This window comes from Amblyomma americanum, chromosome 2, assembly GCF_052857255.1.
Source record: "Amblyomma americanum isolate KBUSLIRL-KWMA chromosome 2, ASM5285725v1, whole genome shotgun sequence".
Classification (NCBI taxonomy): Eukaryota; Metazoa; Arthropoda; class Arachnida; order Ixodida; family Ixodidae; genus Amblyomma; species Amblyomma americanum.
Window position 1 is genome coordinate 126,308,289 of NC_135498.1, and position 71,342 is coordinate 126,379,630.

Consider the following 71,342-nt stretch of genomic DNA (forward strand, 5'->3'; position numbering starts at 1 on the left):
CGCTTCCTTCTCACTGAACGGGTGCTCTTAATAAATTTGTGGACGCCAGACACCTTCGGCTGGTTTCTGGGATGCGCCTTTCAGAGTTTCAATATAAGCTTTACAGGGTTTCAAGTAATGCAAGAATAATACAGGATGGTACGAATTATTGGTGCTAGCCACACATGTGCTTTTAAGGCAGTGCTCCACTTGAATGCTAATATTCAATTATGTATTGCTCATTCGGCTATGTCTGCCATAGCGTTGTCACACCCCTGGTTCACTTCAAATTTCCTGTGCCTTGTAACAGGTAGGTACTGGTGAAATAAAGCAATGAAACCTAATTGCTGCCTTTAGAATATTGTTGAAAGGTCGCTGACTCCGTCGCCTGACCTTTCGCCGCTGCCGCGATTGACGTCACGCATGGCGCAGGTGGCCACTGCCGCGCGCTATGCGTCATCGTTTGACGTTCGTCGCAAGCGCGTGTTTATCGCGGAGGCCGACTATATAACCGCTTGCCTGAGAATAGGCGTGCGTATTCAACATGGAAGGAGAAGAGAGTGATACTAACGACACAGAAGTGCTACCACGGGAGTTGGCTGATAAGGAGCGAAGAAATTAAAGGCATGAAAGCGCAACGAGCGTCCGAGACACCTGAACAACGAGAATAACGTCTCGCTAAACGACGCAGCAAAGCCGAGCCTGAAACGCTAGAAGTACGTCTCGCTATACAGCGTGAAAGGGAAGCTGACAGCGACGTTCGGCCATGTCAGCTGAGAGTAGCCAAGATGTTTAAAGTTCAGGAATTGCTGAGCAGTTGCGAAGGAAGAAAGAAAAGGGCGTAAGCATAATCAGAGGCTAAATCAAAAAGCATAACCATAAGCTAAACCATAAGCATCACCCAAATATTTCGCTTCGAGATATCCACGCTTAACCTTAGCTAAGCCCCAGCCAATTTTTTCTTGCTTTTCTCTTGGTCCTCTTTCAAATGATGAAGAAGAAGCAAGTGAAGCACCGAGACATCCTGAACCAGATCTTTGTAAGGCTAAAATCAAAGGCAAGGTTGAAAAAAACCGCCTGTGATACCCACACATGTACCATTTCTTTTACAAGTGGCATGCTTGATATCCGGTGTTAAAGCAGATAGCCTGCAGCAGTAGGTCAATGATGTCATTCGTCTCAGGCTGAGGTAGCATTGGCTTGATATACGGATGAGAGCTGGTGAAGGAGAAGCGTTATGATTCCGGTGGGACATTTGTGCAGTGCCTGAGTGCTGAAGCATTTGAAGAAAGAATGCATTAGAGCCATGCTTTCTTAAACATCATCAAATAAGCAGCATTCTATTATAGCCTCCAGCGGTTTAGTGCAATGTGTACAGGATTGGAGGCTAATGAGCAATTCCCTATGCCTCTAGTAGTTCGCATAAAAATGGTATACAAAACCAGTTATACTTTTGTGAGAGCTATAATTCCAGAATCAAGTTATACTTTTATCGCTTCACACTGAAACTGGGTGAGAGACATTCAATGTATTGAATGTGTAGCGCCCCTCGCGCCACGCTCGGCTCGGAGGTCATGGCACGCGGCGCCGGACATGAAAGAGGAGGTTGGGCTAGGCCACCGCACCGCGAGGAGCGCAAATGTGATTCAGTTTATATTTATTCAAAACACTGATGATAAATTCTTAAACACATGTGTGCCACTTAGGGTACTCCTGGCATTTCCTCCTTCCCCGTCGACAGCGGTGAGAAGTTTCTTTAAATTAAAATTAATAACCTATCTAAGATTTACTATGGCAGATCAGAGGCTGTAATCTTTGGCAATTTTTTCCGCAGAAGCCAAAGTTCCATCGACCATCAACATGTCCGAAGGAGGAGCTCAATTCGCAGTGTTAAAAGCCCGGAAGGTTCCGTTGTGATAACTGAGTTAAATCTCCCTTCCGCTTGATTTCTGTGTTTAACAGTCATATCACAGCGCAGCGGAAAACAAACGTCGTTGTTTGAAAGAATAAACCTTTGATATTAATTAGTTGCAAGCTTGGTATTTTGTATGCATTTTAAGCTGTACTTTTAAGGAGCAGTAATGTTCGTGGTTATGTTCAGGTGCTTATGGTAATTTCTGTTTTCAGCACATTTTTTTATTCTTTAAAGCAAAATAACGTTCTTGCTCTTTCTGTAAAAATGGCCGCCACAATTTTTCATTGAGGAGTACCTCGTTTTCTCGTGTTCATTGTACCTCTTGCATTATAAAACAAGCACGGATTTATATAGCTCATCAAATGAACGAAGTGGACGCGTCTGTTTTTCCTCAGGTGTCTCCTTTCCTGGCTGGCAATGTTGTCAGTGCGGGAAGAAGAATGCGCAGTACGCCGGTCAAATTGCTCGTGCGCAAAGTGCATTGTTCTGCACCATCTAATATTGTGTACATGCGGGCGTGTGCATGTGTGCGTGTGTGCATGCGCGTGCGCACGTGTGTGTGCTTTGCCAGTATGTTAATTCAAGGCCTTTCGAGCACTGCAGTGCCAACAACCGACTGCGCTGGATAAGTACAGAGCTAGCTCTATGAGAGTGTTCGTTACTGAATGGGCACTTAATTAGCCCCTTTATTGCAATGATCTAATTGGTGATATTTGTCTTGGAATAGCTATAGCGCGTGTGACATTGGTGTCCATTCTATTAGTGCGTCTAGATTGGCTGGTTTTTTATAAAAGTTTAAATCAGACAGTCAAATTTCGCGCTTCGTACGCGCGCGCAAGCTTATTCAAGAAAAACTGAAGTTGTCTGGCAATGCAACTGAATTTAGTTTTAATTGATAAGCCCATTTGCGTACTTGATTTTTAAAGTTCATTATCTTCTTTTAATATTAGCACTCTGTGACCCGCTGGAACCTAGGGCGGCGACGACATGATGACGACCTTTGCTTGGCAAAATTGACTCGATATCTCTCTTCAGGCTTGAGCCATCGAAATACACAGCCTGCGTAAATGAACTGTCAAAAACTATTTTGTTTAATATTAGGCATCTTCCCGAAAAACAACAAAAAGAATCAATAGAGAAAAGGTGAGCATAAAAAAGATGAGTTTGATGGTCGGGGGTTGGTGAGAGGGCGCATTGGCAGGGGTTCGCAGAGGGTGCCGAATGAGGTAACGCCGGTCCTCAGTGACAGGATGGCAAGCGAAGATAAGGGGCATAGCTAGACAGTTGTGTCGGGCGATGTTGTTCAATAAGATGGAAAGTTGGGCTAGTTCCAGCATGTGGCAAAAAGATATGATGTAAATGTAGCTCTTTCCGCGCCCATAAGGTTAGGTAGATGATACCCCCATTTGCAAAAAAAGACAGAAAAATTTAATCATCACTCCCGCACCTGCAAGATCAAACAGAGAATTAATTTTGTGCAGTGTCACTCTGATGTGGTCTACAAAATTCCCTTCTCGTGTGGACTAGAATATATAAGCCAGACTGGACGGTGTAATAACGTCCGCCTTAGAGAGCATAAGAACGATTGTTCGTCAAGAATAGCTGAGCACGGCCGGGTATGCAGGAACTGCCGGTCTTTATTTTAGGGAAACATGTTTTGTTTCGTCATCCGCATCAACTCACGAGAGGTGATGGAAGCATTCTAGATCGCATCGTATGGTAATTGTGTAAGCAGGCCACCGATACCGCTAACAAAACAAGAAAGAATATCTCCGGAAATCTGAATTTTGTTTTTGCTTTTGTGCAGAACTGATTACCATTACGTTTTTTTTTGGTCTTTGGTTGCTTTGTCTCTGTATTTAGGGAAACGCGCTATTTCTCAATGAACCAGTTTGAATACCACGCGTTTCCTGTGTCTTCTTTTTCTTTGTGCCTCGTTCAGGTTGCGCCCACGTATTTCCATAATGACGATGCAGCGCTCGCGGAAATTGTCAGCAGATTAAACAGGGGCGGAAAAATGCAAGAATACCAACGCGCAGGTTATATGCATTCTTGAGAAAAAGGACGCTTTTGAGTATCGGCCAGTTGCCACCTATGTCTTGGACAATGCCCCGTAGCGGGTACGCGCCATTTATCCCTTGAGGACGACGACTCGAGGAGGAGTTGCACGGCCGCGTCACATTAGTCTTTTTCTTGGGCGCGTGATTGAAAAAAATATCATTGGCGCAGTTTTCCGCTACTGTCGCAGCGCATGGAAATCGATAGCTTAGATAGCACATTAGGTCATTTTTGTGGTTCATGCACGACGAAAGCAAAAGAAACAGAAAATGAGTCGACCTTAAAGAGCAGAACACTGATTACCACACACCCCAGTCATCCAGAGATCCCCTGGTGTATAGAATATCCAATGACTACGGAATTTTCGGAGCACCTGAAAAAGCTAGAGAGCATAAATGTTTCAGTTTAAATCTTGTAACCATTGCCAGGATGATTCGTGTAGTTCAGGAGCGACAAAAGAAAATAATCTTTCGAAGCGACTAAAACAAGGCACAGTTACAAAAACGCTACGGTTATTTCATCTCGTCTATTCTATTCGTTTTTTTTTTTTGCTGTAGTTCACCGCGAGGAACATGAATGCGAGGTGAGAGGAAAGAAGAAGAGGTCACCTCTTGTGCCGGAGTCCAGCAGCATGGCAATGAATTTTCTTCGCCTTTGGATTCGCAACGAGCGCAAGACTGCAAATAGCGACAGGTATGCACTGCACAAGCATTTCTTTCTGACTTCGATACACGGTGCTCAGATGGAAATCAATGCCGCGCCTAAATAATAACAAAGCCTTGAATGGAAGAGCTGGCATTGACGCAGAGCCAGACATGTTTCGCGCTTTGTGACTAGTGTGATAAAGGCCGAAGCACGGCTACCTACATGACTAAGCTGATGACATAGTAAGCAGTTTTGAACGGGGGGGGGGGGGGGGGGGGGGGCTAGTAACGGCATGGCATGAGAAAAATTCCTGGACATCAACATTTAGCGCTGTTTGTTGGCTGTCAGTAGCGAACACCGCAAACGTAAAGGGGAATCTTAAACTTGCAATTTTAAGAAAACTAGAGAGGAGAGTTTTGAGCGATTCTGCGCGAACATTGTGATTATCTTTGAAGAGTATGGCCTACAATATGCTGCGTGCGCTTACACCAAATATATCTGACGGCCACAGAAAATCTGTGTGATGTACCGGAGATTCCACGTTTCCACGTAATTATGAATGTTTAGATCTGCGCGGCCCGCGGCGTAAGTCGCGCATGCTAGAAGCGTTTGTGCAGATTTCCTGGGCTTTTTTATAGCCAGCATGAAAGAAAGCCGACTGCACACATCCCGATTCTGTGCATCCGACACAAGGTTGTCTCACCGTAATAAAGGCATGTCGACAGTTAGGAAAAAAATGTGCCAGACTGACACATGTGCACGAAAGTGTGCTTAGGAAACTAGCTTTTGGGGAGTGGAAGCGAAAACGTATAAGAGCTATGTTCGAATCAACCTTGACGGATGTTGAAGAACGTGGGCAGTGGAGCATTGCATATACCAATTCAACAAAATTATATCTTGCGTCTTTCAAGACGTACAGGGAGCCGTGTGCTTCAGTAGGGAGTGGGTGAATATTTAGGACATCATACAACCTTTGTCCGTAAGGTTCCGAGATTGAGTCCATTAAGAAAAAATGCGTGTAACATTGAAATAATGTGAGCAGCAGCCATTCGAAATAGTATCCCTCGCAGTCTATAAACAGCTTCCAACGCTTCTTGAGGTCTTGGAAAAAGTTGGAAAGCGCTTCTTTTGGCAGGGCTATCAGCTCCTTTGTCGTGGCGTCTTGAATGGCCTCCACTCTCCCCATCCAGCGATCTTTTAGGGCTCTCTTCACACGAGGAAAAAGGAAAAAATCGCATGGGGAGAGGTCAGTCGAGTATGGCGGATGAGGAAGTACAGTAGTGCTGTGCTTGGCGAGAAATTTTGTTACGCTGAGAGCAGTGTGCGGCCTTGAGTTATCGTGGTGAAGGCTCCATTGTCCAGACGCCCATAGGTCAGGGCGACGGCGTCGCAGTGCATCACGCATGTGTCGGAGCACGCGGATATAAAACTCCTGATTCACCGTCTGCCCTTGTGGCACGAACTCGTGGTGTATGGCACCTCTGGCATGGAAAAAAACTATCAGCATCGTCTTTGTTTAAGTCTTCTGTCGCCACACCTTTCTCGATGCCGGATAGCTTGTGGACCGCCATTCGGCGCTCTGCCTCTTTGTTTGAGCGTCGTATTGAAAACACCATGTTTCGTTTTCAGCAATGATGGTGTCGACGAATGCAGTATCCTTCTCTGCCTCGGTGAGCAAGGGAGTGAGTAAGTGGGGCACAAGTCTGGCATTCAGCTTTTGTTTCCTTGTGTTCTCACTAAAAGTTTGGTGGCATGCTGCCTTACTAATGTCGAGAGCACCTGATAGCATGCGGACTGTAATGGTGCAGCCTTGCTGTACGATTTCCCTGATCCGAGCCACGTTGTTTTCATTCCGTGAAGTTGAAGGGCGCCCCTGCCTTTTGTATTCTTCCCCCGACGTTCTCCCCGAAACGAACCTCGTGTGCCACTCGAAAACTCGCGCCCGCGATAATGTCTCGTAGGCGTAAGCGTCACGAAGGAGCTCATACGTCTGTGTGGCTGTCTTGCCAAGCTTCACACATAATTTTATGTTTACACGCTGTTCGAGGTGGACGTCCATCTCTCAACATTTACTCAGAGTAGAATGCGCAGGCGACTAGTGACAACGTATTTTTCTACATTTAATGCCATCTAGCGGGTGCACAATAATTAACTAAATATCTCAGGTTAGCCCGAAAAAATGGTGCTACACATACGCGCCAACATTTGTTTTGGGGAACTATTTCTAGAGAAGAAAATAATTTAGTCTCGAAACTTTACGGACAAAGGTTGTAGAAGCATTCATTCACAGTGTCATTTGCGCGATCCGCTCGTGCTCGCACAGATATTTGCAAGACTGCCTGGATACTCGCATACGGGAGCAAGACAGGCAAACTCGTTCAGTTTTTGTATTTTTGTATGCAGTGAATAAGCCTCTCCCGTCTTTTCATTGCTATTGCTCCTGTTTGTACTTCTGCTCAGCCCCCTCTCTGTGTAGCTATATTTCTGCCAGCGGCATTATCGAGTGCTCAAGTTATTAGCTTTTGCCGTGGCCGCCAACATCTTCACCTAATTTTCACATTTTTGTAATTTTAGGCCAATATTGCTAACAGGGCGCGCGAGATCGGATAATGGGAGCGGACTTCGTCTTGAAGTGGACATAATTCAGTCGATGATAATGGCGGCGTGAAGTGAACGGAAATGGTATGGTGCTATTGACTTTATATAAAGGCCCAATGTGCAGCTTCAGAAGCAACTCAGCTTTGGCGCCGGGCCTCAATGTAGGCCATCTGCAATTCTGCTGGCGCTTCAAACCTCACTTAAAAAATTACAGGGTTACACTTAAATCTGCTTAAGAGCGGTAATGCGAAAGACTTTCCCTTACGTCTCTTTCTCCGTCCATTTTTCATATTTATTGCCCAATTTTTAAAATGTATTGTTTCAATTTTTATTGTTTCCAAAATTTTTCATTTTCGGTTCTGCTTTATTGATTTATTTATATTTATGATGTTTTGTTTTTCTTTTTTGTCTTATTTTTTTAAATTTTATTAGATAAATGTTGCTTATCAGCTGTTGCTTAAGCAATTTTTGTATTTCATTTTAATTCCCATATAACTTATGATTAAGAGTTCGTGGGCACACTTTTGTGTACAGCCTCTGTCTACAAATTCTGTGCACAAGTTCCGTCCATGCCACTCATCAGCCAAGAAAGGCTTACGTCCTAATAACAGCTTCAAAGTATACCGCGGAATCCGAAGAGGGCTGCTGTAGGCCCCGAACACAGCGGGATGAGTGATCGAGCGGTTTAGAGAGTGATTATTTTGTTACGAAGTCTCCATGCCATAGCGAGCGTATGAGAAACGCTTCCGCGTTTCGCACTGGAGTTGTGCTTATGCGCTGTTTCCTCCAACCCGCAGCATTGTGTACGTGCTGAGGATGAACAGCCCGCTTAGTGGCTGCGAAAACAACAGCGACCCAGAGGCTCACTTTGCCGGCTTTAAGCACCGGTTCGAGAGAAAAAACTTCGTCGTATCCTCCATCGTGGTCGCACTGCTGATAGGAGCCGCCGTGTGCTTCGTCTTTGGAACGAGCCACGTATGTACTTCAGCGTTATGTTACCGCTCGTTCACCAAACGTCCATATGAGAAACAAGGGAATAAAATCTGAAGCATTGAGAGCAAAAGTGCCTGGTCAGCTCGGTCATGCTGAGGGAGGGGGCTGCGGTCATCCACGCGAAACTGGAGTATAAAACAATTTTCTCAGTACTACGCCACCCCATTCTCCTTTGGCCTTCTTCAGGGTCTCGAGCACAATACCACGGTAGGCTTAGCCACAACCACCCTGCTGATTCGGTGTGAAATGATAGCGAAGTGTAAAGTAAAAATATGACTGCATCACAGGTTCGATTTTCGCGAACCAACGAGCAGGCCCAGAGAGGGGGAGGAGCGTCCATATTTCCTGCGCTTCTAGCACGTGTGGAATACTGTGGCCCTCGCACTCACATGACGCTGGGCAGTGCTTTAAACTCCATCAAGCTCCTCGCTCACCGCAGAAGTTGGCGGCCTTGTACTCTATTTAGTTTTTCGAAATTCATATTAATTAAAACGCTACTTAGCTTCAGATGTACGCAATGCTCAAGATTTGACCTGAAATATTTTATCACATACTCAAAAGCTGGTAAAAAGTACAGGTGAGTCTCATTCAAACTCTTGTATGCGGAACTTATGAAAGCGGTGATTATGATTGTGACGGAACGTCACTGGGATTCTAAATTTTCCTAGCATACTACTGAGCTTCGCGGGGCTTATGCCTAATTGCATCTCTTCTTAGGAAGAAAAGCCTGATGGAGTGCAAGAAAAAATGCTATACTGCATCGTTAGCGTCCTTAATAAGGGTGTCACGATACAACGCCGACAGTAGACGTGCTGGATGTATGTTTCGGTCACATGGAAGAGAATACATAAGAAAATTTCCACTAAACGGGACAACCTATGCTTAAGCACCAAACCAGAGGGAATGGCGGGAGGCAACCGTTAAGTTCCCTGCAGTCACCGGTAAGGAATAGGAGAAGAAAATAAAAAAGACGTTAACACAACAACGCCAATTGCGAGACACTGTGTTTTGTGTAAATCAAATTTACTCCAGAATTTTGCATTAAAGTTAAGTGCAACAATTCGCTGAGAGGCTTTTGAAGGAAAAGATATGGTAGAACCGTTTATATTTACAAAACAAACGAGAAAATTCTTTGTGCGCTGCGGCAATCTATCGTCTCCAGGACACTTCAAAGACTCTCTGTAAGACATGGGTCCTAGCACAGTAGACCGCAGTTCCCGTTGGGTTAACTCTGTTAGCGGTACCTTAGTCCAGCCATAGGGCATACAGTGGCGGTTCATATGTGAGCCAGCTGATTGCAGACCGTGTTTCGGGAAGTTCAAATAACTTCACGCGCCGGCTCGGCTATCACCAAAATAGTGTCCGACCGCGGAGTGAAATGACGATGCTCGCCCAAACGCACAAGGCTGTAGAAACCTGCTGTGATGAACATCGAAAAGTTGTGTACATCGAGGCCTGCGATGAACAAAGAAATGTTAAACTCTGATTACCATATCATATCATCATACTATACCATACCATACCATATACATGATACCATATCATACTATACCATAGCGCGTCGTACCATATACCACAATATACCATACCGTACCGTACCATCCCGTGCCATATGTCATGCTGTTCCATAACATACTCGTTCTTTGCTCGAGACGCAGTCACCATACGCCAGAGGAGATAGTTCCAGTTGACGCTGGACGCTCCATTCAATCACGCATTGATTTGCAATATCGAAATGATGATTTCGCAAAGCGCATATTAGCTACATTATTCTCTTCAGTAGCACGAAGAGATTTAGGGCTGGCCTCGAATTAAGTCTTTACTTCTCCTTCGCGTATGCACGAGCACAAACGCGGCCTCTCATGCTCGACTGAGCAGTTTGCCGAGAGCGTGATACTTGCATCATCTGACTATTAAGATGCAATCACAATATTTGTCTCGTATATGAAAAGAGAGTAATAAATCAACAGCGGCTTTCACATGTAGCACTGCAGTTTATAACGATGTTTATTTTTTGAAAATACTATATAGGATATAAATTGGCATTAAAACTAGGAACACGAACACTAAAATTCTTTGTGTTCTATGCCTGAATTACTTCGCTTTGCGTGGCGCAGGAGTCAAAAGTGACAAGAAAAGACACATCTGTCGGAAGCGAAAGCCCCACACCTCTCTCGGAAGCCATCAGCTACCACGATGACCTTTGGAACCGACACCAAGGATCCGGCGGTATCATGGTTCACTCGTCTTCGACGCAGAACGTCTCAGCGACTAGGGTCGACTAGTGAAGACTCATCAGACAAGGCCTCCGCAATTTTGTTATCATTGGAAAACTTCAAGCGAAAGCCCAAGGGCCCGGCGCTTGCAGGGTGTTAAATACGAGAGCGAGGACACTGACATGGATCGTTGGCCTTGATAAAGATGCGACAAATTTATGACAATAAAACTAGCCTTTACAGAATGAACCCAGGCCTCAATATGCATGCGATATAATGAGATTAATGTCGAACGGTGGCATCAAGCTGGGCAACATATTTTCCATAACAGGTTGTGGAAGGGTGTTCCAGTTACTCAGTTAGCAAGACGAATTATGCCTAACTCTATACTGAAATAATGAGATGGCAGATAATTTTGTAAGAAGAAAGTATAATGCCAAGTGTTTTCTACTTGTCTCCCTCAGGCATTAACCGCAGCGTGTCTCCATGCGCTTTCAAGCGCCAGCGTGCCTACAGGCTGAATTGCAACTTGGTAGCGTACGCTATTTGTAATGCGGGTCCAACTCAGCACCGTAGCGCTGATTTGTCCGACACCACGAAAATGCCGCTTGTAAATGTTCGGTATTGAGAGCAAATGTGTTGTTCTCTACTGAACGGTTGTCAACGCAAAAAGGTGCGCAATGCACCTTGCTGTGCCTCTGGAGACCACCATATATTCAACATTGAGTTGCGTGCAAAAATAATACAGTTCAATAATTAACGGTACAGACAAAAAGGGCCACAGAAATAAAACTTTTCACAAAACAACACTTCAAGTCGCACAGTATCGGGGCCTCTAACATTTCGAAGGAGGCGGAATGTTAGAGGCCATTATACTGTGCAATGTCAGTGCGTGTTAAAGAGCCCAAGGTGGTTGAAATTATCCGGAAGTTAAATCAATTATTGGTCGCTCAGAAAAATCAAACTGAGAGCACCTCTAATCACCGAGAAGTGGAGCATCGCTTAACCGCTGCAGCACTGCGCAAGGACAGGCATGATGACTCTCATGTATCCATGAATGTAGAGAATGACCTTCTGCATATATGGGAATTACCTCATTGCGCTTTCGCTTTGTAGTTTTAAGGCAGAGCTTGAGCGTCCCCTACAATTATTCGCAACGTATTATGACTCAGCACTTTACGACTAATGTGAGGTGTATAGAGTTTGCACAAGGTATGAGTGGCCATAATAGTCACCACTCATGACATATAATTATTCTGCGAAGTAGCATGACTGAGCACTTATGCTATCACAAGCCGAAATTATAAGCGCAAGAATTTTCATGCCACTAGTTTGCATGGCAATGAACTAGTTTGCATGGCAATGAAAAAGAATGACAGGCAGTCGGAGGGCCGATCCGTAGGAAACGTGTTGCATTGGACTAATTCTACCTTGCATGACGCGACACATCACACTCATTTTTTACATTCCCTTTCATTGCAGACTTATTTTCTGTAGTTCTTTATGCTTCAACCGAAGGGTGGCGTCTGGTAAGGGCACGCTTGTCTATCTCCGCTGCGCATTGCTGCTGCGCATTACTTCGCCCGCGTCAAAAACTCCTCCGTCCGTGATAGCCACCCTCTGGGTTGTTCTCATGATAGCCATTTGCTGATCTCTTCCTCCTTTCTCTTACAAGTGGAGAAAAAACTTTTCACGCTTCAGTTCGTCGCCTGCCACCCGTAGCAGGGTGTTCTCGGAGGCTTCAGAGAACGCCGTACACTGGCAGCTTTTCCTGACATAGAGATTCTTATGTTAACGCTATAAAATTAAAAGGCAGATTTCATTTATGACTCTGGCTGCACAGTGGAGTAATAAGGAGGCCACGGTTCATGGTCTGTAGTTACCAACTGCTGCTCCTTTAAAGTGCGTACTACAAGTACCAAGGTCCGGAGAAAAGACGAGTAACGCTGCGAGACAACAGGTGTGCAGAAAAAGTGGATGGGGGTCGTGACTCTCTTCATATTTGTTATTGTAATTGCTTCTCACGTAATCTTGACATACTGTTTGGACCGGCTTGATGTTCTCTATCTGATGCAATAATTATCGGCTTTGCTGAGACCTGCTGAGGTCTGCTGATGGCCTTGCTGACGTCATTATTTATATGGATAAATAAACCAGATATATTCCATCCGGCTTCGTGCTATGTCTGGTTCCTCAGAGCCTGTTCAGTTGCAGTCAACTAATAAGTTGCAGTTGAAGCGTTGCGTAAGGTGCGGCGGTCGCGCGCGCATTTCTTGCGGTGCAGAAAATCGCCATACAAACGGATTCACTGTTCTTGCGCACAGATGCATCGGCGAAAATTCGGAGATGACAAGAGTAGTTTTCCCATGTGCATGAGCCTAAGTGGAAGAAATTAATGTGGATTAGATCAGCTAATCCAGGATATACCAAGCGAAAGCAGTCGGCCTTCATTTATTCATTGGCGTTGGCATAGACAACGTTCTGGAGGCCGACTATTTTGAAGAAAGGAAGGGCGTGTAACTGGCTCTCTGGGTCTGTGGACGCCTCAATCGCGTTTTCAGGTACGTGGCGGTCTTGAGAGAACGATATGCGCTGCATGGATTAGCACCGACAACTTTGTGGCCGACACGCAGCACTGCAGCAATAGGCCGCAGCGTTTATTGTGTGACCAACCTCTCGTGATCAACCATTAACTGTCACCTGCCAGGGTGGTAGGCTGGGCGCGCTGCCTATTCAGTGTGCGGAACTATCAAATCAGGTTTTTGTATTTGGACACCACAGGCTCGTGCATTAAAGCAAGATATAGGTGTCCACTGACCCAGGCAGCCAGTTGTGCGCGTTTCTTTTCGCGAAAATGAATGGCCTCTACAACGTTGTTAATGCCAATGAACCCAACGAATGCCGGCGAGTCACTTGTTTTGTTTGACTTTTGAGGAAATGAAATGGCGCAGTAATTGTCCCACATGACACCCGAACCACGCCGTAAAAGAAAGGATAAATGAGAGAGGGAAAAAAAAAGCAAATTGAAAATTGGTGGTAATGGTAGGGTTTTTCATTAAAATATTAGTGAAAAAGAAGGAAATGATTTTTGCTAGCCCCGGCATCTGCCATCTATACTGAAGCACCTGAGCTGGGGCAGCCGAAATAAAGGGTAGCAGGCAGAATGGAGAAATGAAATGAAAGAGGTAAGGGGACAGGAAGAGAGGATAGGGGGAAGTAATATATGCAAACTAATTACACAATCAGTCCAGGTTGTGCGCGTGATTAGTTCATCTTAGAGGAATTAAAACACACGAGCACAGCACTGTGCTGGCTACAACTGGATTGGGGCGTCCAGTTATTATTCGTTCAAGGTAGAACTCGCGGAGCTTGGTTTGGTTGATAGGGGTTCAACGTCCCAAAGCGACTCAGGCTATGAGGGACGCCGTAGTGAAGGGCTCCGGAAATTTCGACCACCAGGGGTTCTTTACCCTGCACTGACATCACACAGCACACGAGCATCTAGAATTTCGCCTCCAACGAAATTCGACCGCCGTGGCCGGGATCGAACCCGCGTCTTTCGGGCCAGCAGCCGAGCGCCATAACTACTCAGCCCCCGTGGCGTCCGGAGAAGTCGCGGAGCGTTCAGTCACTGCGTGCAACTACCTGACGGAGAACAGACAGTACGTCAAGCCCGTGTGTTCGAGGTACGCGCAGAGGCTTACCAAAGTTCACTCACGAGTGCGCGCACTTCCCTGCGGCCACAATAGCGTCTTGATGGAGTCTGGTAGCATGCACTGCGCCCTATAGGCCGCGAGCATATCGCGACAAGCATTGTCGAACGCGGCACAGTGAAGGAGCAGATGTTCCAGTGTTTCCACTACACCGCAACCGTCACACACACTACTCGTCGCGATTCCGTGACGCACCCGGCACTTCCCGGGCCACACGCAGCCAATGCGCGCGCGGAGGATAATTACACGTTGCGACCGCGTAAGTGCGCGACAGCCGGTGATACTGTCGATGCGCTCACCTCTTGCGATGCGTGGGTCGGGTGCTGCTTTCGGAGATGGTCGTGGATGGCTACACGCACGTCCCCCAGCGCAAGGGGCAGATCACTGGCAGGTAGTTGGTGTGAAGCGGTCGCGAGGTCGTCAGCTTCTTCGTTGCCGGCGATGCCGCAGTGACCGGGCACCCACTGTGCACGCACGGCACATCCTCTCTGCGCTCGATGCGCGAGCGAATTTCCCGCACTAGTGGGGTACCGCAGCCGTTAGGCTGCAGGCGGCTGAGGGCGGCGCGGGTGAATCGCACAGCAGAGCACTCCTCGGTGGCGCAGGGCCGAGGGTGAGCAGCAGGTCCAGCCCGAGCCGGATCCCCATCAACTCCGCCGTGTTGGAGGAGCCCAGGAAAGTTGCGTGTTGCTGGCTGTGCAGACGCAGGGCGGCGACGGTAGCCGCCGCTGCAAGGGAGCAGCTGTCGATGGCCACTGAGCCGTCGGTGTACACGTGGAGATGGTCCTCTCCTCGTGTATGACGGCTCTGGCCAGCTGCTGCACAGAACAGAGGGATGTGCTCCGCTTTCCCGCAGTGCTGACGATTTTTCGCTGTACCTCCGAGGCAGCAGGCCAGGGTGCGCAGGAGCCGTAGAGGGGTGGGCCTTGTGTCAACTGCTCATACTCGAGCAGCGCCGCGCCCATTCGTGAGCACGGGTGTGAGCGCATACGCTGCAGCAGCGAGCCGCCGTCCAGTGTGCGGTGAAGCCGGTCGATGTGATTCAGTGCCCTGCGCGCTGCTTGGAGCTCAAGTGGCCACGCTCCAACCTCGACCAGCGTTGCGGCGCACTGCGAGTTTTTGGGCAGGCCTAGGCACACGCGCAGGGACTTGCGGTGCTGAAGCTCGAGTTTCTTCCAGCACGGCTTGCGCACCGTGAAAACTTGGTTTTGAGGAAAGGTGCGGCGATGAGGCCGAACACCTGCGGCTTGGTCAACTAGTGGCGCTTGCGCAGTAGTGACTAGCGAAGCTTGCCCGAAATGCGTCGCTGACTAGCCTTAACAGCCAATTTTTCTTGCCAAGTTTAGCTTTCGCTGCAAAAGTGATAAAATTGGCTGATGAGGCTTACGCAAATTTGGAAACCGAAAGCCTTATTGCGAACATGTCTGGGGGATGCTGCTGAGAGCGCATAAGAATCGTGGCATACGACCATGTCTCCATGGAAGCGAAACCGCCGTCGAACGCAATCAACGTCTGCACAGCAGTCGTTTCACAAAAGCTTGTCCATCCGCGGGCCGATGAATTCTTTTGATATAGTGTAGCACCCAATTGTCTTCTAGAAAGCTTTGCGAAAGCTACATTGCCTAGGAAAGTAAATTGTAAATTGGTAGCTTAGGGTCCAGAAGCGACGCACAGGCTATGTGGGATGCCATAGTGCAGAACTCTGGATTTATTTAGACCACCTAGGATTCGTTGAAGTTTACTGACATCGCACGAAAAACCATCGTTTTTCTATTTTTCTTGCATTGAAATTCGGCCGCCTAGACGGGGTTTGAGCCCTTGACTTTGCACTCAGTAGCCGAACAAAAAAGTCACAGCCACCACGGTGAGGCTCTTAAGAGACTAAACGGGGTGGACTGAGCCGAGCCGGGCAAGCCAAGCAATGATTGGAAATGTACAGTAAGATCTCGTTTCACTTTAGCAGACAAAGGAAGGAAAAACGTTTAGAAAAAAAAACCTATGCTCCTTGGTTTCATTGACTGCTAGCTTCCGTCACTTGGGCATGGAATGCAAATAGCGGGGGAAGAGCCTACACTAAGTTCTATAAATTATGGGCGCGTATAATGATCTTCTTTTTCTTCTTCCCCTTCTGCCCCTTAAGATTACAAATGGAACTTCGACTTCAAAGCATGCTTAGGCAATATTCATCACGCGTGTTCACCTTCTCAGGAAGAAACAGAAGACCAAGGCAGAGCGCACCACAGACAGAATGGCGGCACAACCTACGCGCCATTATCCTCTGGAGGGCAACAACAAGAACAACGACAAACCGCTACGGAGCATATTGCGTGGGTTACCGAAGGCACCTTCGGCAAATGGTATTACCCCGCTACCAGACGTGGGCATTGACGCTGGCAATCGCCGGCGCGATGACTCGCCTCCCGGCAAAGACTGGCTGGATCTCAGTCAACCCGGCCACCAGGCAGCGGCGGCTTCTTTCTTCATGTGCGTCCTCATCAGCCTCCCCGTGCTAGTGTTGGGCGCCTCCTTCTACTTCAGCGGCGCAGCCGGTGGAGGGGGAGATGCGCCCCCGACGGAACCAGTGACTGTCCCAGCCCCCAACGCCACCGAGGCAACTGAGAGAGCGCTACCGCAGCGTGGCGTAAGTGAAGTCACATGGAACAACGAAGACAGCAGCGCCGTCAGCGATACCAACGAGTTGACATGGGACGACGACCTACCTATGTCCGTTATCGAAAAGTAGCATGCCTCAATGTTGTGTGTGACGAAATATGCCAGCAACTCGAGGATGTTACGCTGTCACCAGTGTTATGAGACTTAGCTAACTTGTTTCTACTTTGAGCCCTGGAACAGCTTCAATCTAATCATTCAGAAGCAATATATCATTAAAACACTGCGATCATTTTCTGTTTCTCTGACATCTTTAACGTATTGGGTTTCTGGCATCACTGAAGGATGTGTAGCTCGATATGCTGCTTAGAAGTAAACTTCACCAGGAACATTTTCTTGTTCCTAGCATCTGACTATTCGCCAATATGGCGTAGTTGAAATGTGCGTTTTTTTCCTTAGCGAGGAATATCTAGTTGGAAACCCGGCTGCGGCGGTTGTGGGCCGACTGCAAAAGCGCCCGTGTACTGTGGATTTGTCGCAAAGGTGAGAAACTACAGCTGGTCAAAATGAACTCTGATTCCATCTAAACGGCGCGTCCCACAATGCGCCATTCTTGAAAGCCTGATAAGAATAAAACTGGCACCTTGCATTTTCCGGAAATCGAAGAAGTCGCACGTTCCATCCCCTTGCGCCTGATTCCCCTTGCACGCTTCATCTCATTGCGCCAGATGTGACAAATTCGCACTTTGCTTCTATTAGACTGCAGTTGCGCCATAATCGAGAGACAAGCTAATAAGAGAGTGCTAGGAAGCTTACTGCATGGAATCGGGAAAAGAAGGGTCATGTGTAAGCGGCACATATGTTACGCTTTCGTGACAAGAAAAGGAACTCTTGAAAAACTAAAAAGAAATGTAGCATACCAGTCGGGTCAGTAATGCATGAAACGGATTGTGCTTGTCCATATTGCAAAGATGAAGCCGTGACTGTGCTTCGGAATTTTGCTTTCACTTGAAATGCCGGTATATGTATGTACCCCGGAATAAAATTTCTGTTCCCAGTTTGTGCATGCGCGCTATGCGTTGCTTCCCTCTTGTGTTTAACTGTTCTCTTTTAAGGCGAGTAAAGCAGACTGTCACATTGAGCGCGTACCCTCCAAGCAGCACAGCAACTGTGAAAAAGAGCAAACAGGCTCCCAAGAGCAGCGACGAAGACGAAGCTAGAAAGGTGGCGACAATGTCCGAGTTAGGGCACAACAAAGAAAGCAAATTGCCTCCTCAATTGCCTCATCAGCTGTACTCAAATGACAGCGGCTACTGTAGCGCTGAGCAGTGGGCGGTCATGCTGGACTTCCTGTGCGTCCACACAGGCTTGGGGCGAGACACCAACGAGTTGCGGCCCGAGACGCGGCAGCGGCTCTGGTCTGAGATGACCAGCCTACTGAACGCACTGGGTCCTGCCTCCAGGTCCCGTGAGGAGTGGCGCCGATACTGGCAGAATCGCGTGACCGCCGCAAGGAAACGGGCCTCGGAAATGGCCGCGACCGAATTAAGGTGAGGTACTTAGGATAGACACTCCGTCGCTCAATTTTATTACCCATGGCATGCTCTATTAAATGGTCTGCGTTTTCTTGGACTTGTGGGCAATATTTAATTGGCGATATAACTTGTTGTTTGTGCTTGTGGGTACTTCGTCACGAAAAGTATAGCACTTAAAACCGAACGACATAAAGAAGTAAAGCAAATGTCTATCACTTCGCTTCTTCCCTGCCTTTTAAGCTCTACTGTCTTCAAGGTTATATTGGCGATGAGATAAGTGTAAAACGAGGACGTATTCGTGAAGGCAGGATGCTCTTCAGAAATTTTCAGTATACTCGAAAGTCTTGTTTCGCCCGGTGCATAGAGCATCCAAAACAGGCGTAAAGTTGAAAACTTTTGATGTAAAAAGAATCCGTGTTCTATCCTTTCAAAGGCCTTCCTATGACGCTCAGAAAAGACCGTGGAGGCCGAAGACTTTAGACAAGAGTGTGCTTGTAAAACTAAGCTAAGGGTCATTGTAATTTGGTTTGGTTTGGTTTAGTGGGTTTAACGTCCCAAAGCGACTCAGGCTATGAGGGACGCCGTAGTGAATGGCTCTGGAAATTTCTACCACCTGGGGTTCCGTAACGGGCACTGATCATTGAAATTTCAGGAAGCATAGGGTTTTTAATAGTGATGCGGACTAAAGTTACTTGGTTTAAGTGAAAAGAAGTTGTAACTGCAGTGGACAGGTACTACATCAATGTGGCCAGAACCTGTTTTGGTGACAGTGTGCATACTGTACCTTGGTCCCCGGGATCGGGGCTGCTAGAATCGAAAGGCTGGACATTTGTTGAAAGATGAGCGTGACGCTGTCCTAGAAATCTTGCTACCCTGTGCATAAGCAGTGGCTGACAATCTGTGGCGTACCTGAAACTTGCAAAAACTTGCTGGAAAATGTGCTTAGCGGTTGCACAGCGACCGCGGTCCTCCAAAGGCAAAATTGTAAAATACCAATCAGGAGAGGTGCGATGCAGGGAGACGCGATATCTGTAGTACTCTTCTCTCCGTGTTGTTGGATTGGAAACAGAGGGGATAAAATTTGGGATAAATATGGAAGACACCTTAGTCATCGCCGATTCACTTCGGAGTGGATTTCAATAGAAGGCAAGCGTAGTAGGTGGCGGCAGAAGGTTAGGTGGGCGGATGAGATAAAGAAGGTTGCAGGCATAAGTTGGGCGCAGCTGGCAAAGGAAAGAGTTCATTGCAGAGACATGGGATAGGCCTTTGCCCTGAACTGGGTGCAGTAAGGTTGATGATATTGATGTTGATGACTTCGGCCGCACTCATCTTCGAGAGTAGGGCAATTTCTGGTTAGCGGGAATAGTAGTAGGTGACCAGGAGGTAATCTCTTCCTCTACAGTGAACCCAACTCATGGCTACTTCCTCCCACGGCCACTCAGGAAATTCGGATGGCATGAGTGGCTGATGCCTGTATGTCGGATCCTTAATTAATACACTGTGTACGCTGGCGGACGAGTTGTTCAACTCGGGTTGATATTCCGGCCACCAGACAGACTCGGGAGCTATTGTTCGGCACTTGAGAATTTCCTGATGGCCTGGGGAATCCTGTCGAGGATCTCTTTGCAGATTACTTGCGGAATGATGATCCTAGATCATTTCATTAGCAGTCCGCTATGAACTGCAATGTCTTATCTGTGCTGCGAGTAGCCTCTACATTCCAGTGGCTGTCGAGACAGCGTGTCAGCGGCGACGCGATCATTGTCAGGGACATGCGCTATGTCGTGTGAAAAACGCACAATGCGGGTCTTCATTCTCTGTAATCGAGGGGTAATGTCACCAGATTATTGGTCTTAAAAATGGGCATCAAAAGTTTGTGGTCGGTTTTGATTTTTAGGTAAATGCCGGTGACCTACTCCCGGAACCTCTCACATGCCGAGGCTACTGCAGGACCTTATTTTTTATATGTGCGCGCCTCCTTTCTCTCTCTCTGACAAAGACGGAGAGGCACACTCGATCGGTTGGTATCCTCCATCTTCCTGCTTTTGTCGCAGATCATCTGCCAGTCCAGAGGATGATGCATCTGCAAAGTCCACTGCATGCTTGTCTCTTGGTGAAAGAATGCCAGAACTGCACTGTCGGTTAGTCTGTTCTGGATCATTTCAAAACAGACTTCATCAGGTAATTTGCCGTTCCCAAAAAAGCTTCTCAGTTCGTGAGTGTTCGAAGAACGCTTCATGTTCACTGCTCCTTGCACTTTAGCTGGGCTAGGGTTGATTCCTTGGCGGTCTGCTATGTGTCTCAAGAACTTTACTTATTGTATGCTGAACTCGCATTTGTCTTTCTTCAACAAAATACCTTTGCTCTGCAATAACTACAAACATTTTTTTAGTCGGGCATTGTCATGTGCATAAGTCCTGTCATAAATCAGGATACCGTCCATGTTACACACTACGTCTTCTATTCCGTCTAGGAACTGTGACATCGTCTTTTGGAAGAATTCAGATGGAGAACTAATGACAAATGAAAACCTCTTAAGCCTGAATCTCCCGAATGGCGCGATAAAGGTCATGAGTTTCCGTAACTCGACTGCTAGATCGAACTGCCTGAATCCTGAGTTGGCGTCAAGTTTCAAAATTTGACGGGCTCCAGCAAGTTGCTTGAGTACATGTTCACTTATCAGAAGAGGGTGAACTTCTCTCCGTACAAACTTGCTTACTTCTGTGAGGACAACGCATATGAGTTCGCCTCCTTTAGGCCTTTGCGCGATAACCATACCAGAGCACCGTTCTGTTGGTCCATCAAATGACTCGATGACATCACGCTTGATCATTTCCCGCAGCTTTGGTTTAGTCTTTGACACAAGCGGCATGTACACTACAGAAAGTCCTCAGTGAGAAACATTCAGCAGCTTTCTTTAGCTTGATCTTGTATGCAAAGTTTACGTTACCAAAACAAGTGAAAAGCATTGGGAGCTCACATGTTGGTTTGCCTGTTACGCTCCTGCTGATGCTGACTTTTGCAAGAAGACTGCCGATACCTACTTTCCCTCGCTTCCCTTCACAAAAGGAGGACTTCAAGACTACCGACGACGTAGATGTAGGCTTCTGCCGTCTGGTCGCATATGATATATCTGCTTCCATCACGCCAAGAATACTGAGCTGCTGCTGATCCGGTTCTCTCAGTAGTCTTTTTGGTTGTCTGCCACCACGTGTGCCGCTGTGGCTACTTTAAACTTGACTGATCTGGCGTGAACATCCATTGTAGTTATCCACTCCTCTCGGGTGTCAGATGAAATGGCTACAAAAAGTGCACCGCTTTTGGTGACGATTTCGTGCACTGCATTTTCTCCTTTGCAAAATCGGGAGTATTGTTGCTTTCTCTTGCGGCACTTGTTGCAGGCGACCTTCTCCACCGGACACCACCCTTTTGTATGCTCTTCGTAGCCTCAGGAAAGGAGCACCTTTACATGAGCAAGATATGTCTTTCTCTTGTCTGATGAACCAGCTAGTTTGTGAGTTTTAGCGAATCTGTCCACGGTTTCTCAATATTTCTGTATAAAACTGCAGCTTGTGTCTTCGCCACTCCTCACTGGAGTGCCATGGTTGTATCCTTTTCGTGCGTCAACTATGCATACAGCTCCATTTTTTCCGACAGCTTGTGGTTTCTGATGCCTGGGACGATTTGGTCGCTTCATGTCGCCGTGCAGCCGCCGCAGTCGCGTAGCTCTGCAAGTTTATGCAAGTCCGTTGGGAACTTTTGTACTATTTTTCCCTCCTTCTTTTCCTTTCTGAGCAGCGTAGCCTGTTCGTAGATAATTCCACGGAAAACGAAGTGCTTCTCAAACAGCAGCTGCACATCGTCGTATGACCTCTTCTGATCCTCTTAACTTGAAGGCGAGCAGAACATTGTCTGCTTTACCCCCATGAAGTGGACCAGTGCGTGCACGCCGCTAGCGAGTCATCGGGGACCTCGCTGACGACTCGAAAACGTTCGAAACACGGCTTCCATTGTGGCCGCTCACTTTGTCTTCTAATGCAAAATTTCTCAGGAGGCTTGCAATGGAAGCTCGAATATGGCGACCGCAGTCCAAAACCTGGGCCATCTGCTGGCGCTACTTTCAGGGGTGTTTCCACCTCCGCCACAATGTATTCTTACCATGCATGCAGCGTGTGCAGAGAACGACCAACACATTTGGTGCGTCAGTAAGAAAGCTCTTTAATATACCGCAGCGGGGGCTAAGGGGTTGAGCATCCACAGCGCATGCGGGAGGTGCGGGGTTCGATCCCCATTGCCACAGGGTACCCACCGGTGTTACAATGAGTACAAGCTTTCTCCTGGTCTGGTGCTCGGCTTATTGAGGGAGAAATGCTTTTAAAATGGGCCTTGGACCCCACCCTGAGTATAAGAAAAATATATTGTGCCTTGCCGCTCTTTGGGCACACATGCCCATATGCCCGTGTGCCATAATAATCCACCACCATCCCCACCATCACCACCTTTATTAACATGATAGTGTTAAAGGCCCAGTTACGCCGATAATCCGACGTCGGCGTTGTCGGGGTTGCCGGCATTGTGAGCGATAAATAGGCTGGCGTAGGGGGGCTCAACGGCCACTCTGGAGAAGCAACCTAGGTCGCGTGACCTGATGGGGTCATCAAAACCAACCCACCGGATTGTGAGGGAACAAACCACCCTGGGAGGTAGCAGTTAAATTAATGACTCATCGCGAGAGGCTGGACGGGAAAAGCGACTTGGGTCGCACGAGCCACCGATGGCAGCACATGCCATCGCAGGGCAGTGGCGCATCGTTTAACCACTGCACGACTGTGTCAGGAGTGGTATGAGGACTCCCAGGGACATTTATGTGAAGTTGGTAATGGCAAATTCTGCATATATGGGCATTAACTGATTAACAGTATCGCGTTTCATCCTAAAGGCGGAGCATAAGTGTCCCCTCCAATTTTGTCTCGGTTCTTTCCTCATGTTCCCTATGCCCCCAGCGCGGGGCGTCTCCGTTCAGTAATGTCTTGCGGGTGTTGTTTAGTTACCGAGCGCCGGAGGGTTGCCCCCTCTGCCGCCGTCGTCGGCGCCGTGGGCCGCGTGACCCGTAGCCTACAACGCAGTGGCCGCCGATGCGGACCATTAGAGTGAAACAGTTAAATGAATGAGATTGTGCTAAAGTGGATTTGGCGAACCCTGATATCACAGATCACAGCTTACCTGTATCCTTCAAAACGGAAGTATATAACAGCTCTATCTTAACAGTATTCACCAATTGCAAAAACATGGAGGCTAGCGACAAGGGTTGAATTCAAATTTAGGGCAACACGGCAAGCTACGGAAACGAAAACAGTAGTTGTACGGTTAAAAGGCATGAAGTGAGCAGAGTGGGTCGGGACCAAATAGGCGTTAATAATTAATATCGTAGTCGAAATCGTAAAGAATGGCAATGGGCAGGGCATCAAATCCGAAGGCAAAATTTACCGTTGCTCGTTAAGGGTAACGTAGTGGATTCAACGAAAGCGCAGCCGGTGGCGGCAGAAGTCTGCTGTCAGATGGACACAAAATAACAGAAAAACTGCGAAGATTAAGGAGAACGCTTCTGGAGCAAGACAGAATATGGCAGATGTTTTTGTTTTGCCGTAGACAGCAGTCAGGATGATGATGGTTAGTGTAGGAAAATACGCGACATCTGGATGTTGCGTGTAGTGCGTTGCCAGCTGAGCTAAGGTGCAGCTTTCTGCCTTTCTATTTTCGGATAGGTTCTTAAATATATTCACGTAATTTTGCACTACTCAAACATAAACATTCCATTATGCTTCCTTTGGATCCAGAGGCTATTGACTTCATTTATACACTGGCGAACACAGTGGGGCGTGGTTTACGCTAATCACGCCGTGGTAAAAGCAGCGCAGCGACGACAGACACAGAGAAGACAGAAGAAGACGGACAAGCGCTGACTAACAACTAAAGTTTATTGGAAAAAACACAGGTGTTAATACACTCCTAAAACAACCAGGGAACACGCCCCTCTTAACATCCTTCTAATCGTGCGAATCTAGATACTTAATCTCACATTCGTGAAGAAGCACTGACGGTGTGCTGACGCATGCATCATCATTCGCGTGGATGCGATACGCCTCACACAGTTCCCTTGTCAATTTATCCCTGTGCCTGCAAACAACTTTTGTCTCATGGAAAAGAGGGTTGCACATTTTTTTGTCGGGGGAACCTGGGATATTATTCAGGGGGCAATCTCTAAATCCCAGGTTCCCCCGACAAAAAAATGTGCAACCCTCTTTTCCATGAGACAAAAGTTGATTGCAGGCACAGGGATAAATTGACAAGGGAACTGTGTGAGGCGTATCGCATCCACGCGAATGATGATGCATGCGTCAGCACACCGTCAGTGCTTCTTCACGAATGTGAGATTAAGTATCTAGATTCGCACGATTAGAAGGATGTTAAGAGGGGCGTGTTCCCTGGTTGTTTTAGGAGTGTATAATACCTGTGTTTTTTTCAATAAACTTTAGTTGTTAGTCAGCGCTTGTCCGTCTTCTTCTGTCTTCTCTGTGTCTGTCATCGCTGCGCTGTTTTTACCACGGCTTAAAGATGCACCAACTAGCTCAGTTGTCGGTTCTTCTGCACGCTAATCACGACAGTGTGTCCAAGAGCGAGGATGCATAGCTGTGTGGTCAGCGTGGGTCGCGTGAATGCCTGTGCCAATACGGATGACTGCACGATTCGCCTTGAACATTGCGCTGCAGTACGGTTGTCTTCTGAGCAGAGTGTAAAGTTTTTCTGAGTTCTAATCAGTTCCTGGTGCACAGAATAGGCGCAGCCATGAAAATCGTATGCTTGCAATTTCTGAGCAGAGCTACACCGGGAGCATGTGTTAACAATGTAGGAAATGAAAGATTCAAATTTCCTACAGTTTACGTTCACTGTGAGACAATGAGGTGAATACAGCAGCAAGAAAGATATGGACATCCAGCTTTAAGATCATTGGAGCTACAGAATGAACACCAACTGCTACTGTTTACATCTTAACTCTTTCAGAAAGCGCTTCGAATAACTGCTAGGGTTACCGACAAAGGCTACTGTGCACATAAAAACAAAGATGGCAAGGGTACAGCACAAGCGCGGCATTGGTTGGGTACCATTCTCGTCCTTCTGTGTGCGCTTTACCCTTTGTTGATAATGACTGACCGAGTCGTCCAAAAGCCTGCTCTCTTAAACTCGTGAGGGTGAGGATCTTTGTAGAGAGTGCGTTTTAGATTAACTCTATATTAGATCCTTCAAGGTTGTTGCACTGGATACCCGCTACGCGAATTCCAAGGCCATAAAGGCATACTTCACGAAGCGTCAGATTTCTCGCGGGGCGTCACCGTAATAAATACGTCGGCTCGCGGCATTCAGTACCTGCACCATAGTTACATAGCTACACGGACTTCTCGTGGAATACTTTGTGGGCATCCTATAAAGGTACAATGAGAACAGCGGTCATAGGCACGGTTCAGTTGCCAAACACATTATATTTGTTGCGCCCAAACGAATGCGTTATGGGCTCAAATTACTCTTAGGTATCAGTATCACACCGACTCTCTCCTTCTTCCTTTCACTATGCCCCTATCACATGGACCGTGAAATCCGAAAATCCCAAGAGAAAAAGACTACTGCGGCTACTCTACCCTAAGCGCGGATAGTAAGCAGAGAACGCCGCAGGCTTACAGCTAACATCATCGTACTGGATAGCGATTTAGTGAGGCACTTGTAGCTGATGAAACCGAAAATTTTCTCAAAGGTCGATGCCCAAAATAAAAACCGATAGAGGGAAAAACCAGGGGCCGTATTCTATAACGATCTCTTCCATTTTCTATTTCATTTGGCTTTGACGTCATACTTACGAATCGAATTGGAAGGAGGTGGGAAAGCAAGTGACCCATCACACAAAGCCGCCTGGTCACGGCACCGCCGCTAGTCAGACTCATGCCGCCGCATCCGGTTAGGCTGAGCCACATGAACCTCGCTGTGCCAATTCGTCGCACAAACAATGACCAGTTTCTTTCGCGAGACGTGGTTGGCAGCGATAACTCTTGTCAGACGTGTCAGACGAATATCGTGGTCCATATTTGGGGGAAGGGGGGGTTGGCGCCTGTTATCCAGTGTGACATGGGCTCGAGACTGGTTTTTGAAAGGTAAGTGGCACCATGGGCCTTTCACGACCAGCGAGATGTCTTCTATGATGTACAACATCACTGCGCACAGGAACAAATGGGAAAGTGTGAAATGGAATGAAAAGGTAATAGTTCGTACTGGTTGTTCTGTACCCATACTTCAGGCCAAGAGGTTTTGCTGTGGAATCGAGCTCGCCGATAGTGTAATCTGGGATATAAGCGAATCATATGTCTTGGCTGAAGTTAAAGCGCCCTGGTATATTTGTGCTCTAACCTAGTTCGAGTCATGTACAGTACTAATTAATAGTGTTTTATTCATGAGTTTCTACTTCAGTGAGGAGGGCCGCCGCGGTTGCTCAGTGGCTATGGCGCTCGGCTGCTGGCCCGAAAGACGCGGGTTCGATCCCGGCCACGGCGGTCGAATTTCGATGGAGGCAAAATTCTAGAGGCCCGTGTGCTGTGCGATGTCAGCGCACGTTAAAGATCCCCAGGTGGTCGAAATTTCCGGAGTCCTTCACTACGGCGTCCCTCATAGCCTGAGTCGCTTTGGGACGTTAAACTCTCATAAACCAAACCAAACCAAATCTACTTCAGTGAGGCTTCAGACTCCTTACGCGGAAGAATGCGGTGCTTCACACATTATCCAGTCGTCTGCAGCGATTGCTGAGCAATCTTGGTCGCCTCTTTTGGCTAATACGCAGTGGCTGGCTTGTTGGTTTATCATACTGATGATTACAGCGCAGTAGCAACAAGGACAAGAAAGACAGGCCTAAACAAAGGCACAGTTTTTTTACATGCAACAATCTTATTAAACAGAAAGTCTCTTGCGTGACCAAGGCGACGCAACAAAACGTCAATACCTTCCGAGACGCACTTTTTGGCCTAAGTTGTAGGGGCCAGCCTTGATATTTGTTTCCCCATCGCGAGCTGCTCAGTGGCGTTCTTTCTTGGCTCCGCGGCAAATTTTGGACAATGGTTGAGGAGGTGCTGCACTTTTGCTAGCAACTGCACATCATCAGCAGTGTGCACTGCATTCTTCTAAGGCGTCGCCTTTGATGGAAGGCCTTGCCGCAGCTTTCGTATTATCTCTTATCACAGGAGCTCGGTGGCTCTGTCGATGGAGCGGGATAATTCTTGCCAGCGCCACTCACAGCTGTGAGAGCAGTTGAGAAGTAGGCGAAGGTGATCCTTGTACTGGCGTGATTGCTGTTGCCACTCGGGTCGCAGGAGCTTGCAGATACGGGTGACCACGACCTACAGACGGTACTAATCCGTCACAGAACATAAGGACATGGGAAGGTAGCAGCTTGCGACGACTGCCATACGCTTTGGATCTCCGCAGCCCAACCGCTATGTAGGGCACGAGATGCCGCGGATGACAAGGAAAAGGAGGGCCAGCAGAACTAGAAATGAACTTACTTAATACATAGTGCCTGCCTTGTTGGTTCATCATACTCAGGACTACAGCGCAGTAGCAACACGGACAAGAAAGACTGACGCTAACACAGGCGCGGTTCTTTTTGGTTCTCGTTTTCCTGTTATGGTTTTCTGGATCAATCAGAGCTCTTTCGATGGCCTCTTGATCGCTTTTAGAGTAAAGTGTTCTTTAGTTTACCAGTGATGTCCTCCTCATAAGGAAGGTACTGAAAGGTGGCACATGTATAAGGTTTATGCTGCATGCAGCGTAAGCCGAAATAAAACGGTTTTCTCGTCAAGACAAATGCATGTTAAAATCTGCGAACCGCAATTGCCGCATCGACTTTTTTCTAGAGTAAATGGCAGGCGAGGGTAGCGGTAATATACTAAGAAGAAAAATGCACGTTGTGAAAGCCGCACCTGCTGCATGCATTTTCGCCAATTATTCACCATTTCGACTGTGCGTAAGGCCAGGTGCACCATGCATTAAAAAAAAGGGATTCGTTACGCCGTGGCATGAAAAGCAGAAATGAGCGGATAAAAATGTACTTAGCTTCCCGAGTGCAATCCACTTGTTATTGAAATCTCTAGATATTTTGCCTTCACTTGACCACCAAGAGAGCAGCAACTCAGAGTTCTGCAATAGAGTTCAGATCTGGGCCAGTTGGTACACAGTTAGGTGAAAAAACAGTCAAAAGCAGACGAGGAAAAAGAGGAATGCCCACACCTACAACTGAACTGATGAAGATAATGAATTTTTATGGCGCAAGGGCTGCTTTGGCCAAAGAGTGCCATGGCACAAGGTAGCTTTCATTGCACAAGGTAGGGCGAAAGACTCACTTTCCAAGCATTTCACCCCTTTAAGCCGAGCACCAAGTAGGGGAAAACTTGTACCCACCATTTTGTCACCGGTGGGTACCCGGCGGCACTGGGGATCGAAACCCGCACCGCCCGCATGCGAGGCGGGTGCTCAAGCCACTAGGCCACCGCAGCGGTACGACTGAACTAGCAACTGTGCTTTATTGAACGAGGCGCTTTCCAAGTATGGCTCACTGGACATGCGCAGCAAATCGAATTTCTTCACCGGACAATGACATCAAATAGACAAAGAGCAGAACTATCACTCGTGCGATATGTTTGAGTTAGCTGAGACTAATGACGGTGCCTTTCTACATAAATTTCTAAAACAAACCCCGAAGATTACTTTAACCCTGCATTTGGCATGGTGAGTCATCACGTAGCGAATGGAGGTATAACTTCGTATACGAAGCTTAAACCAGTCAGCATGGAAAATGAAAACATCGAAGTGAAAGCAAGAGTTCATTTTGAGGCACACATAGGTGAAATGTAACTAAGAGCGAAGAGGAAAACCAGGTGGCGTTGCCTTATTTTTATACTCGCACTAAACATACGCAATGCGGGTTTCATGTGCATACCATGGTGAAAACCATGACTCCAACCGCAGTGCCGCAAGCAGCAGCGATGGCCGCCCTTCGATGTCCGTTGGGCTCCTGGAAGAGGACGCCCGAGTGCTCAGCGTCGTTGGGGACGAGGTGTCGCTCGAAGTGTTCCAGGGTCACGTGGTCCAGAAGCGGCGCGAACACGTCCACTCTGGCTGCAGCTCACCGGCACTGTCGCCTGCCTCCCCCACGAATGCTGTAAGGATTACTTAATGCATGACTGCTACGCGATATGCTTTTATTTCGATAAACGGTGGACTTACTTGAAACTTTCATCAGTGATGCCAACTTCAGGAACATAATCTCTCTCTCTCTTGCTCCTTAGAAACCTGCACCTTGATGCCGCACTAAAGTAAACCTCAATGCGTTATTAAGGCTTGCATTCTAGAGAGAAATACCTGAAGGCTCTGAAGCCCTATTCCTGCATTTTCCCAGTCTGTTATGAGCTCCATTTCAGACCGAGGCATCTAATGCACTACAGTTTTGCATTTCGGCACTGGTATATTTTTCTACCTGGTTTCATAGTCATTTCCATTCATTCACGTGAACCTAATCTCAGAGTTAGCGAAGAAACTGGGCGGAAGCACAAAATGCGTGATATACGTTTTATCACAGAATGATGCAAGCACGTTCCCCTGTGACACCATGCAGTTTCTAGTAAAATCCGCGGTGGCTGATCGGTTATGGTGCTCGGCTGCTGACGCGAAAGAGGAGGGTTCGATCCCGGCCGCAGTGGTCGCAATCTGATGGATGCGAAATGCTAGAGGCCCGCGTGCGGTGCGATATCAATTCATGTTAAGGAATCGCAGGTAGTCAAAATTATCCGGAGTCCTCCACTACGAACCTTCATAGCCTCAATCGCTTAAGCGCTATAACGTTGTGCTGTAACGGGTATGTTATAGCACAAGAGCGGTACTGGGATCTTAAACAGGGGATATCCATCTATTTATATGTAAAAGCATTACAGGGCTTATCAGCTACGAAACCTGAAGTTGTCACGCGTTGACCAGCAGTGGTGGTATCAAAAATCCCAGATGACGTCAGCGCGGTATCAAATGGAAATAAAATTTCTTCTAAAAGTAAGGCGAATCGAACCCAGGATATTCAACTTGCGAGGCGATCACACAAGCCAAAGATCACAAATCCGCGTTGGTTCTTGGCAACAAATGTTAGCCTAGTATATGCGTTGCCTTACGACTGTATGCTAATGAGCGGTAATTAGAAAGAATGAGAAAAATTATAAACAAAGTAATGGAATGAAAAAATTGACTACTTTCGCAACGAAGCCACGGAAGCCGTCTAAACTGCCCTTCATAATTTTCTTTGCAAGTTTTTCCCTCTTGATCCTCGTTCCCAGCAAAAGCCGCCTATCTTCCCGTCAGATTTGCATCAAAATGTGTAACATTTTCACTAACTTGGATAAACTTGTAATGTTCATAATGAAAAGAACTTGTATATTACCGGCTGTATGTTGGTGGTGGCGTGATCTGGCCTCAGAAATCCGAGAAGGAAAAGTACCGACGTCATGGATAGAGTATTACAACAAACGGCGTGCGGTGACGATAGCTCTACCTTTTCTTTGGTCTTTTCTAACTTGGAACCGCTGATTTGAGAGAAAGTTGCCTCCTTTTCTCACAAAGCGGTATTCAGTCAATATAGGCCAACCTAAATATCTCCTCAATGCAACGTGAAGACCCAATCGCACCTCATATCAGCGACCATTATGACCCGCAGCGCTCAAGAGGCGACAAAATCAAAGTAAATACTATTAATGGGCGCCTGCGACGTAAGTCAAGCATGCGATTTTCATTCTTCAAAACGCAATGTAAGGGACATTATGATGCCTGAAGGTCCCATGAGATCAACGAAACCGTAATATTTAAAAGTTAATTATCTTCAGAAATGCCCGTTTCAAGCTGATGGTGTTCCAACGCCGCGGCGATAATCGGCAGTGGAAATGAGCTGGCATAGAGACTGGGAGTTGCGTTTGCAATTGGTTTGGTGTCCAGTTTGAGCCTACCTGGTTCCTTCGCACTCACGATAGAGATAGAAAATATTAGGTCTTTGAGTGTTGTTATATTTTGGTACGCCCAGAAAATCTGAAAAGGAGAAGTGAAAGCTAAGTAAAACTAATAAGAATAACGTTGGGTATACGACACTTCCGAATTCGATTGAACCCTTAGTGGAGGGGACAGCTGTGCAAATAACACCAAGGAGAGAGGGAAAAAATGAAAAGCCGTCGATATCGGGAGCCTCCATGCAGGCCCACTTGTTCGACATACCTTGCCCAGAAGTGTGAAGAAAAACGCCGGACAGTAGAAAGGAGGCGAAGCTGGGAGGGGGGACCGGTGTTGGCTTTTCAGTCATATACCAAAAATAGCGAGTTGACGGGCTAGATGTTTCTGCATGGTGAAAATATTGCTCAAGGCATAACGATACAGGACGGAAACAGTGAAAGACACAGAAAAGCCCGTGAGTGTCTCTCGCTGTTTCCGTCTTTTCGTCGTTGTGCCTTGCGCTGTATTTTCAGCTATTAACAAAGAAACATTGGGGAGCTTCCCTTGTTGAGTTCGTCACCCCTTCCCTGTGTACGGAGTATACAAGTATTGACAACACCGTCAAAATGCGTGGCTATGGAATGCCCCGGCAAGGCAACGATTGCATGCAAGCTTCCGCTGCATTTGTGCAAGGCGCGGTTCCGATTGGTAGCACCGATTCTCAGCATTGTTGAGTGAACTGGGCGAGTGAAATGCGCTTTTATCTGATATTGTTATTTTGATTTTTGTAATCGTAATGACGTTCGTTTGCCAGCTCTGATTTCAGTATATGCGCTTTGCATTGGTTATGCGAGCTCACAAAGAATCCAATTAATTAGATTAATGGGAACAGAGGAATACATCGCCATGCCTCTATTTAGTGGTTTGAGTTGCGCGACAAATTTGCAGCATGAGTTTAGATACCTGCTTTCATCGTTAAAATAACTTAAGTATGGTGCAGGTCAAGTACGCTTCCTTATTGTAGCAACCTGCCTTTAAGCTGGGACAGCCGCTGCCATCACAACGATGTAAATTTCTGACCCCATAACATGTGCATTTCCTTCCAGCGAACTTTGTGCACAGCCAGTAGTAAGTAAATACCGGAGCGTGTGTAACTAGGGCAGTTTCATTGTTCAGTTTTTTGTTAGGAAAACAAAATGCTTCCATCGCAGCAGCAGCGCACACAAACGGGCTTTATCAAGTCCAACGGTAAAGTTATTAAAAGGAGCTTGCCAGTGCCTATTCTTTGCTCGAAAACTGCAGTCAGCAATGACAACCTTCCCTTTGTAGTCGTGCATCCAAGCCTAGAGCGCTCTCAGCGGATCTGCTACTAGGCACTTACAATTTAGCGTACGCTGCAAGTGTGGATGCACAATACTCCCATGTGTGACTTTTTTATTGTGCTTATTGTAGTGCCTCTTAAAGAACATACGTTGGCGATGTCGCGGTCTCTAGAGAGATAAGCCGATGCGCTCCAGAGCTGGGCTGAAGAAGTGTTTATGCAACTAGTGATGACAACTGTGACTGCATAACGAGCCATCCTTCTCTTAAAGCAAGATTACTATCAAATAAAGCAAGAAGTGACAGCTTACGAAAAGTGAAACAGTGCTTCGCCACTTGGCATTGCTATGACGACAGCGTACATCACATATGCTTAGGCTTAACTGCTTGAAAATGTTCCGATTATGTATAAAACAACAACGAAAACTCTCAATTATGCCTGGACATATAGGTCAGAGGCTGATAAAAAAAGACGATCGTCACTTCTGAGGAGCTATTGGGCCAAGGAATGCAACGGCGAAGTCGTATTTGGTCCGAAATAAGCTCGCAAGGTTCCGGCAGATTGTAAATACAACCAGCAACGTATCGTAACTGCATGAATTCTTTCATTTCCATCACATGTATTCGCTCCAGACCCGGTGAGATACGCAGTGTTCTGCGCATGTACATTCGTTTGCGCAGCCTTACTGCAAAGCCTAAGTAAAGTTGTCTAGTGCTATAAAACGGGGCGTGCTCTCGTTGATATAGAGCTGTATTCGGCGCACACATAAGAGCACACTGTATCTTTCGTTTTACCAGTGAACATTCGTTATGTTCTTCGAAACTTTAACACAAAATCCAGCGCTGCACTTGTCTTGATGCCGCCCCACATGAGTTCATAGGTAGCAAAAAAAACAAAACAAAAACGATCGAACCAGATAAGACGGAGCCTAGCGAAAAGGGCTGAAATGAAGTTGAGAAGAAAGCAGCGCGCTCTGGCAAGAAAATTGTGGCTTTAACGTTAAGGGACAAGAAAAGAGCAGACTTGGCCAGGGAACAAAGAGGAGTTTATGACATCCTAGCTGAGATCAAGAAGACGGGCATGCGCAGGGAACGAAGTACGAAGAGAAGGCAGCTGATGGTCATTAAGGCTAGCTGAGTGGATTCCAGAAAGGAAACTAACAAGGGGCAGCAGAATGAATTTGAGCAGATTAGATTACGAAGTATTTTGGGATGAGGTGGTCGCATCTAGCGCAGAAGAGGTTTAAGGGAAGTCATTGCGATAAGCCTTTGTCCTTCAGTGGGCGTAGGTAGGCTAATAATGAGCTTGACAGCGCGATACGCGATCAGCCTCAGAACGTTTACAAAACAACGCTCCATGCGATGGTGGTTCGTGGCAAGCGCTAAATTTATTCGCAGTATGCTTTGCCGAACACAAGCACCCCGTGAATATTTTACATATAAGATTAGGTCCAAGTGTGGCAGATCAGGATGTTGTTCAGTGCGTTGCCTTGGGACAAATAGGACTCAGATGCATGCGCATTTTCAGCCTACTGACAAGTCACCATTGCAGCACCGAGCTTCGGACGCGGCTCTACAGCAATGCGGCAGCCCTTCGGCAGAAAAAGCGCCATCTGCGACTTCGGAATCCGGTTTGTGCAGACGTTTTTTTCACTGGGTTCATGAAGTGCTTTGTTTTGCACCGATGAAGGCCGCGTTTTAAGTCTTGCGTATGCGTGTTCGCGATAGAAATGTTAATGACCGCGTTTCTAAATAGAAAAATCTCACCGAAATAAAACGCTGCACGACCCCTCAATGCCGGAATGGTTTCCTGCCAGCATAGCAGTTTTGTAATTAAACGCTCTACACAAAAGCCGGCTGCATGTGGAAAAGTGGGTAGGCGGTGTGCACATGTCGCCCGGTAGAACCCTGCCTTCGTCCCTGAACAGCCTGAACCCTGGACGTGGGGCCGGCGCGAAGTAAAAATAAGGGAAATGTTTCGTTTTGTGGCACGAAGGTGATGCATGCATGTCGTGAAAATTATGGAAAAGGGCGGGACTAGTATCTACAGTGCAAAGTAGAAACTGAAAATATTTGCATTTGCAATGAAACTGGGTTTGTACAAACAACATATAGCACTCGTTCTGCTTGGACCTTGTACGTACGTTCTAGATCAAGATCATGTTTAAACGCCGCGATTAAAGAGCATGAAAGGAAGCCGACACGCACCACTCGCTCGCGATAGACACCACTGGCGTTGAAACTGGCGGGGCTGATCGTTAAGCGCGAAATGCAAAAAAACCCAAAAAGATTGAGACATTGCTTTCCCGATGTTTATTAAGGAAATAAAAAATTTGCATAAAGTTTGTGTACTTTTGAGCGTCATTTCTATTCGTTGGGGCTCATTTTCCTCTTCGCTGACTTGTGTGCCTGGGGTGGCTCGTGGTCATATTTTCTCGGGTTGTTTAATGATACAAGCTAAATCACTTGACCAACATTACTTTTGTTTACAAGTACGTTTGTAACCGATTGAAATGCGTCTAAACCAGCCTCCAAGGCCTCCTTCCGCCGTCATGTGCACACCGTTGCAGAAGCACTCGAACCATAGAAAAAAACGGGTAGCAAATCTTCCACACAGGTATTGTTTGTTCTTTTTATTTCGTCTGAAAAGTGCTCGATCTTCGATATTTTTTATTTTGCTACTACACTTTGTTTTAAAATTACCGGCTTTTTATTCCAAAGTAATGAAGAAAATACTAATTTAAAGCTAACCTGACAAATCATTACTCACGATGCTTGAAACAGCTTGTCTATGGTGGCACCCTGCATAACCTAATATATCTGAAATACTCGTTTTATTTAAGAGTTTTCTTCCGGAATGAAGAGAAGAGGAATGATAAACTCATAAACGAACTCGTTCATGAAAGCAAAACTTAACAGAATAAGGGCACTCTGATGCAGACCGCCAGGAGAAGCCTTACTCGTCAACACAGAAGAGTATAAGTTTGACCTCGTTAGGGCAGTCGTCGGACAGATCTTGCGAGCAGCTCGCTGACAACCAAGGAGGCATCGCGGATCTTAAAGGGGAGGAGGAGGTGTCTGATGACCAGTTCCGCTCCCAGGTGCTCCGACATCTTCAGCAGGTAAGCACCGCACGAAGATGCGTTTAGCATCTATGAGGCTCCTTTCACGCTATAAACGCACGACGTACTACAGTTCAAGCTCGGTGTTCCTCGATTTTGTCCAGAAATTTTATGGCTCTTTATTGCACTGCCAGAAGTAACTTGAATGCCATCAACGCCAATGACTGTTATCCCGCAATGCCACTGCATTGCATGACATGTTGTAGCGACTGCTTTAGAGGCACACGCAGTGTTTTGTGCTCTTTCCTTAAAGTGCATCCTGAGAGCTGCAGAAGAAAGTTTCTTCCGTCCTGATTAAATGAAGATTGGAGTTTTATGTCAGTACCCGGTTCCGGTCTTTTCCGGCGGGGTTTAGTAACACGACAGAATGCAGGCGCCGTGTTCTCGCGTTCGCGCAGTACATCTGGTTACTTCTTAATGCATTACTTGTCCCATTACGACAAAAGCCAGCGGCGTGTGCGCGTGTAGTCGCAGATGGGAGAGAAAATCCCAGTGGCGGCAAAAGAACCAGGGCGACGTCATGAGGTGGCCGCATGACGCACACAGTAAGCCCAGCACCGCCACTTCAGACACCCTTATACATGTAGTTTGTCTATTTAAACTCGCCACCGGCCGACCTCACTTTGCGCCAGTTTTCACGACATTCGTACCGAAATTGGGACGTAACCGTTTGTCCTAAAGCGTTCCGAGTGGTGTCGTAAGATTTTTCGTTGCATACAGCTGCCATGTGCTAGTCAATTTGGAGGCTAGCTTGCTGCAGGGATTCAAACCGACGACATATGTAACTTCAACTGCATGCCTTCCCAGAGTTTCTTATCAAAATAGGGGTGCAACTATTCGTCGTACAGTGTTCCGCCGGGCGGTGTCATATACGCGCGCGCACGTGTGTGTGTTTGTGTGTGTTTGTGTGTGCGGACTGGTGCGCAACCAATACGCAAGCACATATTGATGGTAATAGATTTTTATGGCGCAAGAGTATCTGTGGACAAAGATGGCCATGACACAAGGTGGTATTTTTCTTCTAATCTAGGTGGCGTCAAGGACCCATTTCCCAAGCATTTCACCCTAAAGAAGCAGAGCACCAGGCCGTGGGAAAGAGTTTACCCATATTATATCACCGGCCGGGGTGGGCACCCGGCGACATTGGGGATCGAACCACACACCTCCCGTACGCGAGGCGGAAGCTCAAAGCACTAGGCTACCGCTCCGGTGTGGTTCGGATTTCGAGCAGCGTCGCCATCGTGTTGTGAAGTGCCGTGGCATTATGGGGCAACGATCACCGGCGGCGATGGCATTCAACTTCAAAATTTTTCTCGCCTAAAATAAATATTGCCAATTCAAAAATCGCTATTCGTAACTGTTATCATATTAGATATTTAAGCAGACATTTTGTATTGTTACTTGCAACAACATAGTGTGAAATTTATTACTGAATATGCGTACAATCATTTTTTGAAGGTTCAGAATTTTTTGCTAATTTATTCCGTTCTCTCTGAGTTTGAACACTTTTACGAGCATTACGTGTGTGCCAGGCAGCCGATGAAGGTTGATAAGTTGCTGATGAACGTCGTATTGATTTTCTGAAAAAAGGCCTAGAAATGGCTTATGTTGGATAAAGTAAAGAACAAAAACTGTGTGAAAGGCTTCCTGGTGGCAGTTTATTCTTGACTAATACTCAAGAAAAACGCTTCCGCTTAACTGAGGAATAATTTTGAGCGTTGTGAATGGAGTAAAAATTTTTGTAATATTTTTAACGACACCTCCTTTGCACTCACTGAATTCATTGTGTATAGATTGGAAATAGATATTGTGGTCCTAAAATGAAATTATGACCTGTTTTCGCAAGGTGGTTTTATATGAGGGGAAGGATGTTGATGACGTAATGTTATTGTCTAGAAACTTCGAAGGGCTGTCACATAACCAGAATTCTTTGCCCCTAATATTGGGGTGAGAATATGTTCCACCTAGCTATACAGAGTCATAAATATTCTGGAAGAAATCGCTGAGGGCCGAGTGCGAAATCTGGTGCGTTTGCTTGGAATGACCTATATATGAATTTTTTTACGCGAGAAATTGTACGCTGACGTACGGAAATAGGAAAGGCCTAAAGGGCGGAAGTATATTTTTCGATCGATGGACTCTTTGATGCTGGGATAAGAAAGCGAGCTGCGGAACTGTGGACGTTATTTTCTTCTGTTATTAGCACGCCTACACTTGGTGCACACTAAATGGTAACGAGATTCCGAACGAATTTTTTAATTTCCTCGTTTTTCAGCTTCGTGCAGTAATGGAGAATACACGCGAGTGATACACATTTTTAAAACGGTACCCAGATGCTTTTACCATACGAGTTATTCAACGTCATTTTGAGTTCGCTTATCGTAGCGGAAGCAGACAAGGCCGTCTTTATTTGCTGTGAAATGAAAGCTCAAGCGCTTTTCGTAGCAGCAATAAAGAGTAAAACGAAACTAAGATGTCCCTATTGAAAAGGCTTCAGAAGTACAGTTGGGCGAGTTGCTTCAGTATTTTCGAAGAAAGCGCGCCAAAATTGTTTTGCAGAGATTGGCGCACACAACATCGCACTAACGAGAAACTGTTTATTGCGTGCGCGTAATTCGTTGCGGTCGGCAAGCCATAAACATGCGTAAAGCTGTATTGTCTTAGAGTGGCTTCTCCACTTTATTTATTTTCCTTTTATGCTTTGACAGGTGGAGGCCACAGCTCAGCAACTGCAGGCTGTGTCCGACCGTCAGGCCCAAGTTGTGAATGGGCTGACAACTACGCTGCAGCGTGTTTTACGTCTTTTGGCGGACAGGCTTCGTCCACTGTCGTAAAGACTGATGCAATGACGACAAGGGAAAGGTAAGGACTGGGCTGCAGTTCACGGGACATCGTCGACCAACCAAAGCGGAGGCAAACAGACGTCTTGTTTGCTATGTGCATGTTTTTAAAACTCATTTCTGCCAGGTGAATCTGCGGAAAATTTTGTGTTAGATGTGCTTGATTTGCTTTTTGGTTAAGGAATGTCTTTAAAAGCGCCGAATATGTAGCTTAGTTTTCTTGCTTCTTAGCCGGGGCGTAATTCTCTTAGCGAGAATAGACTTAGTGCCGGATGTGACCAGGCAGGCGTGTGTAAACGCATGTGAGAAGATTAGTACAGTCGTCCATACACCTGTCTAGAGCGCTCAAATGGTGCACCCGGAAGTACACTTCCCTCATTACGAGTTACATAGTACTGAAAAGGATACCTTATTGTACATGCTGATTGCCATGAATCGTGTCTAGGTGCCCATGCCTTTAAAAGGGATGTGGGGAATAGCAGGCAGCGGCAATCGCCATAAATTCACACGCGCTCTAGACAAGTTTGTAGATGACTGTGCAGACTTCCACACAGTTGTCTAGAACGTTCAAACGGGGCGCTCGATTGTACGTCTGCAGTATTCCTCATTACCTCCGGGGCTGGAAATCCGATTGTTCATGAATGACATGGCGGTTTTTCTTGAGCCCCGGGCCGTTCTTAAGCTCACTGTGGAAACTTCAAGCGCTAGCAAACAAGGATACAAAGGGGGGGGGGGGGGGGGGCAGACACAGCTTCCTTACAGTACTGGAAATAAATTCAACAGGGCAGAAAATTGAGCAAAATGCTGAACGTTCATTGTGCAAAATTCAAGCCGTAGCAAACAGAGGCACAAAGGGAGGACACAGCGCTCGCTCACTTTTCTAGAATTTGATTGCAACAGGGCGCTTGTGTCGTAGCCTGCTAGCGCTTGAATTTTGCACAGTGAACGTTAAACAACTTCCTCAGTTTTCAAGTTGCTCGTAAATGACACCGGATACAATCCGGGGCGGTCCTCAGCGCTGTAGACAAATATTCTAACTTTTTAAAGCGAGGGCATTACTTGCCTAGCAGGAGCGAGAAAACTCGGCTCCGAGATACGTGCCGTAAAAATCAAAGGACGCTAGGTGACGTGGCACCGCTGCCAAAGCAACGCATCACGTGACTTCGCCGTCGCTGCGCCAGGGCTCCATAACCGCGGAGCGGCAGCTGCCTGACGACGGGACGTAGCCGAGACTCAGCTGGGCAAAAAAAAATAATTGCGGTTTAACTTCTGCTGTACCTGGTTAGAGAGTGAATGCTGCGGTGTATCGGGCAAGTAGAGAGAAAGAGAGACAACTTTATTGCCACAGGTGTCGGGAATGAGGGCAGGTGGGTCCTCTGTGGCCCCCAGGGGGGGGGGGGGGGGAGGCAACGTCCCGGGCCCACGAAATCAGTGCAAGTTTAGTGGTCTTGTCTGGCTGCGGGAGGATTTGGTCCCAGCTTTCCGCGGAGGGAGTTGTCAGGAGGGCCTGTGTTGACAGGGTTATTTTCGCATCCCCAGAGAATGTGAGCCAGAGTGGCTGGATATCCGTGGTTGCAATTTGGGCGTGTAAGGTCATGTTCCCCGTTGGTGATTATTGACGACCTAGAGTGGACGCCGCTTGGCATCTGTAACGTTGATTACGTTACGCACACTGGATAGACAGGCCGCCCACCCTGTCACCCTTCAGGTGGCAGTTAAATTGAGGGTTGACCGCGAAAGGTTGGTCACCCAATGAAAGCTGCGGCCTATTGCTGCAGTGCCGCATGTCAGCCACAACGCTGTCAGCGCTAATGCATTCAGGCCACATCTCTCTCTCACCACCGCTACATCTATCAAAGCACGAATGAGGCCTCCTTATATCCAGGGAGCCAGTTATGCTCCCTTCTTTTCCTCAAAATAATCACAGTCTGGAACATTGTCAACGCCAACGCCAATGAACACAATGAACGTCGACAGCTTTCGCTTTGTATATCCTGGGTTTGCTGAGCAAACCGACAGCCAAATTTCTTACTAGAGATCTATCCGTTTTTGCTGCCACGACAGTTTGAGGCGCTTCAAGAATCAGTTGTAAAAACTAACGTAGGTTGTACCCAGCAGTCATACTAAGTCTGCAAGACTCGAGACCTCGCTTATGGTCACCGCCTGCCGGCTTTTAAGCATCGCGACCTGGCCAGTATGAAATTCCTGGTCGGATTTTAATGAGGAGCTGGTAGCATGACTATAACGCTGACCCAAACTGTCGTTTGGGCAAAAGGGGAAGGAATGGAGGCGATAAATTTACACTTGGGCATTTAAAGGTGGGAATCAGCACGTGTGCATCATTTGTCCTCCTCTCACTCGAGCAGCACATTGCCGCCTTAAAAAGAAACTGACCGCATTTTTGTGTCTGGTCAGACTCCAATGATCAGGACTGTTATGAAATTTGACAAGACATATACCTGCTCCGCATGCCTGCAAGATAAGGCACTGCTGTACTTAAAGGTGTGAGATATTCACGCTAGTACTGCCTCCTCACTGGTGGCCATTTCGTCGTGGACGAGCCCAGATGTTGTGTTGAAAATCTGTATATTACTGTGAATATCTGTCCCGATATTGCAAATTTTGATCATATTTTGTGGCAACACATTTAAGGGCGTAGGACGAAAGATAATCTGTTGTTTAACGGCTAGGCTTAGTGCGCTCATAAAGACAGTTGCTTTGGCAAGGAATATGCATGGAACAGTCCTTTTCAACGCATAGAAATATCATGTTGCTATTGCTGCACTTAATTTCAGGACCTCCAGAGTGCAGTGTTCGTTCAGAGGACAACTATTAACTGTAAGAGACTTGCTTGTCATAATACAGTTATAGAATTGGAAGTACTGATAACGCGATAAGTGTCATACTGCCGCTACCCTCTACCTACGCACTATTGGTCGCAATCATGAGCCACGGAAGGAAGCATAAAATTTTACTTCTTGAAATATGAAATCGCAGTGATGTTTTAGTTGGCCGGCAGTGGTGCATGTTGTAGATTGCGCTTACCATTGTCATCACTTTGCGCCTGCAGTTTTTTTCTTTGATACGGACAGTCACAGCGTGAAAAGGACAGCCCGAACGCAAGTCCCGGACATACACACGCCGATGAGTATGAACTCATGAGTTTATTCAAAAGGTCGTCAATTGATACAAACATTACGGCATGACAAACAGCAAACAACGATGGGGAGAGCATACATGAAGGTGAGCAAGCGAGATGAAACCGTTAATTTACAGGCTTTTTTATAGAGATCGGATTTATGTATATATTTATTTATTTACTTATATATTTATTTATTAATTTATTTTTATTTATTCATACTTAAAAGGCGCCATTACGGGGTAGGACATGAGGGGTGGGAGTGGAGTATGGCAATAAAGGTTACAGGGGAGTTTTCGATGGCGCTCTTGAATTTCTTGGATTTCATTTTTTGCTGAAGAAAGTGAGCGATCACTGACGCATGGATCATGGTACTTTGCAATGAGGTGAATTTTTTTATATTCCTCGTTACCTGGGATTTGCCCGTGGCCCCAATATGAAAGTTATTGTGAATCGGCTGGCAGTTTTTTTTTTTTTTTTGCTGCATACGAGACAATACTCAGCCATGTTTCCAAATACGGCTTTATTGTCCACATTCTTTTTGTACTCTTGTAGACGCACATGAACGTATCCGCACGTCTGCCCGACGTAAAAGCCATCACATGGGGGGGAGGTCAAAGAGCAAATCAATTGACTGTCGCATGGGACAGATCGCTTTTGATGAATCATGTGAAGTGCCGGCCGAGGGGCTTCCAAAGGCTGGAGTGAGTTTTCGAGCTGCAGGGCCTTTATAATAAAGATTGCAATACATATTTAGTGTGAGGGAAAACACTTATATTCATTTTTTTAAATGGCCCATAAATAGTTTAAATTTTTAGACTTCAGATGACTTAATGACCTACTTCATGATTTGGTTTTGTCATGCAGTGATTGTGAAAATTGACGACCTAGTTATCTCCTCATTTGAAAGTCGGGGCTATGTGTGTCCTGCTCTTGTGTTCTTGCTATGATAACCCTTATCGTGAACATCCATCTCGCCCGAACTTCTACTTTTCCTGTTATAAGCTACCTTGAAATCTTCGTTCTTCAGAACATCCCATTTATCAATGTGGAGCCTTTCTTGGCTTATGAGTGTGCGCAAGATCTGTGCACAGGAAACGGGTACACGTGCCCGCTCCACCCGATAATCAAACAAAACGGTAAAGGAAGAAGTAAAAATAAATTAAGAAATATTTAAGTAGAAGTAAAGAGTTTAGAAATTAAAAAATAAGGAATAAAGGGTGAAAATGAAAGAAAAATACAAAGATTCAAGAAAATAAATCAACAAAAAATTTGTGAAGTTGAAAGAAAACATGAAATTGAAAAAAGAAATTAAAAAAATGAAGAAAACAAAAAGTGAAAAATGGAGGGCGAAAGAGGGGATAGGAAAAGGCTTTCGGATTTCTGCCCATAAGCAGACTTCAATAATGCAATAATGCCTTCGGGCGGTGCAGGTCCCTGCAATAAATAAATAAATAAATAAATAAATAAATAAATAAATAAATAAATAAATAAATAAATAAGTAAATAAATAAATAAATAAATAAATAAATAAATTTTATTGTGTCGCAGAGATTTCATGCTCAACATATGCTATTTCACATGCTTTCATGCTATTTTACACGCCTTCAGAATGCACTGTTCTTATTCACTGCGCGGCGGTCGTGTCCCTCCATCGTTCTCACGCCGCCACTGCGAACCTTAGGTTTGTAGCCACGATCTGTCGTAAGGAAACATGCCGATCTTTACTCAGTGCAGCGATGGTCTCGTTGTCATATTCCTCCTGAAAGTCCCCCCCCCCCCCCACCCCCCCACCCCCGCGGCCAGGACATAGAAGTTCTGTGCGTGGCGCTGCTAAACCAATGTCAAAATTTAAAACGACGCAAGCAGCAGACGCGTCTCTATAACTGCGGCAGCACATTTCTACGAGGTCGTCATTAAGAGACAACGCGAACGCAGGAGAAGAGAGCGATCTCTTCAGCTAACTCGCAGTACAGTGCAAGAAGATCAGAACATCATCGAGGATGCAGCGTGTGTGTGTGTTCTGTCCGGGAAACAAGTACTTCTTCAAAATAAAGCGTCGTTCGCACGGAAATACGAAACCGGCGCAAGCATATCGACGTAGGTCGCTTTGATCCCTCGCACAGCCACAAGCGGTTCATAATAAACATCTAAATGCTCGAAGAGAAACAACCCTGTGATATATAAAGACATGAGACGAACGCAGCTAGAAAGCAGGAAGACAGCTGAACAAGCTTAGTTTGGAGGCCTCCGGCTTTTTATAAGTGTGCGTGGTATTCTGCGAGATGGTAATGACAAGCTTCAGAATTTTTTTCTGCAGCATCCATATGCTTTCGGTGTAGGCGATAACGTGTACACCTCGTTTGGTCGAAGAGCCGTCGCCGTCAACAAGGATTGACATGAAGGCCTCAGAAACATCACTGAAATATTCCCAGTAGGTTCGAATGAAAAAAGACATTCGCCGGCATAGGGGTTCGAACCCAGGCCTTCTACGTGCCAGACGGGCAAGCGACTCATGGTATTTGAAGTGCCTTTGGTGCAAGCCTGATAGAGGGGCACCAAGTGAACGCGTTGCGGTGTGCATGACCCTGAAGTGTGTTGGCGGTGTGTACTGATGTTATGTTTTCTTTCGTCGCAGTCGAGTCAACTTATTCCTGTTGCCTCTTTCGCATAGCATTACGTGATTTGCACTGCCTTCTTAGCGCCCTTATTAAGCTTGCTTTTGTCTCTCTGTTGCCCATTATTAACTGAACTTGAATTTTTTTTCGTCCTTTTTCTTGACCGTTGCCTAGCATTATCTGCGTGACACTGTGTTTTTTGTATGTTTAATTGCTTTTTTAAAATAATCACTCACATGTCTCTTATTTTCTGCTCTTATTTTAATCTGCACTGTTTGCTTTGTGACCCACTCCTGTATGAGCCTGTATAGGCTCACAGTATCTATAAATAAATAATAATAACAATAAATATATATGTATATGCTAATTCTGAGTCAGAAATCACACGGAAGGAAAAGGCGGTGCTATGGAGCATCATTGTACTGATACAAATGGCGTATATGTGTATGAGTAGTTAGAGGCGTAGCATGTTGGGCAATCTAACCTATACTATGATTGGTGATTGGTAATCCGTAACGTGATCGGTAATTGTGATCGTAATCGATGAGCGCTATCGGTAATTTAATTGTGTATTGGTAATCGGCTGCAAGCCAGAAATAAAAGGAATAAAAAGAGAAAAAAAAGGAGGAAAAGGCGCTATAGCGTCTGCTCTTCAGGCGGGGATTAAGCGTCTTCCTGATATCTAGGCCTAGGCAGAGCGGTAGAATGTTGCCAATGAAAACTTATGCTGCCTCTAAGGATAGCCCCCTCCCCCCCTCCATCCGTGTCGTCCTCGGCAGAAAAATCACGCTTCGCGCTATATATGATTTTTTTTTCTCGCTTCACAAGCTTGAGTTCTCTGCGTTGTTAAGCTTGCCGCCACTATTGTCGCAGATAACTTTTTTATTGAAACTTATATGTATACAGTGAGTTTAAGTGGCGTCTTTGTATACTCGTCAACGCGAAAAAGACAGACCTTCTGCAGCCCCGGAGGATCGGCAGGAACCACTTAAGGTGGTCCATAGAACCCATGCGACTTCATTTAGCCGTTGGGGTAAATGTACCTAGCAGTATAGCTAAGAATGGCAAGCTGGGCGAGTTGGTTTGACATGTTAACGGTGGTGAGCAGCGCGAAGGATAGGGACAAGGAAGACACAACAGGACAGGCGCTGACTCACAGCTGAATTTATTAGGTGAAAAGGGATGGAAGAAACAAAACACATTTTCTTCCAAGCGTACCCAGGCGAAATACAATCATACATACAAGGCGGGTCGATGCCTGTCCTGTTGTGCCTCCCTTGTCCCTGTACTTCGCGTTGTTCACCACCGTTAGCTGTATAGCTACTTCGGCGCGCTTTCATACAGTGCTTGTTGTTTCTCCTCTCTGCAGCTTTGGCCAACAACTTTGCCGCAATGCCGAAGAAGCGGTGATGATAGCCACACGTCGAGCCAAGTTCCCTCTTTTTGCTACGACTACTTAGATCACAGCAGTTGCGCAAAGTTCAAAAAATAAATCTGCATTTTTATTTTGAGCGCAAATTATTCATGACTAAGTATGGCCTAAAGTGCTGGAGCAGTCAGGGAATCCGAAGCGACGGGAAAGCATCACGGTAGCGATATATAATCTGATTATGTGCATTTTTTAGCAAGAAAGAAGAAAAAGGTGTAGGGCTTAGTCTTTTAATATCATTTGTTTATCTCTTCCGTGTGACTTTGATGCCTACATGCTCTGCAAGCAGTGTGTGTATTAGACTAATGCTTCTGGAATTCTTCTCCCTGGGCAATACGTAGTACGTGCACAGCAGGTGCAGAAGACCACACAAAAAAGCCTGCAGGAAAAAACCGTAGAATGGCTCCTTTTGCAGCGAGAGCTACACGGGGCTACCAGTCGAGCATTTCGCGGTGAATGGGAGAGGAAAATTGTGCGCATGCGCCGTTACCATGGCAACTTGAGAGGAGCAAGGTGCGGCATGCGCTTCGCCGTCGCCACGGCCGCACGCCCGCTCTACCATCGGAGCCGAGCATGACGTCACGTCGATGAGCAGTTGTGCGTATGCGCCGATACCGTGGTAACCAGAGAGGCTCCACAGTTGCGCCGTGTTCTTCGTCGCTGCCTCGCCGCACGCCGCTCTATCACCCTAACCGCGCTTCGCATACGCAGCATTCATATAAAACGCAGATATGTAGTAGGCGTCCGTATCACAACTTTTGACATGCATGCAGAGAAGATTCCAGCCGGTTCTAAACGGCGGTATAGGCAAGAGAAGATTAACTCTTCTGATCCTGAGGTTGTCGCCTGGCAGTTGTCTTGAACCAAATAAGAATGCTGGAGTCGGTGTGTACATAGGGCAAAACGATTGTCTAGGAAGCGCTTTGGGCGTGTTTCGGATGAACACGCGGTATCTAGTGATAACATTTGGTTAAAAATTGTCTGGATGTGAGTACGTGCGATTAAACTAATAGGATTTAATCGTCATTTTTACGTACCTGGTAGGAATGGCTTTGGGCGCTGCGGAATACGCAGTTCGGCCGTTCTAAGCATGTGCTTTGCCCTTTGTATAGAAAAAGTTGAGACCGCTGCATGCTACTTGACAGATGGCAGTCTTCGTCTCTGTCAAGCAAACTGGATAAAAGATATGTATACCCAATGTCTGTCATTGCTAAACATACAGTGACCGCAACAATCACAGCCAGGGAAACGTACTTCTCGCTACGTATCCTGGCCCAACAGAGACAAAACCTCCTCAAAATCTCCCAGAAATATCCCATCAGGACATTTAGAATGTCCCCAGGAGGTGCTCATTTTTCCAGAAGACATCCAAAAAACGTCCCCACAACTAACCGTCTCCAAAATGTGCGTCCCAGGGACGGCCCCAAGAGGTTTATGCAAGATGTTTTAGCTCTGGCTCAAAAAAATTTATTTTTCATGCAGACTTCAGGCATCGAAGCGCACATATGTGCCAAATTTCAGGCACATGCTTACGCGACAGGTGGTGTAATACATCTGTCCACTCGTGTGAATGCTTGCTGGTTAGGCCATTCAGACTTACCTGTTTACATGAAATGTGCTTTAACAAGGAGAAAATTTGGGCTAGTTGGTGCATGATCTTGTGACGGGACCAGCGCAGCACGAGACAGAGAGGGGGGACACGACGTTTAATAACAACCAGATTTTTAATGCACGTTCGTCGAATATATACATCTCGCTCGTGTAAGAAAGAAAAGAAAAAACCATGAAAAACGCACAAGATGTACACGTGGTTTAATATAAAGACATCGCACGCAGATAATAAATTTCTCTGTCACGAAGCACTATTGAAGGTATGCAGACACATACGTCGCTCTTTGGTCGGATGTTGAAGGCTTCTTCAATCTCCCTGATTCGTTTATCAAAATATAACGGGACGACCATTGTGTTCATAAGCGGCGGAGGGCGTTCATGCTCTCTGCAATGTTTTGCTAATTAACTGCTGGTGGTGCCCTTTAGGGATCATTTGTGCTCTCGAAGACGTTTATTCAAACAGCGCCCTGTTTGACCAGTGTAATTGCATCCGCATGACCAAGATATTTTATACACCATGATTTTCACACATTTGACATGTTTTTTCTTGCATTTGTTTTTTCCTTTGCTCGCTGTTGACTTTGGCGCACAGGCTTCTTAACTTGTTGGGTGCTGACATAAGCACTTTTATACCAGCTCTTGCTCCTACCCTTTCGAGACTGTGGAAATGCCATTAGTGCAAGGAATGACCGCGTACGGCTTCATTTTTTTCTGATTTGGTTGTGACATATTTTCTGCCTCTAAGTGCTTGCAGAATCCCTTCTGCAACACTGGATAGCAGTCTAGTCGGGCAACCTGCTGCTTTCAGCTGACGGTTCTGGGTGTCAAAACTTCCTTGAACGTCATGATGACAGGATCTCGTTAATTCGGCTCTCATTGCTGTTTTTTTCTACCCCCGCTTGATGATATTGGAGAGCGCAGATGTGTAGGGGAGCAGTCCCTTCTAGCTTCGTGGTCCGTACCGCCAGCATATGTGAGCGCCTAGAAAGGCTAGCGTCAAGTCAAAAAATCGCATAACGTTGTTTCTGCGAGTTCATTTGTTATTTATAGTCCTAGTTCTTCTAGTCCTTCTAGTCCTTAGCAAAAGTAGGAATGAGAGCCGCATTGACAAGATCCTGTCATCATGAAGTTCAAGGCAGTTTTGACGCCCAGAACATTCGGCTGAAAGCAGCAGGTTATCCGACGAGACTGCTATCCAGTGTCGCAGAAGGGATTCTGCAAGCACTTAGAGGCAGAATATATGTCACAACCACATCAGAATAAAGGAAGCCGTACGCGGTCATTCCTTACATTAATGACATTTCCCTCCGTCTCAAAAAGGTAGGCGCAAGAGCTGTTGTAAAAGTGCTCATGTCAGCACCCAACCAATTAAGAAGCCTGTGCGCCAAAGTCAACAGCGAGCAAATAAAAATTAATGAAAGAAAAAGCACCGCAAAAAACATGTGAAATGCGTGAAAAGAGGGTTTGTTAAAAACCTCTGTCATGCGGACGCACCTACATTAGTCAAACAGGGCGCTGTTTGTATGAACGGCTTCGAGAGCAGAAAAGATCCCTAAAGCCCGCCATCAGCAGTGAATTAGCAAAACATTGCAGAGAGCATGAATGTGACCTGCAGCTTAGCAACACAATAGTCATCACGTTATATTTTGATCAACGGACCAGGGAGATTGAACAAGCGCTCAACATCCGACAAAGAGCGACGTATATGCGTCGATCAGCATACTTTCAATAGCGTTTCGTGACAGCAAAATTGATTATCTGCGTGAGTTGTCCTAATATTTTACCACGTGTACATCTTATGCGTTTGTCCCGCTTCTGTTCTTTCCTTATTGCTCGAGAAAGATGTATATATTCGATCGAACGTGGATTAAAAATCTGGTTGTTAGTCAGCGTTGATTCCCGCCTCTCTATTTTTTTGTTTGGTGCTGGGCTGCTCCCGCCACAAGAACATGAAATGTGCCAAACTTTTACACACAAAGGAAATATGAATTCAAAAATTCGACCGATCCCGCCCGTATAACATAAAATAGCAGAGAAATACAGATGTAATTTCATTTTAATAGATGTGCTCTTTGCATTTCAATGAATACAAACTGGAGACGCATATGTATGCACTATTTAACACACAATGTACTGAGCACTACGGCACGAGCATATAATAATGGCCAAATTTTTCTCTAGCTCTGAGAAATCTGAAAATAAAGCAATAAAAACATAACACAGGCTGAAAGTTGATGCACCTTAAGCAAACATTCTAAAGGGTACAAAAGCATTTATGCACAAGCAAAAGCAAACGCATGTAAAGAGCAACCTGGGTGCAAAAAGCAAAGACGATATGGGCGTACGGTAAAGACACGCGTTTTCAGGTCACGGATGTTCTGCAGGGTGAAACCTCCCTCTGGCTTTGCCTCTTGCACGTGCCTCGGAATAGGCTTGAGCGTGTTAACAAAACAGGAAAAAAAATTATTTCTACGAGGCGAAAAAAAACTAGCATAAACCAACATACCTTGACGACTTTGCCAACGGAAACCCGGGGATGAAATAAAATGCTGCGACTATATACTTGAATTCAACGCAGACTTTTGTCCTGCGCCTTCTCACGGCACAGCGAATGGTCAAACATACGCATTACATCCTCGTTACACCCCCGTTTTATTTTATTGTGACTAAGTGTGGATAGAAGACTGCTTGGAGCCGGATGGGAAGGGGGGACGTCTTGTGGTAGGGGCCCTGGCGCGCCGCACCCATGGTACAGCAGACCGCGCGTGCGGCACAATACGGCGCGGGAGGCGAGATCAAGGGGATCAAGGCACAAGTAATCCCGTGGGGGTGGGTTGAAAGTCAAAGACGCGAACACAACGCAAACTATACCGCTGCGACAGGACGGCAATGGAGGTAGTGCAGGTTAATCCATGGGGACTCGCAGCAAGAGTCTGGTGGGCTTCCGAAGATCTCTCCCGCCTAAGACCGCAGTGGACGGCCACGCTGCCATCAACAACACGCCACAGTCGTCGGATTCGCTGAGGGGTGCAGAGTGCGCGCTAGGAGTCCCTCATTGCCCTGAAATACGCTGCAGCGAACGACGTCTGTAAGAGCGCCATTATGGTGTAGGGCCGTGAAGCTGCACGAAGGACTTGCGATGCGCTCTGCGTCAGTTCCAAAATGAACTATGTGGGCACGCCGAGGTGCGCGGGAAAGCTGCCATGATTCCGTAGCTACGAAGTTCACGACAGCCCAGTGATGAGAGCAAGGGCTGCCGTGCTCTGGGGATTGCGCGCGAGCGGCTAGGGGCTGCGCGAATACGTGTGCGCAAGATGGCTTCCGTCCAGCGAGGAAGCCGTGCGAGCGATGGGAGGCCAACACTGCGTCTCTGCTAGACAGCGGCGCAACGAGGTCTGCTGGTAGTTGGAGATGCCTGCAGGGACCGCCGCACCGTGCTGAAGTTGGAAACACTAAAGAAGACTGGCGCGTTGGTGACCGCCGCTCCTGGCGGTGTGATGAAAAGGCAGACCGCCGTCGCCTGCCTGCCTGCAGCATGGAGCCGACGGCGCACGAGACAGATGCGGGGTGAAATGCGCTTCCTTCGGCTGTTCGAATAAAACTGTTTGATCTCTCAAAACGGCGAGTGCAAGAGCAAAACCTTCTCTCCCCGTAGCTCTTGGCGCGAGGGAGAGAGAAAAGAGAGCGAGGAGTCAATTTGTATTTTTTGTTGAAAAGCATTTTCCCCAAAAACGTGCTCCCAGTTACCTTTCTGGGACCAAAATGCTATGATTTCTTTTTGTTTCTGCTTAACTCTGTCGAAAAAACGTTTCTAGACCATTTGTGGGCGCACTCTCTTTTTTGCATGTGTTTCTGTGTCCTGCCTCTACGGCCTGGAAATGTTCGATAAATGTTGTACTGGGACTGGGACATTCCATCGTTTCTGGGCGCACCTGGGGAGGCAGGTTGTTTGCTGGGGGCATAGCAGAGCTAAGGCACTGCCAACTTTTTATGTCAGGAGTGCTCAGAGGAAAGCCGTTCCAGTTAAGTCAGTATATTCATTTATTCATTTGAGAGAATCAGCTATAAGGTTCAGCATAGTGCATTACTCCAATTAATGTGTTTAACCTAAGGTTCTGCTGTGGGAACCAAAGTCATACTAAACGGCGGTTGTGCACTCGGCTTTTGAGCCCTATCTTTAACGACGGTATCAACACGGTGAATAAATCAAAGAGCCCGTTTTGCTTGAGTGAGAGTTGTATACTCGCTGAGATATTTAATTGTGGTGTGGACATTTGAGAACGTTATCATTAGTTTTAATAAACTCGCGTGATTGCTTCTACTGCAAAGGCCTGCTATTTCTTCGTATTAAATTATAGAACCTGTTCAGGAATAACAGGTATATAAGGCAAGCTGTCATGATTTCCGATCTTCTCATTGCAGTCCTGCTATAGTGTAAACATTAACTTCATATTTTGCACATGCAGAACAAACCTTTTGTCTCATCAGAACGGATCACTGCGGTTTTCGCTTAATTGCACAAGATACGGGATTTCCACTAGGAGAAGTTTACTACACCTGTTCGTGACTTTAGAAACCCGTGACGCGCACGAACGCTGAATTGACTTGCTCAATGCCAAAACTATCAATGCAAAGGAGGAATGGACAGAAGAAAGGGAGAAAGGTGCCGAAGTGGAATGCTCCAGAATAATTTCGATCAGCTGGGGATCTTTAAGGAGCACAGACATCACACAGCACACGGGCGCTTTATGCGTTTCGCCTCCGTCGAAAGGTGGCATAAACTTTATTCGCCATTAAAAATGCAGGTGGTGGCAGAGCCCCCCTCATGGCCAATGAAAGGGGCCCCACGGAGCAGATCTCTCCCTTAAAAGTGGTGTGCCAGTCCCTAGAATGCCAGCCTGTTAGTGGCACTGGTGATGGTGCGTCTCTGATCTTGTATGGAAGTGCTTGACATGAGCTGTTCCCAGTGAGTGAGTGTCCCTTCGGGGGGGGGGGGGGGGGGGGGTGGAGAGGATGTGGGTAAGTGGAATAGGTGAGCATTACATGTAGAAAATTGGCTGGTTTGCCGCATAATCGGAAAAAGGCGGAGAAAAGGTCGGGGAAACGTCCTGAATTACTCTCGGCCTACTTTACGTCTTCTTTTAACATTTCTGCAAGACACTGTTCTTGTTCCTAAATGATGACAGCAGGAACGGAATATGGTCTACTGTGATTGAATGTGTGCGTAGATGCTGTTCTTCTGGAGTGGACTATGTTACACTGTGAGTGAATATGTGTATGGATTGTGACACCGCAATGGACTACGTTCTACTGTGACTGAATATGTGCATAAATGGTGACTTCTGGAGTCGACTGTGTTGTGGACTGTGTGGAGTGAGTGTGTGCATAGATGGTGACTGCGGGAGTGGACTATGTGCTATTATAAGTGGCTGTGCGCATAGCGGGGTAGATCCGAAAGACTTTAAGACATTATTATCATATTAGTGACGCTATGGCGGAGCTATTTCCGGCAGAATAAGCAAGGGTAATCCCACCTGTAGCATTCAACTCCTCAACTCAACTCACTACTATCGGGTATAGTAGTGTGCGAGTTTGGAGCCTGCACCGGAAAGCTGGTTGCGTGGTGGATAGCAATGGGTGAAGTGCGCACATCTTTTTGTTGGAGCAGTATTGTTGAATATCTCTGAAGTTTATTAGGCACTCCCCTTCGGTGACGGCGGTGGGCTGCTCTCCCGCCCAGAGTCGTGCACCCCCTCGTTTCCGGGTAGGCCCACATGGGCTAGCACCCAGATGAGCGTTACGGTTCTGGTGTGGGTCCATCGCCTGAGTATGGTGCTGGTTGGACGAGAGATGCGCCCAGTGTTAAAATTTAGGATGGCTATTTGCGAATCCGATATAATTTTGGTCGCGGTCGAGGAGGGGATGGCTAGAGCAATAGCCGCCTCCTCAGCCGTGGTTATGGATAAGGTGGTAATGGTTCCTGCCGTGATAGGGCGGCCGTCACTGAGAACAGCCACTATTGCTGCATGTGCGCCTCATGCATAGAGTGAGGCGTTAGTTTATGTCACATTGGGATCCTCTGCGTATGTTCCGTGAAGCGCTAAGGCCCGGGCTTCCCGGCGCTTTTTATCGCGCACCTGGTGCATGCGTCTAGGGAGAGGGGGTATCCGGTGTGCAGCTCGTGTGGGATTGGGGATTGGGTGAGTGCCGGATATTGCACCGACGGGTGATAGGTGAAGCGACTGCAGCAGCGCTCTTCCCGCAGGGGTGAGTGGGAGTCTGGCTATTTGCACCGTTTTGGTTGCTTCACGGAGTTCCTCGCAAGTGTTGTGTATTCCTCGTCGAAGAAGCCACTCTGTCGAGGCGCTTGGGGGAAGGCGTAAAGCGGTGCGCGTGCTGGTCCTAATGGGACCGTCTAATCGCTCCCTATCTTTCGATAAGAGAGGGAGGTATGGTAGTGCATACGTGATTCTGTTGGTGATGTAAGCCTGTGTTAGTCGAAGCGTGTTTGGTTCCAGTAGGCCCGTTTTCCTGTGTGCCACACGTTTGATGAGCCTGATTACCTGTTGTGTGTGCTTTTGTAGTGTTTGGTTTGTATCAATTTTAGAACTGTGGGTTCTGAGAAATATGCCTAGTATGCGAATCTTTGGGACTGTGGAAATTGACTCTGTACCTAAAGAGAGCTGAATATTTGGTGCTATGCCATACGTTCGGTGAGGCTTCTAAATGAGAAGTTCCGATGTCGCAGGACATGAGAGTCATCTGTCGTTGGCATCGGTGCAAATGACACTTACCGCTGCTTGTAAGCGGTGTTCTATCGCTGCATCGCTACTTCGGCATGTCCAGAGCGTTATGTCATCGGCATAGAAGCTGACGTGTAGTTTGAGGATCGAATTAAGTAATTTGGGTAACCCCATCATGGCTATGTTAAAAGGAGTCGAGAATAGGACCGCTTCCTGTGGGGTGCCTCGTGTACCGAGGGATATGTCGCTAAGGGAGCGCGGGCCGAAGAATTGTTGGGCAGTACGGTTAGTGAGGGAATCACAGATGTAGTTGTACATGTGTTTCCTAACCTGGAAGGTTTGAAGGTTCTTTAATATAGCCTATGAGTAACCTGATCGAAGGCCTTATTGAGGTCTACCCCCCACGTGGGTTCGGTGTCCTTCGTTTTGGATTCTAGCATCTAATGTTGGAGTTGTAGGAATACGTCCTGCGCTGCCAATCCTGGCCTGAAACCGAAGATGCTGGAAGGCAGGAGCTCATTATTCTCCATGTAGCTGCTCAGTGGTGTCTCAATAACATCCTCGAAGAGTTTGGCTACAGATGAAGTGAGTGAGATGGGCCAGAGATTAGTCTGTTGGAGCGGCTTGCCTGTCTTGGGAAGAAAGATAATTTTCGCTCTTTTCCACTGAGGAGGTAGGGAGCGGTTTTGCCAGCAGTCATTAAAATATGCTGCTAAGGGTTCGATGGAGGGGGAGTCATGATTTCTTAGTGCTCTGTTGGTGATCCCTTTCGATCCTGGAGCGGAGGATGTGTTCAATTTCTGGAGCTCTGCCCATACTTCAGCCTCTTTAATGGGCTGGTCTAAGAGTGACTTCGGGGTGCCTTCGTAGTCACGGTAGATTTGAGGTGGAGATGATGGAAGGTAAATGTCTAAGTTTTTGTACGAGGTGCTATGGTTGGACCATGCTAGCGGGACGGAGTTTAGTGAGGTTGCAATTTTGCGTTGTTTTGAGTATTGTTGGGTCTAGAAGGTGCCTAAATAAGCGTCATTTCTGGGAGAGACTCATATTTCAATTGAGACGAAAGCATTTCGTTTTCCTAATTTTGCTTCTCTAGGGTGGCTGTGTGCTTTTCTAGTTGCGCATTTAGGCTTCAAAGTCTTCTTTTAGGACTTGACTTCGGTTCTATCGCTGCGTGTTCCAGCGGCGCTCGAGCCCTATTTTTGCCTCCCACAAATCCACAAGGCGTACGTCTATCGCCTCGCTGGGGCAGTCCATGGGGTAGAGTGAGTAACAGGTCTTATATCCTGTTGCAGTTTGGTGGTCCAATCCTCTTTGTCTGAGATGGAAGTCTCTGCTCTATTGCTTCGGAATGTTCTAAGTGATTGCCACTTTGTGATAGATAGGTGTATAGGGAAGGGTTTACCGATTTGGCTGTGGAGCGTAATCTCGATAATATAGTGATCGCTGCTTACGTTTTCGTTAGTGTTGCACCATTTGACATCAGGAATTGAGTAAGTGAATGTGACATCCGATGTAGTGCCCCTGCTCACACGGGTACCCACACGAGTGGGGTGATCTGAATCAGGGAGAAGGATGAAGCCTTCCTGCTGTGCGGATAGCAAAACACGGCGGCCCTTGGGAGTATCGATGTGTACCCCCATGTTGTGTGTGGGGCGTTAAAGTCTCCTACAATTAACTGGGGTCCTTCGTGCGCGAGTTATTTGAAGTTTAAAAATGGTGGTCGATGTTTGGAAGGCCCCATTTAGGGGGCTCTAAATGTTGAGAATAAAGAGAGCCTGGAATTTTGGGTGAGTGGAAGCGAGTTCAATGCAGAGATGCTCAATGTCGTGGACGGGGAGGGTGTACACCACTAGTGGGCATAACCGCTTGACGAGAAACGCTACGTAGTGTGGCGCGTATGATTGGGCAGACAGAGCGCATATCCAAGAAGTGTAATGTTATTAATGGTTTCGTGTAGCACTAAGGCGTCCGGGCCCGAAGCACATTGCAAAAATTGTTGTAAGATCCCTATTTCTACCGAAACCCCGGCAGTTACACCGCCAGACCGTGTGCATAAAGGTTTAGAGGGCGGCATAATGTGGGACAGATGGGAGTGCCGGTTGCGTTAATGTGGGAGGAGCGTGAGATATGTTCGAGGTAGAGGGCCCTGGTTTTCTGGTGTTTGTTTTCCACGCACAATATGGGTGACTATCAAAAGTAGCCAAATGCTCTTCTATTTCCTGAAATTTGCGGGCTGTGCGTTCTGCATGCGCTTATAGCGCTTTATGGACGGTTGTAGAGATTTGGATGAACATTCGGTCGATTATCTCTGAAAGCGCTGTTTCTAGTTCTGTTACTATAGTCTGTTCAATACGTTCGACCAGGCGAGCTTCTAGCCGAGTACAGAGAATGTTTTCAAGGCGATTTGCCACTTCTTAGAGGTCTGCCTCCGAGAGAGTTATGTCGGGTAGAGCTCCATTGCCTGGGGAGAGTGGCGACGCTATATCGGGCTCAGAGCCCACATGCATGGGCTGGGTGACAGGTTTGTCGTTGCTATGAGGGTTTGTGTCTTCTTGGTTTAATGAGACAGAATTCTGTGTCACTAAACCTCGCCCGTGAGAGTAGATCGGAGAATGAGGAGAGAATGAGAAAGAAGAGGATGTTCCCCAAGAGGTACCACTTAGCATGACTTCCAGTGTGGCGATGTGTTGGAGGAGTATGGCGTTTTCTTCTGTAGCTGAAGATAGGCTGTATTCCCTGGCGTTGAGTTTGCCTGTATAACTCGGTACGTAGCCAGTGTAGAGCCGCGTGGTCGCTGTAGAACTTTCTGAGCCCAAGTGACCGGCCTGTTTTTTGCTGGGGATCCTTTGGGTCCCTGCTGCTGCTCGGTGAGAGGGGGTGGGCACGACGACGATTGTCCCGTTTGATTTGAGGCTTGTTTCGAGAGTGCCGAGGCTGCGTTGAGCCCGGGTGATGGGCCTTACAGGGTCCTGTGCTCATGAGATGTGAGCCGTTGCAGTGGATACATTTAGGTGCGCACGGTGGGTCACTACTTGATGTTGCACCCCAAGTAGACGGCATAGATGGGTCTTTGGTAGGGGACAGACGTCGTAGGTGGCCCGGTTGCCTGCAGTTTGTGCAGGCGTTTGGGCACCTCTGTACGGGGTGCATCTGTAGATGGTGCCCATATAATTTATAGCATAGCGGATGTCGTCTGCGTCGAATTTAATCAGGATGGAATTGGATTTGCCCATTCTGCGTGCGGCCAGGATGTGGTGTGCTGGGTTCCCTGTAGATGGTAGATTTCCTCGGGCGTCTCCTGACAGTTGAAGTTTGTGATCACTCACCGAGTGGCTCGCGGGGGGGCGGGGGTGCCGCTAAGCGGTGCACTCATGTCAGGAGTTGGACACTTTCTATGTCTGCTGTGGCTACGGTGAAGGTGTTGTTTGTTGGGTGGGTACGAAACACAGCGTCTGGTGGCAGAGGCTTGTGTAGTTGGGCTTAAAGTGCTGCACGTAATTTCATTCTGGGCATAGTAGAGAACTTGATCTCGCCTCGCGGGCGGAAGACAACCCTGATTGCCTCTAAGGGCATAGGCGGTATTCGTTTGTTGCGCGGGTAGACGAGGAATGAAGCGCGTGTGATCGGCGGCGCTGCGGCACCGCATCCGTGTTTGACGTCATGGCCGCGGCGGAGAGGGACGCTTTCCTCCTGTTCTGGTTAGCGCTCCCCTTGATTCCGGGCGTCTCAAGCGATCAGGGGGGACGGCTGCTGCATAATAATATTAATTGGTTTTTTGGGGAAAGGAAATGACGCAGTATCTGTCTCATATATCGTTGGACACCTAAACCGCGCCGTAAGGGAAGGGTAAAGGAGGGAGTGAAAGAAGAAAAGAAGAGAGAGGTGCCGTAGTGGAGGGCTCCGGAATAATTTCGACCACCTGGGCATCTTTAACGTGCACTGATATCGCACAGCACACGGGCGCCTTCGCGTTTTCCCTCCATAAAAACGCAGCTGCCGTGGTCTGGTTCGAATCCGGGAACTGTGGATCAGTAGTCGAGCGCCCTAACCACTGAGCCACCGCGGCGGGGCACGGCTGCTGCAGTGACTTGCCTTGTTGCCAAAGTCTTGTATGAGCGGTGTAAAACGGTGATCCACTTACTGGATTAAATTTCTTGTTCTGGGATGGTGCGTCACTCCACCCTGACTTCCACGGTGAGGCCGGGCTGGCTGGCTTGGCGCGTTGGCGAGGCCTACGCCAGGCTTAGCTAGGTGGCGATCCGGTGCTGCACAGATTATGGCCGGAATCCAAAAAGGATGAGCTCGGGCTCACACACCTCAGTTTGAGTAGGTCTCTGGTGACCTTAGGCGGCTGCTTGCTCTGTGGGTTGGCCGATGTGATGAGATTTCCGGGGAAACACACATATTTAGCCGGAGCAATTGTACAGAACGCCCGACCCGCGCGGCCCCTTGGCGAAAGGAGGCCGCTTGCGGTTGGGTTCGAACCTGGGAACTCCGGTTCAGTAGCCGAGCGCCCTAACCACTGAGCCACCGCTGCGGGTCTTGTTGTGACTGAAGGAAGAATGAAAAGAAAAGTGCACGGGCCTGCCCACTGGCCATAGCTGAGCCACAATCGCTGCCACGTGCTGACAGTAGGAGAGTTCAAAGAAATGTGAGAGGAAAGATTGAAAGGCAAGACGCATGTCACAACAACCGGGTCATCAGAAACGACGAGAACGGTTTAGCAACAGATACGCCCGGTGACTAGGAGCCCTCGCCACATTGGTGAGAGCTCCTAGGTCCCAGCCCTATAGAGCCAGGAAGCCGCCCATCACCCTCCTCGGGGGTCTTGCAAATTATTAATAATAATAATAATTGGTTTTTGGGGGAAAGGAAATGGCGCAGTATCTGTCTCATATATCGTTGGACACCTGAACCACGCCGTAAGGGAAGGAATAAAGGAGGGAGTGAAAGAAGAAAGAAAGGAAAGGGTGCCGTAGTGGAGGTCTCCGGAATAATTTCGACCACCTGGGGATCTTTAACGTGCACTGACATCGCACCGCACACGGGTGCCTAAGCGTTTTTCCTCCATAAAAATGCAGCCGCCGCGGTCGGGGTCGAACCCGGGAACTCCGGATCAGTAGTCGAGCGCCCTAACCACTGAGCCACCGCGGCGGGTATTCTTGAAATTTTAAAATTGGTTTTGAGGCGATGAAAGGCGCATTAACGTAAACATCAAAATTGTTTTTGAGGTCATGAAAAGCGCAGTAGCGTCCCTTCTCAGTTCACACCTCAGCCGTGCTGTGAGAGAAGGGAGGGTGGTGGAACTGAAAGAAGAGAGAGAGAGGTGCCAAAGTGGAGGGCTCCAGAATATTGTCTACCGCTTGCAGATCTTTAATAATTGGATTTTGGTGGAAAGAAAATGGCGCAGTATCTGTCTCATATATCGTTGGACACCTGAACCGCGCCGTAAGGGAAGGGATAAAGGAGGGAGTGAAAGAAGAGAGGAACAGATAGGTCCGTAGTGGAGGGCTCCGGAATAATTTCGACCACCTGGGGATCTTTACCGTGCACTGACATCGCACAGAACACGGGCGCCTTAGCGTTTTTCTTCCATAAAAACGCAGCCGCCGTGGTCGGTTTCGAACCCGGGAACTCCGGATCAGTAGTCGAGCGCCCTAACCACTGAGCCACCGCGGCGGGGCCGGAGATCTTTAAGGAAAATTGTTTTTTGAGAAAAGGACATGGTGCAATATCTGTCTCACATACCGGCGTTCACGTGAACCGCGCCGTAAGGGAAGATATAAAGGAGGGAGTGAAGGAAAAAAGAAATAAAGAGGGGCCGTAGCCGATGTCTCCGCAATATTTTCGACCACCTGGGGGTCTTTAAAGTGCGCTGACGTCGCAGAGCGAACAGGCGTCTTTAGCATTTCGCTTTCATCGAAATGCGACCGGCCCGGCCTGGCTCGAAATCGGGTTCTCCGGCTCAGTAGCCGAGCGCTCTAACCACTGAGCCAACGCCTCGGGTATCGAGCCTACATGCCAGGTAGAGAAGGTACGCGCTTTTCTGCCTGGAAATCGTTGAATGTTAACAGGACCCAGCAGGCTCCGCATGTCTTGCTTTAGGACAGACGCTTAGTCTGTTTTGCTTCAGAGGTCGTCAGGACTTTATTTACGGCTTCCGACCAGACTCCGGCGCCGGTAACCCACTTGATTACTCTTCAATCAGTAGCAGGCACGTTTCGAAGAAACGAGGACCTTGAAGCAATGCAGATGCAGTGCAACATGATTGAGTTTCTTGCAGCCAAGGACTTAACGAAACTGTGCAAAGCTTTTGGGCCGGATGGACTTACAAATGAGGTCTCCAAAATATCGACGGCCGGTAACTGGAGTGCTTACTTGAGGCCCTCAGCACAAAGTTTTCCTCCGGAGATGTCCGAATCTCGGTGAAGCTGCGTAGGTGGTGCCAATCCTTAAGCGCTGAAAGCCTCCTACCAATTTAAGCAACCTTGTGCGCCAAAGCAGTAGTTCGGGCTAGTTTATGGATAGCGCAGTGAAAAACAGCGTGAACTAGAAGAAACACACTGAAAGGTAAGGCGACACGAGCGCTGACAAGTGCTGGGGAGTCAAAGCTTGTGGTATCTCCTTTCTTTTCTGTATTCCGTGTAGTTTGCGCTGTTTGTCACCATGAATAAGGAACTTTCGCACGATAGCGCTTACATACACACTGTGTAAGCAAACTATAATGTTTTGTTAGCTACGATGCTCTTATTTTGACTGGAACGGTGTCCCTGTTACCGCCCAGCTCAGAATGCCTTTCGCCCTCATTTGGGCACTGAGAACGCGTTGGGCCTTCTGTCAACTACGGTGACACTAGGAGGTAGATATCGGAGAATCCGCACGCTTCTAACCATGGGCAGTCACAAAGCCTATGACGACGTCGGCCAGACAGCCATCTTGGCCATTCTACATTGGCTTCCTCTCCCTGCCCGATCACTCAACAAGGGCGACAGACCGGCATTGTGGAGTTCAATAGCCGACACTAGGCTGCATATATCGTATCGGAAAAGTAAATCTACCACCGGGCAGGGCTGCGGAGCGCCTGCAGTGTCGCTGCTATCTTGGCCCCTCGCTTTCTGCCAGAATTCCGCAAGTTACTCCGAAAATCGCCCTCGCTCTCGGACGGGTTTTTTTCATGCTTGAAAAATTTCTAATGTAGTGCTCGGCGCCTCTGCTGCTGACGGTCGCGACGAAGAGGAACGCGCATCGCCAATCTTTGAGTGTATCGTGCTTCGACAGAGCAATGGGGCAGCAGCATTTTATCAAACCGCTGGAGTGTGAAGGAACGAGCTAAGCCCCAATATGCTTTTTGTTGGCCAGGTACATTGTCCTCATGTTAAATATTGCCTGTTCGCTCCGTTCACCGCTGCTTCATTTCAGCTAGCCCGGCCCAAGGCGGCGCATCCTCTGCAGCCGTGATGCGCGCTTCTGCACGCCGACGCGATAAGTAACAGAGGTGGCCAGCTTTGCTGCGGGTGCCGATTCGCTTTCGAAATTGCCTTTTCGGGCATTGGCTACACAACAGGCTTCATATTCCATTCAGGGAGTCATCTGAAAATGTTTGAATTGTGTGCTTCGATAGCCAGTCTCATGAAATTTTTCTACGAGAGTATTTTCATGAAGAGATTGTTAGGAGGACGAATAAAAATGTGTAGTCAGTCTTGAAATTTTTCACGAAAGCAGATAAAAAACTCCAATCGCTGGCATGACAGTGTCCTCAAAGTGAAGAAAAGTTGCCGTCGACAGTGGTGAGTAAGGTTGCTCTTTAAGACATGGTGTCGTACAGCGCCGCCACAAGATCCGGACGTCCGAGCAGCGCATCCCATTCTCCTTGGACGGCATGCCAGAGATCCGCTCGCAATCAATATTTCATCAGAGTCTACGTATCGCATACCATCTAAATTAAAACAGTTTTCAGAGGAATCGCTGAAAAGAACGCGAAACCTATTACGGAGCGAAAGCCGAAAAGTGAACATCGAAAGAAGATCAAGGAGCAAAGCTGGGTAGCGGCTAAGTACCTGGGGGTGTTGCGCTAGCTTACTCAATTTCTCCGTCTTGTCTGTGCCTGCTCCTGTTCTAGGGTGATTGGGCATGGGACGAATGTTTAATGTCTACTTCTTCTGCCGGCCAGGGGTTTTACCCTTGGTTGGCCTCTCTTCCTCAAGACCAGCTCCCAATTGTTCTCTTTTTCCGCAGTGGCGTTTATAGCTTTCCTGTCGTTTTAGTGGCTTCCGATGGAGGCGCGATCCGATTGAACAACCTGGAGGCAGTAAAAGCGGCTCTTCAGTCTACATCGAAACACTTCATGCACATTTCTGATGTGCGGCAGTTCGGCAGGGGTGGTATTTTGTGCAGATAACCGGATAAGGACTGTATAGAGGACCTGTTGAAGTGTATGTCCTTCGCCAGCCACCCGGTGAGCGCATTCATTCCGCCTCATGTCGCGTGTTCCAAGGGCTCAGTCCGAAGGGGTCGACTCTCGAGTGAGCCCTTTGGAAACGCTTGAGAACCTCTCGTCTTCAGGAGTGATTGCTGTCCAACGATGCAGAAGGATGGTTGACGGAGTAAAAATTCCTATGGAGTCCGTCATTGCCAGATATGGAGGAATATTCTGCCCGTCAGAGATAAAGGTGTGGCTATTGATATTTCGACTAGATGCCATTTTAGTCTCGGCCGCTTCATTGTCAAAACGGCTCGAGATTTGGCCACAGCAGCAAAGCCTTCAAATCGGTCATACGCTGCTGTGCATGTGGGGAAGGTCATGAAAGAGAGGAATACCCCGAACAGCAAGAAAAATGTTGTTTGCGCAATGGGGATCACTCTGCCGATTCGCCTGACTGTCCTGCACGAACAGAAAAAGTTCAGATGCTTGAGCTTATGGACAAATGCAGAATCACGTGGAGAGAAGCTTTTGCCTCAGTCAAGGAGAGAGCTTCAGGCTACTCTAGTGTGGCCGCCAAATGCCCTCCCATAAGGGATGTCAGTTGGTCTCAGACTATCATGGCGGCAGTCGGGAAAGCTGTGGCAAATGCAATGAATCGCATTATGGAAACCGTATCCACGGGCATTACGCGGGTCATAGCTACCCAGATGACCAATCTGCTGCAGGTGCCCACCGCTCCGCTATTGCCTTCTTTAGCTTCGGAAGTTGCTCCTCCTTTAGTGCTCATCGACTGCGCTCCACAGGGCCGAAATCCATATGAGCAACAAAAGATTTCTGAAGTCTTCCTTCGGAACAGCGTTATGGACGCATCTTCTGTGGACTGTGTGGATATGTATAGAACACCCGCGCCCAAATACAAAGTGGATGTCATTTGAATATTGCATGTCTATCTTGCTCCCAGTAGAAGACAATGAAAAATAACGCTAGTCAAAATGCCAAGGCCAGGATTCTAGAAAAGGCAGTCGCGGCTGCGACACTCCCACCAAGATAGGGTTCTTTAGTGTACTCCAGTGGAATTGACGTCCTATATTCTCAGCTTCAGCAGATATAAATTGTCTAGGCCGTTAGCTTCTACCAGATTTAATTGCATTATAGGAAATATGGGTGATGACAGGTATCAGTTATCATCTGAAAATTACCGTACGTTCCGGCTTGACCGGTCATTACGATGGAGAGGGTTGTTAGTGCTAATCTGTACACAGATTTCTCACAGGACATGCATTTATTTCCAATTTGCGGACAATGAATGTGAAATCCTTGCGGTTGGCCTCAGTACCCCAGGTCAACAGCCCTTTACAGTAGTTAATACATATTTCCCGTGAGGTGTGCATTACACTCGGCCCCTTGACTCACTCATATCTAGTCACCGTTCTCAGGTTTTATTAGTCGGAGAGTTCAATTCGCATCATATGACGTGGGGGTTTAAAAGAGACAGCTTTGGTTCTAGACTCTTTGACTGGGTTTGTCACAACAAGTTTGTTCGCAGCAATTCCGGATTGCCTACATTTATGCAGAGTCAATGCCGCTCTGCCTTAGATTAGCTTTTTCCTCCCCAGGAGTCTCAGTTACGTCTTGTGCGCCTGTTGACTGTGCAACAAACAGTGATAATCTATCTATTAGTTTCAAGTGTTTGTGTAAATTAACTCTTTTTGAGCGACATCAGAACACATTAATAAATACAGTTGCTTTAAAGACACGCTAAAATCAGCTCTCACAAGAACTTCAGAACCATGCGCTGAGACAAGTGCCGAATGCAAGGCTACACATCAGTGTTCAGTATTGGAAAGTACAAGGAAAAGTATGAATTTTTGGTAAAGAGAAGCAAGGTAAATAGAACCGATCGCCAATAATTAGTAGAACGCTGAGAACGCGCGTGCATATAGACGACGGAAAGCAGCATGGAAGACACTTCTCATAAATCAATGCCCAAAAAATAGGTTGGATTTTAAGTATGTCGCCGCAGCATTTAAGCGCACTGTCTCCCGTGCAAAGGAGGAGTATAATACAAATCATTTTATTTCTTTTCACAATCAGGAAATAAACTAGCTTTGTTTAATATCATGAGGAGCAAAAAAGTGATTGCACCGGCTGGCAGCATTGAATCCCTCGTCCGGTCCCCTGCTGACATCGCCAAGGCTTTAGAAGACTGTGTCTGGCCTAGAGCTTGGCTTTAAATTTGTTCCAAGTTCCCCATCTATATTCACATGCACGTCAAGAGGTTTCATTGAGGTCTCTATGCCTGAGCTGTTGCAAATTGTTCTGCACTTATCCCCAGCGGCTCCTGGCCCCGATAAGGTTACTTCATATATAATCAAAATTTTGTTTTTTGAATCTCCTAAAGACCTTTTGGCTCTTGTTAACCATTCTATTAAACGTCCTTGGCTGCACCATAAGTGGCGTCTTCCTGGAATAGTACCGTTGCTTAAAAAGCAAGGGGAAAGTGTTACTTTAGACAACGCACGGCCTATTTCATTAACATCGAACTTTGTGAAATTGGTGGAAAGGGTCCTTCTCAGTCGTGTTATGTCTTTTACTTCTGAGAATGCTCTCTTGAATCCTTGTGAATTTGGTTTCTCGGCGGGCTGTTTAATTTCGTGTGCTCATACTGACCTCGAGAGTCGTTTAAATTAGCTCGCAACAGAAAACTGCCGCGCTTGTCACTTTGAATGTCATTAAAGCACACGACAGCGTTGAGCGCTCGACGCTCTTACTCAGATTTCAAGAACTCAATTCCCAAAATATTTTGTAGTCTGAATTTCTGCTTATTGCAAACAGAGAATTTTATTCCTGCTAAAATGGTGCTTCCTCTAGGAGATTTCAACAGGCAAGAAGTGTACCGCAAGGGTCAGTTCTCTCACCAGTTCTTTTAATAATTTTCTAATCCCAATTCCATGCATTCAGAATGTGAAAAGATGTGTACGCCGACGATATTGCATTTTTTTTTGCATACGCAGGTGATATTCACACTCTTTATCAAACCTAGCAGAATAACCTCAATGTTCTTTACACTGGTTAGGGAAAATTCATCTGTCCGTCAAAGCGAAGGAATGCGTATTGTTAGTATTTCCGGTTTCTGATCCTGTAAATACCTGCCTGATCTGTAGAAATCACATAATTTCTCAAGTTCAGACGATGAAGTACCTCGGAGTAATAAACGACACTACTCTATTCTGGAGGCCACGCAGTGAGCAATTTTCTGCAAAAGGAGTTAGGGTAATTGGCATCCTGTGCAGGTTTTGCAGTACTAGGTCAGGCATGACAAGACACACACTTCTGCTGATTTATAAAATGTACGTCCGCCCAATTTTGGAGTTCGCCTGTGTTTTATTCTCAGCAGCTACTGCCTATAAACTTCGCCCTCTTGTGCTCTGGGAGCGTGAGGCGCTGCGTCTCTGTCTGGGGCTTCCAAAATAGGTCGCCAATGCTGTTCCGCATCTTGAGGTGCGGGTCCGATCTTTATCAGCTTGGGTTCGTCTTTTAACAGTTCAAACATTTTTAAAATTGCGCGACTCACCTCTTCACGCCTCCAGTATAATATTTCTTAGTCGACCGGCAGTCTTTTTTTTAGTGCCACCTAACCTCGTTTGCATACTGCGCAGATGTGTTTCGTGTAGTCACTCCTTGATCCCTTAGACATTTATTTCACACATGTCCGCCAAATATATAACAACTCACCTTCTGTCCAGACTGCATTCGATGGCATTTTCCTATCGAAAGCAAAGCTGCAGCCATTTACTCTTCTCCAGGGTTTGTTGCAGGACCACATAAAGTCCATGCCCTCTCACATTCTTATTGCTACCGGTGCCTTGGAGGATCGCGAAAAGGCAGGTGTAGGAATTTTTTCACCTTCACTGCGGTCCTCTGTTTCTTTCTGTCTTCCTCACTTCACTCCAGTTTCGCTGGCTGAATTACCAGTAATTTTAGCCTTAGGAAAATTTGAAACTACTGTTTCCCAGGTCGTGGTTATGACGGACTCGGTCCATTTGCTCGTCATTATCCTCACCCACTGATTCTCGGGCAAGACCAAGTTGCCTGGTGAAGATAAATTTTAAACCTCATATCATTCACGTCCTACATTTTCACTCCAGCTGCACGTCCGCTACTGAAACCGGAGAGCAGGGAAACGAAGTTGAGACAACCAGAGATTGATAGCCTTTCTTTTTATGACATATTGTCCGCAAACAATTTGAATCCAGAAGTACTTAATGTGGAAATAAGTCGCGAAAAAGTCTCAATATGATGGTGAACAGAATCCACGATTTTCTGGCATTTTGCGTGACAGACACCAATGATGAATGCTACTTTCCGTCAACGGACTTAGTTATGTCGTCATCTCATGTTGGTACCTGGTCACCACTGCTGACGATGCGACCGTCTTCATTGTTCCATGTGACTTCACCTCAGTTGCCTCAGTTGCGTCGGTGGCGTTGGGCACTGTGGCAGTCACAGGTTCGGTGGTGGAGCTGTCCACCTCTACTCCAGCTGCACCGCTGGCGTAGAAGGTGGCGCCCGAGACTAGCACGGCCAAGCTGATGAGAGCACACAAGGCGAATGACGCCGCTGCTGCCTGGTGGCCGGGTTCATTTAGGTTGAACCAGTCTTTAACTGAAGGCGTGTCATTGCGTCTGCGATGACCTGTGCCAATGTCCATAACTGACACCAGAGCTTCACCTCTGGCCGGAGGTGGTTTCTTCGACCCTCGCAAGATGCCCCTGAGAGGTTGGCCAGGCTGCGCCGACATGATGTTCGGTGCCTTTCTTCGTCTTCTTTTTCTACCTGAGAAGGCGAACGCGCGTGATGAACATTCCTTTCCAGAAGCCAATTCGCCCGGTGCATGCAGATTTGTTATCCGCGCCTCAATGTATCAGTTTACTTTTAAGCTCTTTCAATGCCCATTGTAACGCCTGCCCTGCTGGCTCGTGTGGAACAGGGTAATGTAGAACAGTGCTTGGCTTTCGCCGCTCGGCTGAATTGATCCGTTTAGTCTGTTAATCCCCGCATATTTTCTTAAGCTTTTCAGGATACCACGGGGCACTTATATCATATCGGACGAGTGCATCTGGCCTCGGATGAACAAGCAACCATGAAACGACTGCTGCGTCGATTTTCAACGCGCTTGACGACGGTGGTGCTCGAAGACATAGTCTTCCGGCGTGATGCTTATGTGCTATACCAGCCGCATACCTGTGGCATCTTGCCACATAAGGCTTTTGTTTCCGAATTTGAAAAAGCCAACAGCCAATTTGGTCATTTTCTTATCATCACAGTCTCGTGCACTTGTATGAAAACTCTCCCAGTCATCTGCGAATTCATACCGATGTCCAGGCGCGCACAGAAATCTTAGTTGGTGCTTCAGTTGTTTGCTTTGCCAAATATTGTAATCGAAGTCGAAATTTTTTTAATACGAATTTAAGGTTGAACTGAGATATCAATTTATGTTCCAAGTGCACAAAATTTTTAATAATATAAGGTTAGATTAAAATGTAGAATTTAAAAAAATTACTGCGTTCACATCCTAAGATATTGCAGAAATATTGTTGAAATCTAAGAGTGCTTTGGGTTGTAGAGACAGATACGAAAGCGATGAAAATCCAACCAAATAAAAAAAAAGATGAGAGAAGAACAAGAGCTGCAAGAAGTGAAAGAAGAAAGGAAAACATGAAGTGGAGAAGTAGAAGGTCGGAAAGCTACTACTTCCTCCTATTCATCTTTTCCTTCTTTCACTTCTTGCAGCTCTTGTGGGAAAGCTAATATGCCATGCCTTAAGAGGACGACGAAGAAAAAGAAGAAAGCTAATAAAAACAAAGATCAGAAACCATGAGAGACAAGAAGGGGAAGATGAAGACTGGAAAAAATCAAGATATGAAGAGAAAAATGAAAGTGAAGTCAAAAGACAAGCCAAGAAGTGGAAAAGAGGGTGGAAAGAAGGACAGGAGTACAATGAAAAGAAGGTGGAAAAATGCGAAGAGAAGCCAAGCCAAGATAAAGAAGCTTTGGTTTATAGGTGTTCAACGTCCCAAAGCAACTCAGGCTATGAGAGACGCCGTAGTGAAGGGCTCCGGAAATTTCGACTACCTGGGGTTCTTTGACGTGCACTGACATCGCACAGTACACGAGCCTCTAGAATTTCTCCTCCATCGAAATTCGACCCCCGTGGACGTATAGAAGAAGGGAGAATGAAATAAGGAGAAGAGAAAGAAGAAGAGGTGAATAAAAAAACGGACGGAGAAAAAAGGGGTATAAATAAGGGACATCATGGTTACCACGGCCAATATATCACTAAGTAGTTTCAGACGTCTGTCTGTGTTTTCACTACTATGCGTGCGTGCGTGCGTGCGTGCGCGCGTGTGCGTGCGTGCGTGCGTGTGTGTGTGTGTGTGTGTGTGTGCGTGTGCGTATGCGTGTGTGTGTGTGTGTGTGTACTAATGTGCAGTTATTCGTTGCTTAATGAGAGACGGCTTTGACACAATAATTGACAGTATATATGGAACTTCGCTTCGTTAATATGGTATAGGTTTTCTCTAGCAAATCAAAAATCGTGCCGCACTTTTCCAATTTGCTGTGGCATGTGCGTCGCTTTGACGTCTACAAAACTGTGCATTCTGAGCCGCCGAACAAATGCTGCTGTCTTTCTTCAGCCCTGTGTCTGTCGGTTAGCTTCAAAATTTTCAACAGCTGCTGTTTAATTTGGTTTTGGTCGTGTTCTCCTAGCCAGCATCCGAACATAAGGAATGCTATTTTTCAAGTGCTCCATTCGCTCGCGGACTGGAACGCAGAGTAGAGCCGTTATGAATAGACTAAGGTTATCTCGAAATTTGATGGCACTCCTCTTATCTATGACATGATGCTGATTAAAGCAACTTGCAGTTATTTTTGTTACATTTGTTAGATATGAAGAATTTACAATAGCTAGTTCACACTTCGAACACCTATATGCGAATTATTTTTTTTTCGCTTTAAACCAAGATATTTAAGCCGCATAATGACATTTTCTAGAGAGGCGAACAGGCAGGAATTAAGAACAAACTCACGGGTGATTTCAACCTCATTGCTCGGCATCTCTCACGGTTTTGAATTTCTTTTTTCCTTTGCAAACAAGAAAGAAATATTGGTATGATTCTATTTTTGCAGTGACTTTACTCGTAATTCATACTTAACTGTCCTTGGTTTAGGCTCATTAATCTTCCTCTTTAAGTTATAAAGGCGGACATTGTAATGCTAAGCAAGATCTTAACTGCCAGCCAGTCGTCTTTCCCTCAGAGCTGGTAAGAAAGTAGGAGATGCAGTTGTGCACCAGAGCGTCACATCTCCCCCCCCCCTTTAAAAACTGGTTTCATTGTTCCAGAATTGAAGGGCTCACCAGGGATGTAGGCTTGTGAATAGTGTTCTGTATAGCGTTGATCATATACTTCTATGGAGGAAAAATTGTGGGCCCACTAGCACAGTGCCGGCAAATGCCTTCTGGGCCTCATCTTAACCACGATAAGGACTCTCTGCACACATTAGCCGGTAGTTACGGTTCATCAAGCTCTGGCCGCAAAATATTATTACGGGGTTAGTTCAGCAGCAGAAATGATAGGCGCCGTGCACCCAAGACACACCAGAAAGCCAGGTCACTCAAGCACTAGCTGCCGCATGCATGTCGTCAACGACTGGCGGGCGAGAGAACAACGTCCTCTTCGCTTCGCACCTGTGTACCGTAACACTACCCCCCTTCCCCCCGCGGGAGAAGGCACAGTCCCGGGGCGGCCTATTGGGTGGGTGCGAGTGGTACGGTTTAAGACGGGTGACGCGCACAAGCTGTGTGGAGGGGGCAACGGAGGAAGAGTGGGGGGCAGCAGCGTGAGTTCGTAGGTCACATCGCTCAGTTGTCTGAAGACGCGGTAAGGGCCGATGTAACGAGGCAGGAGCTTCTCACAGAGTCCCACACGGCGTGAAGGGAGCCAGAGACATACCAGGGAGCCGGAAGGCTAGTGGACGAGTGGACGCCACGATGATGAAGGTCGTAACAACATTTTGAGCAGTCTGAGAAGCGGGGAGACGACCCCTAGCGATTTGGCTGGTGGCGTAAGCACGGGCAATGGTGTCACAAGCATAACTACTTATGCAAGGGTCAGAAGGCAGTAAGCTCTCAAAGGGTAGCAACGGGTCGCAGCCAAAGAGCAGGTAGAAGGGAGAGTATCCGGTGGTATCATGGCGTGAGGAATTGTAGGTGAACGTCACGAAGGGTGAACGGACGTCACAGTCAAGATGGTGGTCGGAGACATACATGGACAGCATGTCCGTCAGGGTGCGGTTTAGGCGCTCAGTAAGACCGTTTGTTTGGGGATGATAGGCCGTCGTGAACTTGTGACGGGTGGAGAAGGAGCGGAGAAGGTCGTGGACCACTTTAGAAATAAAGCAGGGGCCTCGGTCTGTAAGCAGCTGACGTGGAGCGCCATGAAGCAAGACGACGTCATAGAGGAGAAAGTCGGCGACATCGGAGGTACAGCTGGTCGGGATAGCACGCGTGATAGCGTACCGGGTAGCGTAATCGGTCACAACGACAATCCACTTGTTCCCAAAAGCTGATGTGGAAAAAGGCTCGAGCAGATCGAGACCAACACGGAAAAAAAAGTCAGTCGGGTCAGCGGGGGCTTTTCCGGTGCTGACATTGATCGCAGGCAGCAGCGTAACCACGAACAGGGCGGTAAAGACCAGGCCAGAATAACCGCCGGTGC

General features: G+C 47.1%; 2 protein-coding genes across 4 annotated transcripts; both read left to right on the forward strand.

The window, feature by feature from the left end:
* The first annotated feature begins 4,554 nt into the window (after window positions 1-4,554).
* LOC144119070 (uncharacterized) lies at window positions 4,555-10,690 on the forward strand. 2 transcript variants are annotated; one of them, XM_077651795.1, is made up of 3 exons: window positions 4,562-4,645; window positions 7,993-8,170; window positions 10,306-10,690. In XM_077651795.1, the coding sequence occupies exons 1-3, from the start codon at window positions 4,584-4,586 to the stop codon at window positions 10,471-10,473; spliced, it is 408 nt and encodes a 135-aa protein (XP_077507921.1). In that variant the 5' UTR covers window positions 4,562-4,583; the 3' UTR covers window positions 10,474-10,690. The 2 variants fall into 2 exon arrangements, 1 of the variants encoding a protein (XP_077507921.1); XR_013312249.1 differs by lacking the exon at window positions 7,993-8,170 and having other exon boundaries at window positions 4,555-4,645.
* A 5,942-nt stretch (window positions 10,691-16,632) lies between these two features.
* Window positions 16,633-45,821, forward strand: LOC144119071 (uncharacterized). Of its 2 annotated transcripts, none has more exons than XM_077651796.1 (6): window positions 16,633-18,277; window positions 29,324-29,516; window positions 34,164-34,266; window positions 35,576-35,757; window positions 38,466-38,619; window positions 45,724-45,821. In XM_077651796.1, the coding sequence occupies exons 1-5, from the start codon at window positions 17,751-17,753 to the stop codon at window positions 38,589-38,591; spliced, it is 1,131 nt and encodes a 376-aa protein (XP_077507922.1). In that variant the 5' UTR covers window positions 16,633-17,750; the 3' UTR covers window positions 38,592-38,619; window positions 45,724-45,821. The 2 variants fall into 2 exon arrangements, with proteins under 2 accessions (XP_077507922.1, XP_077507923.1); XM_077651797.1 differs by having other exon boundaries at window positions 34,188-34,266.
* The last annotated feature ends 25,521 nt before the right edge of the window (window positions 45,822-71,342 follow it).

Excerpts from the sequence above, each read along its gene's own strand:
- LOC144119070 (XM_077651795.1), top strand. The coding sequence starts at position 4,584 with ATGGCAATGAATTTTCTTCGCCTTTGGATTCGCAACGAGCGCAAGACT. Across the intron at positions 4,646-7,992 it reads AAGACTGCAAATAGCGACAG|CATTGTGTACGTGCTGAGGA; the intron begins GTATGCACTGCA and ends TCCAACCCGCAG. Across the intron at positions 8,171-10,305 it reads TCGTCTTTGGAACGAGCCAC|GAGTCAAAAGTGACAAGAAA; the intron begins GTATGTACTTCA and ends TGCGTGGCGCAG.
- LOC144119071 (XM_077651796.1), top strand. The coding sequence starts at position 17,751 with ATGTATGTACCCCGGAATAAAATTTCTGTTCCCAGTTTGTGCATGCGC. Across the intron at positions 29,517-34,163 it reads CTGCCTCCCCCACGAATGCT|CCTACTGACAAGTCACCATT; the intron begins GTAAGGATTACT and ends GCGCATTTTCAG. Across the intron at positions 34,267-35,575 it reads ATCTGCGACTTCGGAATCCG|ACCGCCAGGAGAAGCCTTAC; the intron begins GTTTGTGCAGAC and ends ACTCTGATGCAG.